The following is a 72,089-nucleotide window of genomic DNA, read 5'->3' on the forward strand; positions in this document are numbered from 1 at the left end:
ACAGTATGAAAGGGTCTCTCTGTATATAACGTATTGTGTATTTCATGCTCTTTGATGTATAATGTCAGATAAGATGCATTTTGAATGGATGTTTTAAACAATAAGGTACTGTTATATTTCCTTTCAGACAGGAATGGGAATTTAAAAATTGAATATAGCTGGAATATTCCGTGGAAAAGGGAGAACCAGAGGGATGGACCCAATGGTTGTAACATTCCCAGGAGCACCCACAGGCAGAGGTTGGAATATTCCATGCAGAATGAGGAGATGGAGGGAATCATCAGTCTGCATCAAAAGGATAGTCCAGACTTTCAATCACTCAAGCAGAACTTCCAGCAGTGGCCTCTAAGCCAATTTAATTCTGAGGTTTATTCATATAACTCCGGAACCTGGCCCTTAGCACTCAGATCTGCAGCTGGAACTTCAACTTCCTCACAGACAGGACCCAGGCTGTAAAAATAGAGGACAAGCTCTCCTCTGCAATCACTCTGAGCACCGGTGCCCCACAAGGCTGTGTACTCAGCCCCCTGCTCTACTCACTGTACACCCATGATTGTGTAGCCAAGTTTCCATCAAACTCAATATATAAGTTTGCTGATGACACAACAATTGTAGGCCGTATCTCAGGTAATGATGAGTTTCAGTACAGAGGGGAAATTAAGAACCTGGTGGCATGGTGTGAAGACAATAACCTATCCCTCAACATCAGCAAGACGAAGGAATTGGTTGTTGACTTCAGAAGGAGTAGCGGACCGCACGACCCAATTTACATCAGTGGTGCGCAAGTGGAACAGGTCAAAAGCTTTAAGTTCCTCGGGGTCAATATCACAAATGACCTGACTTGGTCCAACCAAGCAGAGTCCACTGCCAAGAAGGCCCACCAGCACCTTTACTTCCTGAGAAAGCTAAAGAAATTTGGCCTGTCCCCTAAAACCCTCACTAATTTTTATAGATGCACCGTAGAAAGCATTCTTCTAGGGTGCATCACAACCTGGTATGGAAGTTGTCCTGTCCAAGACCGAAAGAAACTGCGGAAGATCGCAAACACAGCCCAGCACATCACACAAACCAATCTTCCATCCTTTGACTCACTTTACACCGCACGCTGTCGGAGCAGTGCTGCCAGGATAATCAAGGACATGACCCACCCAGCCAACACACTTTTCGTCCCTCTTTCCTCCGGGAGAAGGTTCAGGAGCTTGAAGACTCGTACAGCCAGATTTGGGAACAGCTTCTTTCCAACTGTGATAAGACTGCTGAATGGATCCTGACCCGGATCTGGGCAGTACCCTCCAAATACCGGACCTGCCTCTCGTTTTTTTTTGTTTGCATTACCTTACTTTCGCTTTTCTATTTTCTATTTATGATTTATAATTTAAATTTTTAATATTTACTATCGATTTGTACTCCAGGGAGCGCGATGCATAGAATCAAATATAGCTGTGATGATTGTACACTCTAGTATCAAGTATATTTTTGAACAGAAGGATGTGTTTAATGGGAAAATACTTTACTAACATTGAATCCACTTGCCATGGCTTACCATGAAGCACGCACTTTATAATAGGTAGACGTGTCTGTAATGATACTTTTTCACTTATAGTCTCCTACATTTATAAATGAAAAGCAACACATGAAATGAATAAGTCCCAAAGAGCGTGGCAGAAAGTACAACTATTTTCAGTAAAAGGTTTAGAAGTATATTGCTGAAAAAGGGTAGACATTTTACCGCTGCTGATATGGAAAAGTGATCTTCCAGAGGGGAATGGAATCATAAGGTGAATGCACTCTGCCGTTTCCCCAGGGTTGCGGATTCAAGAACTGGGGGCACAGATTCAAGGTGAGAGGGGAAAGATTTAGTAAAAACTTGAGGGGCAACATTTCATACAGAGGGTGGTACATATGTGGAATGAGTTGCCGAGGCAGGTACAATAATGACTTTTAAAAGGCAATCGGACGGGCACATGAATTGAAAAGGTTTAGAAGGTTACGGGCCAAACACTGGCAAATGGGGCTAGCTTGAATGGGACATCCTGGCTGGTAGGAAATGCCCATTTCTCTTCTCTGTGACTCTATACCCAAAGAAGGGATGGGGGAGAATGACTGGGGTGAGATCAGTGCTTTGTGATTGTGGATGCTTCTCTGAGGTGGTGAAAACATGTGGACCATGTGGGACATGCCCTCTTCTGAATGCTACCATCAGGGAGCCTGAGGGCACACACTCAATGCAGGAACAGCTTCATCCCCCCGTCATTAGGTTCCTGAACAGCTTATGAACCCATGAGCAAGATCAGTACTCCTCTTTTACACCAAAAGTCCCCCCCAGCTCCCCCCTCTCATGCGTAAGCGGCAGTGAGCAATGATCCCCCTCCCCTCACTGGCAAGAAAAAGCAAGTACTAGCACCGAGACCGTCACCAAGCACTCAAGTGTGAGCAAAGCAATAGTAAAGACACAGACTTGCAGTTACCCTGTTACACCCGGCTTTCGACATACCGCAGATTCTCTCTCTCCCTAATCATCATCATCATCAGTTGCCGTGCCCAGTTTGAGCTTTGACTGCCATGGCCCACACACTCCTGTTTCAGGTCAAGTGGATCAATTCATCGGTATTCATTTCCAGTTCTCTGGCTGCTGTCTCCATCATCATTTGTCTTTGTCTTCCTCTTGCTTTCTTCCCTTCAATCTTTCCCATAATTACCGTGCATTCTAACTCATCTTTCCTAATCACATGTCCAATGAAGTTACGTTGCCTTTTCATGATCTCATACATTATTTCTCTTTTTCTGTTTGCTCTGTTCATGATATCCTCGTTAGATATTTGTTTTGTCCATGATATTCTTTGTATCCTCCTCAAAAACCACATCTCTGCTGCTTCAATTCATTTCCTCATGTTATTAGATATTGTCCAACATTCTGAGCCATATAACATAACTGGATAAACGTAACATTTCAGTACTGAGGCAGGTTGTCATGCCTAGTTTAGTATTGGTCAGTATAGTCTTCATTCTCGTAAAGGTGTCTTTTGCCATCCCTATTCTTCTTTTGATGTCCAAGTCGCACCTGCCATCTGATGTCACCCAGCTTCCTAAGTTGCAAAAGTTCTGTTCTTGTTTTATGTCTTCCCTGTTTATTCTCAGCCTGTAGATAGGATTCTCCTTCTTCTTGGATATCACCATACATTCTGTCTTTTTGCAATTGATAGATAGACCCATTTTTGCACTTTCTTCAACAATTATATCAATTAAGTTTTGTAGTTCTTCCTCCGTACTTGCAATTAACACAGTGTCATCTGCATATCTGAAATTATTGATGTTTTCACCGCCAACCTTGATTCCCAAGATGTCTCTTATTTTTTGTAATATTATTTCACTGTACACATTAAATACATCAGTGGAGAAAACACACCTTTGTTTAACGCCTCTCTTGATTTTCATAACCTGACTCACTTCTTATAGCGGCAGTTTGTTCCCAGTACAGATTTCTGATTAAGCGGAGGTCTTCTGAATGTAGCTCTAGAGTTTTTTTGTAATATTTTGAATAACTTATTGTGCTTCACTTTATCAAATGCTTTTGTGTAGTCTATAAAAGAAACTAATCTTTTTGCACTTGAATAGCTCGTTCTGATAGTATCCTTAACATCAATATTGCATTTCTTGTACCTTTGTCTTTACAAAACCACATTGTTCTTTGCCTATTTCAGCTTGTATCTTACTTTTAGCTCTTGTCACCAAAATTCTTAGAAGTATCTTGGTGATATGACTCATTAAACTTATGGTCCTATGTAATTCACATTCTATTGCTCCAGGTTTCTTAGGAAGAGTGAGAAATACTGATTTGTTTCATCTCTTCTGGTATTATTCCAGTCTCATAAATGTCATTGATTAAATCAGTAAGTTTTTCAATTCCATAATCTTCAAGGGTGATAATTTGTTTTATTACTAATTCATCAGGACCTGCTGCCTTTCCTTTCTTCAATTTATTTATTGCATTACGAACTTCAGATTTTAAAATACTTGGACCTTCAATGTTTTTCTTAATTTCTGGTTTTTCGCCTCGATCGTCTTCAAACAATTCCTGAATATACTCAGTCCATCTGTTCATAATCTCATCTTTTTCCATGATAATGATACCATCCTTTGCTTTCAAACATCCACCTGAAGAACAGAGGAGTTTTTTACCAGTGATATTCTTGATTTGTTGATGTAACCTGTTACGTTCCATGTAACTGGGTTGCCAAACCAGCAGAAATGGATCACTCAGTTGGAGTCTGGATTACTGGAACTAAGAAAGTTTTATTAAAGAAACAAGCAACACAGTACTCTAATCAAAAGGATAATGAATGCAACAGTTCAGCAATGATAAACATACATGTACACAGAATTAAGATAACAGGATCAATCAAGCTCTATCGTTGTCTAGGGGTAAATGACCAGTTTCAAAGGTACGCAAAGTTCAGTTCAATTTAGTTCAGTTCAGTTCGCAGTAACCGCTGCCGTGGGAGATGGACAGTGGGGGGGGGGGGGGGAGGAGAGAGAGAGCAAAACGAATGAATATTCAAATGGCTTCCACACAGACCTTCGCAGTCAGCTTTCGGGCGAGTCATTTGTGATGTCTTCTGAGGTCACCGACCGTGACCCCTCCGTTTCCAGATACAATCATTTCCCTGCGGTGAACCCGGCACCCAGGCAAGGGTGGACACACACCAGGTTCCCGCCGATCGTGCCTTTCCACCCTGTGCATCTATGGCCCGATACTTCCCACCGACTTGTGAGAGGCGCACCGCCTCCAGGGTCTCGTCACCTCGGGTGTCGTGTGTGTCTTGCCTTAGCCAACCTGTCCCTTCTTATCCCCCTGCTGGGGTATCGCCTGTCCATCACTTCAAACAGTTCAGGGTTCAAAGGGAGAGCCGCTCCAGACAGCTCTCTCTCTCCCGTCCCTTCATTAACATCTCCAAATGCTGCTCCATTGTTTTCCTTATCTCTCTCTCTCCTGAAGACAGGTGGCAGACCAACTGCTGATCACACAGGACAGCTAACATCTTAATCTATGTGTATTCTTGTCACAAACCTTTCTGGATCAGTAATAGGGATTCTTTCTATTTGCTCACATTCCTGGTTTAACCATTCTTCTTTGGCTTTTTGACATGAGCTTTTAACTTTTTTTTTAATCTAAGGATTTATATTCTATAGGATTTGCTTTCTTCTGTCTCCTTTCTTCCATTAGATTTTTGATTTCATCTGCCATCCATTTATTCTTTGTGCTTTTTTCTTTTTTAGGAATCACTGACTTTGCTGATTCTACCAAGGCATCCTTTAGAGAGTTAAATTTCATTTCTACATGATTGCTATCATCTTCAACAGATTCTATTTCTAGACTTTGAAATCTATTCCTTACTTCAATTGTAAACTCTTGTCTTAAGTTTTCTTCTTTAATTAATTGCAGATAGTCAAGGGATTGTTCCATTTTTTGCTGTTTAGTTTTTTAAGTTTCACTTTTACATGACATACTACTGGGTTATGGTCACTATTACAGTCTGCACCTGGATATGTTTAGCATTGAGTCACTGAGTTTCTAAATCTTTGGTTTATAGTAATAAAGCCAATTTGATTTCTAGTGTTATCACCTGGACTTTTCCAGGTCCACAAGCGTCTTGGATGGTTTTTAAAGTAGGTATTCATAATGACCTGATTATTCATCTTGCACCATTCTATCCATTTCTCACCTCTTTCATTTTTTCCTCTAGTCCAAATTTTCCTATGGTATTTCCATCAGCACCTTGTCCTACTTTAGCATCTAGATCTCCCATGACAATAACAATATCTTGAGATTTGCATTCATTCTTGGCTTGTTCAAGCTTTTCATAGAACAGAGTTCAGAGGGGAAATTAAGAACCTGGTGGCATGGTGTGAAGACAATAACCTATCCCTCAACATCAGCAAGATGAAGGAATTGGTTGTTGACTTCAGAAGGAGCAGTGGACCGCACGACCCAATTTACATCGGTGGTGCACAAGTGGAAGAGGTCAAAAGCTTTAAGTTCCTTGGGGTCAATATCATGAATGACCTGACTTGGTCCAACCAAGCAGAGTTCACTGCCAAGAAGGCCCATCAGCACCTTTACTTCCTGAGAAAACTAAAGAAATTTGGCCTGTCCCCTAAAAACCTCACTAATTTTTATAGATGCACCATAGAAAGCATTCTTCTAGGGTGTATACAACCTGGTATGGAAGTTGTCCTGTCCAAGACCGAAAGAAGCTGCAGAAGATTGTGAACACGGTGCAGTACATCACACAAACCAATCTTCCGTCCGTGGACTCACTTTACACTGCACGCTGTCGGATCAGTGCTGCCAGGATAATCAAGGACACAACCCACCCAGCCAACAGACTTTTCGTCCCTCTTTCCTCCGGGAGAAGGTTCAGGAGCTTGAAGACTCGTACAGCCAGATTTGGGAACAGCTTCTTTCCAACTGTGATAAGACTGCTGAACGGATCCTGATCCGGATCTGGGCAGTACCCTCCAAATATCCGGACCTGCCTCTCGTTTTTTTTTTGCATTACCTTACTTTCCCTTTTCTATTTTCTATTTATGATTTATAATTTATATTTTTAATATTTACTAATTTTAACTATTTTCAATATTTTTAATATTTAATATTTGTAATCCAGGGAGTGTGAAGCGCAGATTCAAATATCACTGTGATGATTGTACGTTCTAGTACTAATTGTTTGGTGACAATAAAGTATAAAGTATTTATCTATATCTTCATTTGTTCCATCTGTTGTTGGTGCATATACCTGTATAATGGCTAAATCAAATGGTTGTCCTCTGAATCTAACAAGGAGCACTCTTTCTGATGTTGCCCAATATCGTAAAACACTTTTTGCCATGTTTTCATCCATAAGAATTCCTACTCCATTAGTATGGGATTGTTCCACAAGAATAAACTAGTGTTTTATTTCTAATCTGACATGTTCCAGCACCTATCTAACGAACTTCGCTAATTCCCATGATGTTAATCTTTAGTCTTTCCATTTCATTTATCACGTTGTCCAATCTTCCTGCTTGATATAGGGTTCTTACATTCCAAGTGGCAATAATTTTCTCTTGTGTTACCTGAATTTTATGACCAGTAGCTTGATGACGGTTGGGGATCCCCTGCTCACCAGAATCAACCCTGCCGAGCGAAACATCTTCAGAGTGTCTTGAAGATCCTCTTGACGCTGTTGTTGTGTGATACATTTTGGGAGTTTGACCATGGTTTTCTTAGCAAATAGCAACGGTGGTTTGCTATTGCCTACCGTTGGTCGAACTAAAGAAATCGCCGTTTCTCTTCCCAAATGTTCATCCGCCTATACTATAGCCATTGACACTTGAGGTCCTAGCTCATCCGCCTTCTCCGTCATAAGTTCAGTTACTGAACCCGCTGGATCTGCCGTTGGCCTTCGCTCGTATCCTGAGCAGGAACCCTTGCAGGTGCTACCGTTCCGGGTCAGAGCGGCCCTGGGAGCAATGAATGACTAAGGGTAACCCCACTTTCCCCAAAGCTCTGAGAGTCTCCAATCAGAGCCTCATCACCGGTTGCAGTTTAGGGTCATACCCAGGACTGCCTCTCCCTAATAAAGGAGGAAAAAGGTGCCTCCATTTTCCCGTTGGTCCAGTCTCCATTTTAATGTGAATTTTAGTAATTGATTGTTATGTCTTGCACCGTCCTGTTGCTACAAAATAATAAATTTCACAAAATATGTCAGTGATAATAAAGTTGATTCTGGGAATCGATGGAGTGTACGATGAGGTTATGACAGAGTGGGTTGAGTCCACAGTTCCGCAGTTTCTTGTGGTCTCTGCCAGAGTAATTGTTACACCGTCCGGATACTTCCTGTGATATAACAGTAACATTTGGCGAAGGTCAATGGGGACAGGACAAAGTTCATTAGTCTCTCGAGGAAGATGCTGGCGCACTCGATTGGCCATGGTGTCTACGTGGTTGGGCAAGGATAAACTGTTGGTGATGTTTACACCGAGGAAAGTGACGGTCTCATTAACGCAGCATTTCGCGTGGTGCCATTGTAGCGCTGGAGTTCGGAGTTCGGAGTTCGGAGTCCGCAGTTCAGTCCGTCGCTGTCTGTAATAAGTTTGCACATCCTTTCCGGTTTCTTCACCCCACCCCCAGCACGGTCCAAAGCCGTGACGGTTAGTGGGTTAATCTGGCATTGTAAATTGTTCGGTGCTGTATCAATAAATAAATTAGATAGATAGATTAACAGAGAACCATTGAATTATAAAGGGTCATGTATACATACATACACACACACACACACACACACACACACACACACACACACACAGCAGCTTCCTGAAGTCAACACCAGCTCTTTTTTTTTCCTGAAAGGGCATCTTGACACCGTGTCGCTGGGCTCCCTTATCTCCTTCCCGGAAGTGGCGAGAGAAACGGCGGGGGTTGGGGGGGGGAGGCATTTAAGGGCTTGGCTTGTGTCTGGACACTAGCCCGACCCTTTGAGAGTGTGTCCGCTGTCTGTCTCCTTGTTCTCTGTCAAGGAGAAATAACCAGATCGCCTTGTTATTTTATTCAAGGCGGCGTTTGGGTTGAGTTGAAAGATATTTTAGTCCATCTGTTTCCCATTCATTGCGTACAGTTCTTAGAAAACGCACGGAAGGAGACTACTTAGTCCATCGAGTCAATGCCGCCTCACATTTTCCCACTTGTTTCCCAGCAGCTTATTCAACTTTGAAGTCGAGAACCCGTTCTCTCAGCTAAAATGAGTATTTTAAAGAAGAGTATAGAAGGCGTCCAAAGCTCTGGACGATAAATACACCCCGTCTCTCCCCCGCACCATCGGTCACAATTGGAAACGCAGGACACTACACTTGCTGGATACTGGAGACTGAAAATCAAATTGCTGGAGGAATTCGGCGAGTTAGACAACATCTACGGAGGCAGAGGGATGGTCAACGTTTTGATCCAAGGCCTCGACCCGATCGTCCTTCTGCTTCCACAGAGGTGCCGCCTCATCGGTTGATTTCTTCCACTCGATTGCAGTTCATTTAGCATTTTGCTTTTTGGAACTCATCGACGGCTGTCTGGTTGCAGAGGTTCCTATATTGTTCAGAAGAAAAACTTTATTCACTAGCTGCAAGGGCAAATAGCGACGAATCAAACCAGAAAGGCGCTATTTAAAAGAAACGTTGGCAATGTAGTAGATGGCGTATAATTTAACCAGAAGGCGTTGGGCGGCTGAAAGTGCTCTATCTGCGTAACGGGAAGCGGAAAACGGCGTCTGGAGCGTGCGCAGTGCCGTCGGTGGCGAGGGACGGTTCCGGGGGGATGAAGGTTGGGGTCCAGCGGCTGGAGATCCGACTGCTGGCGGGAGGAGTCGCCGGGAGCTCGGTCCCTGGTAGGAGCAGAGCGGAGCGCCGGGCTGCCGGCGCAGGGGAGCAGACTCTGGGCTGTGTGGGTGGGTGACGGAGCCAGGGGCATCGGTGCGAGCTCCAGAACCGTAGGCGGGCGAGCGTTCGGGGACAGTCCGAGCCCCCCGGACCCCGGGAATTCACTCACCGGCAGGCGAGCCCCCGGGATCGGGGAGCGGAGACCTCGGGGATTCACAGCAGCGACAGTACGCTGGCAGGAAGGTTGAACTGCAGTAACAGAGGACCCTGCGGTATCGCCATGTCTCATCTCGACTCGAGAGCGATGCGCTTGTAACTGAAGAGACTGGCCACGGTTGTGTGAACGTCGGTGTGAGAGACCACTGGCTTGATGGAACACTTGCGGACAAATTTAAGATCCCCCCCCCGCCCCCGGAGTGCGAAAACGGAGGAGGAGAAACGACCTGACACAATTTGGTGAGGTAGAGGCAGGGTCGGTGGTCAGGGTTTCTGCCTTCAGGGTGAAAATGTCAAATACTAGACGCCACAGGTCAAAAAATATATATTTATTGAAATACAGCGCAGAATAGGCCCTTACTTCCAGCAACCCCTCCCATTTAACCCCAGCCGAATCACGGGACAATTTACAATGACCATTAAACCTAACAGCCGGTACATCTTCGGACTGTGGAAGGGACCCGAGTACCCGAAGGAAACTCACGGGGAAACCCTCGGGTCTCCTGTACTTTACCCCGCTGCGCTACCGAGCCGCCCCGCGAGGCGAGGTTTCTTTACACGAAGGATGGAAGCAAATTCCACAGTTAAGAGGCATTTAGAGCGGCTGTGGACCGGCAGGGATTGGAGAGGTATGGGCCATGCGCAGGCAGACGGGGTGTGAGTTTATCCGGAGGATGGGGCGGCGCGGGCCAGCACAGACGTTGTTGGTTGAGTTGCTGTCTGCGTAGGAGAAGGAGCTGCCCCCCGCCCCCGGTCTGCTGGGACCCAGGATGCTAATTTCGGGTTTTGAGTTGAAATGAATCAGATTTATTGTCACTGACATGTCCTGAACTTTGTTGTGTTGTGGCAGCAGTTAAAAAATTACAATGAAAGGTAAATTGTCCAAAGTAAAGTGGCTCCTGGGTTCATGGGCCGTTCAGAAATCTAATGGCAGAGGGGAAGAAGATGTTTATAAAATGCCCTCCCGCCCACATGCACAGTCCTCAAACCCCACAACAGGCTGGCTTTCGTCTCGCAGAGTCGGGAATACGGCTATCGGGCTTCAACTTCTAGACTTTCAATCAGTCCCCCGGGCTCCGACCCGGACCACTGGTCTATCCCTTCCCCCTCCCCCCTCCCGGGCTCCGACCCGCACCACCGGTCTATCCCCCCTCCCTCGCCCCGGGTTCCGACCGGGACGACCGGTCTATCCCCCTTCCCTCCCCCGGGCTCCGACCCGGACCACCGGTCTATCCCCCCTCCCCCTTCCCCTCCCCCTCCCCCTCCCCCTCTCCCTCCCCCTCCCCCTCTCCCTCCCCCGGGCTCCGACCCGGACCACCGGTCTATCCCCTCCCCCTCCCCCGGGCTCCGACCCGGACCACCGGTCTATCCCCTCACCCCACCCCTCCGCCGGGCTCCGACCCGGACTACAGGGCTATCCCCTCCCCCTCCCCCGGGCTCCGACCCGGACCACCGGTCTATCCCCTCACCCTACCCCTCCCCCGGGCTCCGACCCGGACTACAGGTCTATCCCCTCCCCCTCCCCCGGGCTCCGACCAGTCTATCCCCCCTCCCTCCCCCCGGGCTCCGACCCGGACCACCGGTCTATCCCCCCTCCCCCTTCCCCTCCCCCTTCCCCTCCCCCTCCCCCTCTCCCTCCCCCTCCCCCTCTCCCTCCCCCGGGCTCCGACCCGGACCACCGGTCTATCCCCTCCCCCTCCCCCGGGCTCCGACCCGGACCACCGGTCTATCCCCTCACCCCACCCCTCCGCCGGGCTCCGACCCGGACTACAGGGCTATCCCCTCCCCCTCCCCCGGGCTCCGACCCGGACCACCGGTCTATCCCCTCACCCTACCCCTTCCCCGGGCTCCGACCCGGACTACAGGTCTATCCCCTCCCCCTCCCCCGGGCTCCGACCAGTCTATCCCCCCTCCCTCCCCCCGGGCTCCGACCCGGACCACCGGTCTATCCCCTCACCCTACTCCGACCCGGACTACAGGTCTATCCCCTCCCCCTCCCCCGCAGGTCTATCCCCTCCCCCTGGCTCCGACCCGGACTACAGGTCTATCCCCTCCCCCTCCCCCGGGCTCCGACCCGGACCACCGGTCTATCCCCTCCCCTCCCCCGGGCTCCAACCCGGACCACCGGTCAATTTCCCCCCCCTCCCTCCCCCGCGCTCCGACCTGGACCACTGGTCTATCCCCCCTCCCTCCCCCTGGGCTCCGACCCGGACCACCAGTCGATTTCCCCCCTCCCTCCCCCCGGGCTCCGACCCAGACCACCGATCTATCCTCCCTCCCCTCCCCCGGGCTCCGACCCGGACCACCGGTTTATCCCCTCCCCCTCCCCTGGTCTCCGACCTGGACCACCGGTCTATTTCCTCCCCTCCCCCGGGCTCCGACCCGGACCACCGGTCGATTTGCCCCCTCACTCACTCCACCCCCCACCGGTCTCCGAACCAGACCTCCGGTCAATTCCTGATGCTGGCAATGAGAAGGCATGTCCTGTGGTGAGAGTCGTTGATGATGGGGGCATCAGCTTTTGAATGTGTCCCTGATGGAGAGGCTGGTGTCCGTGGTGGTGCTGGCTGAGTTTACAACCCTCTGTAACCCTGTCCTCCTTACCCTGAGCTTCATCTTCCCCGGTAGACCCTCTCCGTCTGGTACTGTGCTGAGTCGCTCGGAAGTGGTGCTTTCTGAGTGTCCCAGATACACCACATCATCTGCTCATTTCTTATCAATTCTGCAGATTGCGATCTCAAAGCCAAAACACTCAGCAGGTCTGTTAAATGTGATCTGTCTTTTATGAATCCACATGATCTACATCAGGAATTTCCAACTTTTGTACGCCATGGAGCAATACTATTGAGCAAGGGGACTGTGGATGCCAGGTTGGGAACTACTGATCTGGAGAATTTTGTCCCCGCATCCTTGGCAATAATCTCCAGCATTTTCCCTGTGCTCTGTCGGTGGTTGTTTCTCCTCTCTCCTTTCCCAAACAGTGAGACTACACTCAGAGATCAATGCAAACAACAGTGGGAGAGCTCGGTGGGTCAGGCAGCCTCAGAGGAGGGAAATGGACAGCTGACGTTTGGATGGAGACCAGCTGAATGAAACCTGGATGAAGGGTCTCAACTCAAAAGGCCAATTGCCCGTCTCCCTGCATAGGTGCTGCCTGACCTGCAGAGTTCTCTCACTGCTTTCTGTATTGGTGCAAACTGCAGTTATCGTGTCCTCTTTCAGAAATTAATCTCTCCCTGCCCGGCAGCGTTTCAACATCCCAGTGTTGGGTAGAAGCCTCATCCAAACTCCAAAACCATGAAACCATTTCTTACCAGTGTGAAAAGGCCTCAGGACTCGCACCACCAGCTTCAGGATGAGTTGTTACCCCTCAACCATCAGGCTCTCGAACCAAAGGGCATAACTTCACTCTACCTCCCGTCATTGAGATATTCCCACAACCAATAAACTCACTTTCCAGGACTTTTCATCTCACCTTCTTGATATTTATTGTTTATTTATTTATTTATTATCATTATTTCTTTCTTGTTGTACTTGCAGAGTTTGTCGTCTGTTGCTGTTGAACACAAGGTGCAGTCTTTCATTGATTCTGTTATGATTATTAGATTAGATTATGAGGACACTCAGTCCTCGTTTATTGTCATGTAGAAATGCATGCATGCATTAGGAAATGATACAATGTTCCTCCAGAGTGATATCACAAAAGAAACAAGACAAACCAAAGACTAACACTGACAAGACCACATAATTATAACATATAGTTACAACAGTGCAAAGCAATACCATAATTTGAAAAAGAGCAGACCATGGGCACGGTTTAAAAAAAAAGTCTTACAGTTCCGATCGACTCCTGATAGTCCCCAGTAGCAGGTGGCAGAAGGGGGAAACTCTCTCTGCCATAAACCTCCAGGCACCGACAACTGTTAATGCATTGGAAGCACCCAACCACAGCCGACTCTGAGCCCGTCCGAAAACTTCGAGCCTCCGACCAGCCCTCTGACACCAAGCACCATCTTTGCCGAGTGCTTCGACCCCGCCCTGGCCGCCGAGCAACGAGCAAAGCCGAGGATTCGGGGCCTTCCCCTCTGGAGATTTCGGATCACACAGTAGCAGAGGCAGTGAAACAGGCATTTCAGAAGTTTCACCAGATGTTCCTCCATGCTCTCGTGTCTGCCTCCATCAAATCAGAATTGTGCACAGCACCCGACTTGACAGATAACAGACATTCATCACCGGAGTGGCCGCTGCGCGCTGTGTCGCGCCGTCATCTTCTCCTCTGCAATTAATAAATTATTATTCTATTATGGATTTATTGAGTATGCCCGCAACGCAACACAATGAATCTCACGGTTGTATATGATGACGTGTATGTACTTTGATAATCAATTTACTTTGAACTTTCAACATTGTAGCTCTCGTGTTGAAAGGCCACTGATGGTTAGATCCCGGTGGAGTGAGTAACTCTGACGGACCTCGATGGTTGGGTCCGCCAGGAACGCCCTGCAAAATGGGTTTAAATGTGGGGTGGGGAATGGATGGAGTGAAATCAAGGCGACAGGATGGGAAGAGGAAACGTGTTTGGTGTCAGTGTCGATGGGGTGCTGGTTAGTTCCTTTGGGACAAAGGACGTGCTTCCATGTGGTGGGACCTCCTCCGTCTGCTCCGAGATCCACTCCACAGTGAGCAGACACATTATGAAGGTGCTGGGTGCCAGGGATGGGCCAGCCTGGGGCTCCCTACCCCACCCCACCCCAATACAGGCTGGGAATTTAATGGACACAGTTATCCTGAGAAAGGTGTGACTGCAGGTCAGTGGGGAAAGGGGATGGTGGCAAGCTGGTGGGGAAGGAAGGAGACCAAGGCAGGTGGACGGTGGCCCGGTCCTCTGTGACTCTGGGCCTGTACCCACTGGAATTTAGAAGAGTGGGATGGGGGATCTCATTGAAAGTATTAAAAGGATGTGTAGGGGATGTCTTCTGTAGTGGGGGGGAGTTGAAGACCAGAGGGCACGGCTTCAGAATAGAGGGACGTCCATTTAGAACAGAGATGTGGAGTCATTTCCTTAGCCAGAATGTGAGGAATCTCTGGAATTAAAGGTACCAGGTCAAAGTAAATTGATTATCAAAGTACAGATCTGTCACCATATGCAACCCTCAGATTCACTTTTTTGCGGGCATTCTCAGTACATCCATTATAGAATAATAACCATAACAGAATCAATGTGTCAAAAGAGCTGAACAATTTGCCCCATCTTTTTTAGTCTTTTTTTTATTCATTGTTCTTAGCTATTAGACTTTTGCATGTCTACATTTTTCTAATTCTCTCTGTCTGTTTGCATTTAATAAAATGATCATGAAGTAACGAGCTTTATGCCTCTTTCATGATTTCCAGAAAACATCAGAATCCAATGATGGAGTCGCCAATGACGACTTTTGGGGCTTTTTCTTTCTGTTTCTCAGAGTGTCTGTCATAGTCATAGTCATACTTTATTGATCCCGAGGGAAATGGGGTTTCATTACAGTTGCAATACTTTCTCTTTTTTTTGTGTTTATTTTGCAGGCTGCCAGTAATGGAGAATTCTCAGACAGGAAGATCAAAGCAAACAACATCTCGTGACTTGCCAGAGGCACCAGGCAGGGACCGGGCCTTGAGTATGGACGAGGGGCGCCCCGCTCACCGGAGGGAGAAACAGTTCACGTGCCCGGACTGCGGGCGTGGCTTCATCCGGGCCTCGGGGCTGACCAGGCACCAGTGCACTCACAGCGGGGAGAAACTGTGGAAGTGCGGGGACTGCGGGAAAGGCTTCTGTTACCCGTCCTGGCTGGAGATTCACCGCCGCAGTCACACCAGAGAGAAGCCGTTCATCTGCTCCATGTGCGGCAAGGGGTTCTGCTGCCTGTCCAACCTCACCACGCACCAGAGGTTCCACACGCAGGAGCGGCCGTTCACCTGCTCCGAGTGCGGGAAGGGCTTCACGCAGTCGTCCTCCCTGCTGACGCACCGGCGGGTTCACAGCGGCGAGCGGCCGTTCACCTGCACCGTCTGCGGCAAAGGGTTCACTCTGTCTTCGTACCTGGTGAGGCACCAGCAAGTCCACACCGGGGAGAGGCCATTCACCTGCTCCGAGTGCGGGAAGGGCTTCACTCTGTCCTCCTGCCTGGTGAGGCACCAGCAGGTGCACACTGGGGAGAGGCCGTTCACCTGCGCTGAGTGTGGGAAGCGGTTCACTCAGTTATCCAACTTGGTGTCACACCAGCGAGTCCACACCGGGGAGAGGCCCTTCACCTGCGCTATGTGTGGCAAGGGGTTCAGTTATTCGTCCAACCTGCGGAAACACCAGCGGGTTCACAAGTGACAGCAGGAGCTGGATAGTGTCGTTGATGCTCCTGGTCATTAAATCCCAAATCGGGCTGTGTTCACACTTGCCAGCCTGGGTCTGTTGTGCTGACCAACTGGAGCTCAATGCACTTGAAAAATGTAAAACTTCTCATTTCGATTGTGGGCGCCGAAGAAAAGCATTCACCTCCACGTTCGTTCTCCCTCGCTGTCTCGTCATTTTTTAAAAAGAACATTTTTACCCCACCCAAAAGGGTGGGGTGAAATGCAAAGATGTTGGAAATGGGGTTGAGAGGGGAAATGATGCAGTGGCAGAACGGACTCGATGGGCTGAATGGCCTAATTCCAATGATTCCTATGTCTTCTGAAGTTTGGGGAAGGCTTCTAACCCTGTGCGGGATTGAGGCTGCTCAATATTACGGAATGAACGTAGATTGATACATTGCGGCTCACCGTGCAGCGTCTAACTGTGTGACATCACGCAGGCGGGATTCAGTTTCAGTTATTGGTCTGATCTGATTGTTTGGAGTGGGAACAGGGAGATCATGCAACAAGATGGCAACATGAGCGACCACTATCCAGTATGTCATTACAGCGAAATACGTAAATCGCAGACATCTTCCTAGTCAAGTGATTTATTTTGTAACTTGGGCTCCTCAGCAGCGTGACGCTATTGTAGCTGGAGGCGTTCCGGAGATCGGAGTTTAATTCCGGCGCCGTTCCGTAGAGAGTCTCGGTACGTCCCCCTGCGGAATGGGTGCGTTCCCTGGTGCTCTGGTTTCCCCCCACAGTTCAAAGACGAATTGGGTAGGGTAACTGGTCCCGTGACTAGTTCAGGGTAATTAGAGTTGTCGGAGGACACCGAGGTGTTGTGGCTCGAAGGGCCCACGCCACGCTGTATCGGTAAAAAATAAATAAATAAATCCCGGCTTCCTCTTTAAGGAGTTTGTACATTTCTCCCTGTGGAACACGAGGGCTCAACGGGCTAATCCTAACAAATAAATAGATAGAAATAGAGCTTTGGGTCTATACTTTTTGGGGGTGAGGAGGGGAAGGATCTTGAGTTGTACAAAGGCTGCTGATGATCCAGTGAGGGATCTGGGGGGCTGCGTCTGGGAGATCGAAGCTCTCCATGTTTGCACAGGACGAAGCCGCAGCACGGCAGCAAGGAGCTTCGCCCGGATTGGGGTTTAACGAGCCACTGGCAGCATCTTCCTGTTCGCTGATTGGCTGGAGTTAGATCCTGTACCACAAGAGAGCTGGTGTGTTTGACAATTAAATACAGAGAAAATCATAGTCCACGTTCAGCCCAAGCCAAACCTGAGTTGTGTGCCTGCCTAAGTTATGAGAAAGCTTGGTGTATAACATTTAATGAGTTGGCTGATTTGATACAAGTCCTTATGGTCTTTCCGTATCTAGGGAGGGAACATGGACTCAGACCACTTGGGCATTTTCATGCCTTACAAGGCGCAGATTGGAAGTCTGTGTGGGCCGCCACTCCTCACACAGACTAGAGCAATGTGTGGTTAAGTGCCTTGCTCAAGGGCACAAACACGCTGCCACAGCTGAGGCTCGAACTAGTGACCTTCAGAACGTCTTAACCATTTGGTCACGTGCCCAGCACTGCTACTCTATTGCCCATTCTGTGCTGATAGAATAGGGGACAGATCCCTGCCTTTTATAGTGGAGGAAACGCCACCTCAGAGACCAATCTATACAGTAGTTGTACCCAGCCGTTGTGTAAATAGAGCACGCCTTTGTTTGAAAGTCCTGATGAGAAAGCACAGATTGTTCAAGCGGTGGCTCGTTGTCAACATCAGCTTCAGACTGGTGTTTGTCGAGAACCTCAAGAACCAAGAACTCGGATCAGCCATGAAGGAGTGGCGAGTAGACTCGATGGGCCGAATGGCCTAATTCTGCCCCTGTATCTTCGGGTCTTATCGGAGTGGTAACAGGGGAGGGAGGCAAATAGGTAAAGTGGAAAGAGGGAACGTGGTACCTACTGAGAGTACACGGAGCCTTCTGGTTGTTCAAGACCGTCACGAAACACCGGTGATATTGCTATCTGCAATTTCTCAATCACCGTCCCTGTCTCCAAATATATATAAAATCCAAATACACCGATGTGTAATCATTGGTAATCGCCTAAGATGAAACCTGTTGTCACTCCATTTCCACTGGAGTCATGCATTATATGGAGGAAGCTACGTTTAGTTTGTATACCACTCTCACCCTGCCCAGTGCAGAAAACACAATGGTTTTGGAATTGAGATCAATAGTATTCTCCACCCGGTGTGGCTGACTTTGAGGTTTTTGCAAGAGTAAAATTTACATTAATTTTGCTCTGCACAGATTCTGCTTGACAGTGGTGAATAGCTGCTGAATTATTAGTGTGCATTTTGAAGTTCATTGTAACTGTTTTGCTTCATCTGTTCTGATTCCAGACCAGACTGCCGCTATCTCCTATCGTCCTCTTGTCCATTATATTGCCTCTGATTTCTACTTGAGAAAATGATCTGAATTGAATACTGTTGCCGTCAGGCCTTGATCAACTCATGTAGCTTGTTAACAAATGGTGGATTCTCATTCATAAAACAAACTGAGGATGCTGGAAATCTTTAATATTGAAATGCTGGAAACACTCAGCACGTCAGGCAGACTCGACAGAAGCAGTTAGTGTTTCAAGTCAGAAGCTTTTCATAAGACCGATGGTTTGGGATGTGTCTATTTTAATGCAAGGAGTATTATGAATAAAGTGGATGAGCTTAGAGCGTGGATCAGTACTTGGAGGTATGATGTTGTGGCCATCACAGAGACTTGGATGGTGCAGGGGCAGGAATGGCTACTTTGGTGCCAGGCTTTAGATGTTTCAGAAATGACACGGAGTGAGGGAAAGAAGCGTGGCGCTGTTGGTCAGAGATAGTGTCACGGCTGCAGAAAAGAAGGAAGTCATGGAGACATTGTCTACGGAGTCTCTGTGGGTGGGAATTAGGAACAGGAAGCAGTTAATAACTCTACTGGGTAGTTTTTTCTAGACCACCCAATAGTAACAGGGACACTGAGGAGCAGATAGGGAGACAGATTCTGGAAAGGTGCAATAATAACAGGGTTATTGTGGTGGGAGATTTTAATTTCCCAAATATTGATTGGCATGTCCCTAGAACGAGGGGCTGAGATGGGGTGGAGCTTGTTGGGTGTATTGGCCTTCATCAATCGTGGAACTGAGTTTAGGAGCCGAGAGGTAATGTTGCAGCTATATAGGACCCTGATCAGATACCACTCGGAGTACTGTGCTCAGTTCTGGTCGCCTCATTACAGGAAGGATATGGAAAGTGCAGAGGAGATTTACAAGGATGTTGCCTGGATTGGGGAGCATGCCTTATGAGAATAGGTTGAGTGAACTTGGCCTTTTCTCCTTGGAGCGACAGAGGATGAGAGGTGACTGATAGAGGTGTGTAAGATGATGAGAGGCATTGATTGTGTGGATAGTCAGAGGCTTTTTCCCAGGGTTGAAATGGCTAACATGAGAGGGCACAGTTTTAAGGTGCTTGGAAGTAGGAGGAGAGGTCAGGGGTAAGTTTTTTTACGCAGACAGTGGTGAGTGCGTGGAATGGGCTGCTGGCAACGGTGGTGGAGGCAGATATGATAGGGTCTTTTAAGAGACTCCTGGATAGGTACATGGAGCTTAGTAAAATAGAGGGCTATGTTTAACCTTAGGTAATTTCTAAGTCAGGGACATGTTCAGCACAGCTTTGTGGGCCGAAGGGCCTGTATTGTGCTGTAGGTTTTCTATGTTTCTATAAGAATTGGGAAAGTTGCTAAAATGGTGAAGGAATAATACAAAAGAAATTTCTCGAAGCTTATTAACTATTCAAAAGGTGTTTAATCTGCCCATGTTCAGTCAAGCCAAGTGAATTTCAAAGACCCCAGATTGGTGACATGCTTTCCCCTTTTGACAAGTGAAGGGGTCAGAGACACAAAACGATTTGCTGACACACGCCTTCAGCGGGCTGGCATCAGCTTGAGACGTTGAAATCAGTTGGTGACCCAGTGCAAGAGCTCTTTTTAAACCTTGTGCTTTCAGCGTTTTTCTGAGTGGTTGTCGTGTACTTGGATTTTTCAGAAGGCCTGTGACGAGGTGTTGCCGTTGAGTCTCCTGAACTCAATAAGAACCCATGGCATTATGGGAAAGGGACTAGCATTGATAGAAGATGGGCTGACTGGCAGGAGGGAAAGAGTGGCAGTAAAGGTGCTGCTGGAGACTGGTGGTGTGCCACAAGGGTCAGTATTGGGACCACTTCTTTTCACATTATATATCAATGAAGGAAGAAATGGCTTTGTGGAGAATACAAGACAGGTGGAGGGGCAGGGACTGTTGAGGAAGCAGGATGTCTGCAGAAGGACAGACATTGGGGGAACGGGCAAAGAGGTGGCACATTGAATCTAGTGTAGGGAAGTGTATGGTCATGCACTTTGGTAAAAGGATTAAAAGCATAGGCTATTTTGTAAAGGGGGAGAAAAATGAAAAATCCGAGGTGAAAAGAGACTTGGGAGTCCTCATGCCAGATTCCCCGAAGATTACTTTGCAGACTGAGTCGGTGGTAAGGAAGGCAAATGCACCAATGGCATTTAATTTGAGAGGACTAGAACATAAGATCAAGGATGTCATGCTGAGGCTTTCTGAGGCATTGGCCAGACCGCACGTGAAGGATTGTGAGCGGTTTTGGACCCCCTATCTAAGATGTGCTGGCATTGGAAAGGGTCCAGAGGAGGCTCACAGAAATATTCCCAGGAATGAAAGGGTTAACATATGAGGAGTGTTTGATGGCTCGAGGCCTGTGCTTGCTGGTGTTTAGAAGAATGGGGGAGGATCTCACTGAAACCTATTGAATATTGAAAACCCCAGACAGAGTGGAGGTGGAGAGGATGTTTCCTATAGTGGGGGGGGGGGGGGTCAAGGACCAGACGGAACAGCCTCAAAAATCGAGAGCGTCTTCAGAAGGCGATATCTCGAAGAGACAGCATCCACCATTAAAGAACTCCATCACCAAGGGCATGCCCTCTTCTCATTCCTACCATTAGGTAGGTACGGGAGCCCGAAGACAGACTACTGTATTGACCTCATTTTTTGAATGGACAATGAACTCTATCTCGCTTTTAGTTGCTCTCTTTTTGCAATACGTGTAGACGTATTGGATAAGTTATTGTTGCGTAATATATATAATTGTAATTTATAGTTTTATTATGTAACAACAAATTTCAGAGCATTGCTGGTGATATTAAACCTGATTCTGAATCCATAACGCACCTCAGCGCCGTTGAATGGAACCGAACGCGCAGGCGCAGAGGGCAGAGTTCGGAAATGACCTAAGGAGCATGCGCAGTGCTTTTTGCCGCAGCTGATTGTAACGGGCTGACGTTTGTCGAGGAGTCGCCAAGCTGGGTTGCGGGTCCGGGACCGAGGAGCAGCCGTCAGCCGCGGGGAGGAATCGGGACGCGTTCTGGGAGCTCCGCCGGTAGCCATATTGCGGACGGGAGTTCCCAGCTGCCGCGGTCGACTTCGACCCCCGCAAGTCCTAGCGGCCAAGGGTCCGGGCGAGACGCCGAGGCCGCCAGGAGCAGGAGGCTTTCTGGAGCGCGGGCGTTTCTGGGTAAGGTGCTCACCATTGATCGCTCTGCAGAACGTTGTTTTGTCAAACCGACTAAAAATGCAGGTGGACGGAATGGGAACGAGTAGGTGCTCTCTTAGACCTCGAAGACATCATCAGTCCTTTGGTCTTGACTGTGGCAATGGGAGCTCCTGACGTTAAATGATGTTCATGATGTTAAATATGGCCATAAGGTCTGTTGTCAATCTTACGTGTCCCATTTAGAATGACCCCAGTTCTCTATGTCCATTATCTCTGGAATCATTCTGGGATCCTGAGCTAACTTTTCTCGAATACATCCAGGGGGCTTTAGTGTCCAGCTGTGAAAATGTCATCTCCAACAGTATAGTAATCTTTTAATACTTTATTGGATTGTGCTGCAAGTAAGTTTTGTCATGTACATGTAGTGCTGTATACAATAACTTTGACTATACTTGATTCTTGTATTTACAGCCTTCGAGTTGCACTTAAAGTTCTCATGTTTTGTCAGAGATGAAAGCACAACCAATTAAGTCACAGTTCATCATGGAAACTAAAATTATCTCATCTGAAATTTGTCCTGTGCCTATGTACACCATCTTAAAAATTTCTTCTTCCAGGCAATTAATCTGATCAACTGTTCTAGTTAGCACCACACTCCCATCCCCTCTATCTATTCCACCCCACCCCCATCACTGTATAGTAGACACTTTAAACCACATTTTATAATGTTTTTACATTGTAAAATGCGCATCGGTGTTAATGTATTATGCGGATTTTATTCCTTATCTGTCCTTTAACCTCTAACTTTATATAATTCTTTATTCTTTTTAATTGTTGTCTTTTGTTGTATCCCGTGCCAGGCACCACAGCAAATTGCTAATACATGTAAATGTATTTGGTGAATAAAGTTGATCCTAGATCCTTGATGACTTTTGTCCACTCCTCTTACAGGACAGAGCAACCAGAGATTTCTACATGGGAGTCCCAGACACAACACCACACAAGGTCCACAGTGTCGGTCAGTTCTCCAGCACCCGAATGCCATCGGTCTTTGAATACGCAATGGGATTTCCTTGTCTGTTTCACCTTTGGGAAATAATCACTCACACCAATGTGGCTGGCAAGACAGTAAGGCACACACAGCCCAAGTGAGAGGGGTCCAGCGCGCTGGCTGTGGTGAAAGCTCCAGCCCAGTTACAGAGCCAGGGAAGACCTTGTGGAGAAAGCACAAAACCAAACGCGTGTTGTACGAGAGGGAGAGAGAGGTGTTGATGAATCAGCCAGGAACACACAAAGTGTAAAAAGCCTCCTTGATAGAAATGACACGTCAATATTGCTGATGATCCTTGGGAAAGGAACATTATCTATTCACATGAGTGAAATCACTCATGACAGGAGTGATTTCACCTGCACCGTGTGTGAATAGATATTCACTGATGTTTCCTCCTGTTGGAAATGACACTGTCCTTGTAACAGTAGCTCCAGCACAACCTCACTGGTGGCAAGCCACTCAACTCCTGTGAATGTGGACAGGTCCACCATGTCATCTCACCTGACCAGACCCCAGGCAGTTCACGCCGAGGAGAGGCCCTTCCTTTGTTCTGAGTGCGGGAGGGGATTCACACAGTCCTACGACCTGATGAGGCACCGGCGGGTTCACACCGGGGAGCGGCCGTTCACCTGTGCTGTGTGCGGGAAGGGCTTCACCCTGTCGTCCAGCCTGGTGACCCACCAGCAGGTCCACACCGGGGAGCGGCCGTTCACCTGCTCCGAGTGCGGGAAGGGCTTCACTCGCTCGTCCAGCCTGATGACGCACCAGCGGGTTCACACCGGGGAGAGGCCGTTCACTTGTTTAGAGTGCGGGAAGGGGTTTAGTCAGTCAGCCAACCTCAGACGGCACCAGCAGATTCACACCGGGGAGAGGCCGTTCACCTGCACCGAGTGCGGGAAGGGCTTCATTTTGCCGTCCCACCTGCTGACTCACCAACGGGTTCACACTGGCGAGAGGCCGTTTACTTGCTCTGAGTGCGGGAAGGGGTTCACCCGTTCTGCCAATCTGTTGGCGCACCAGCGGGTTCACACGGGAGAGAGGCCGTTCACCTGCGTGGAGTGCGGGAAGGGATTCACTTGGTCTTCTGACCTGCTGACCCACCAGCGGGTTCACACCGGCGAGCGGCCGTTCACGTGCACCGAGTGCGGGAAGGGATTCACCCGGTCATCTCACCTGCTGAGGCACCAACAAATTCACACCGGGGAGCGGCCATTCAGCTGCTCGGAGTGCGGGAGGGGATTCACTCGGTCGTCCAACCTGCTGAGGCACCAGCAGGTTCACAATGGGGCGAAACTGTGAACGGGCAAAAATGCTGAACTGCGAAATATGGCCTCTGCTGACAGGTCAGCGAGTTCACTGTGGGCAGAAGGTTCAGCTCTGATGTCTGCTGATCTGAGGGTGGCAATGAAACAGAAGAGAGCTGACAAGTAGCCGCAGGCATTGGACTCTGCAGTTATTGTGGCAGCTGGTCACTCCCAGGACAGAGGTCATGGGTCATGGCTGGTCACTCCCAGGACTGAACTGGGGTCATGGGTCACAGCTGGTCACCCCCAGGATGGAACCAGGGTCATGGGTCACAGCTGCTCACTGCCAGGACTGAACTGGGGTCATGGGTCACAGCTGCTCACTGCCAGGACTGAACCGGGGTTACAGGTCACAGCTGGTCACTCCCAGGTCTGAACCGGGGTCACAGGTCACAGCTGATCACTCCCAGGACTGAACTAGGGTCAGGGGTCACAGCTGGTCCCCGCCAGGACTGAACCGGGGTCACGGGTCACAGCTGGTCACTCCCAGGACTGAACCAGGGTTACAAGTCACAGCTGGTCACTCCCAGGACCAAACCGGGGTCATGGGTCACAGCTGGTCACTCCCAGGACCAAACCGGGATCACGGGTCACAGCTGGTCACTCCCAGGACCGAACCGGGGTCACGGGTCACAGCTGGTCACCGCCAGGACTGAACCGGGGTCACGGGTCACAGCTGATCACTCCCAGGACTGAACCGGGGTCACAGGTCATAGCTGGTCACTCCCAGGACCAAACAGGGGTCATGGGTCACAGGACGTTTCAGCTGACATTGGGAACTCCTGTGACGGGGCTGGATTTTCATTCTCTGTATCTGTGATAATAAACCAGTTCTGTTTTAAACTCTTGACTCTCAGACCCTGACTGGCTCCACAATATACAAGAGTTGTGATGTGTAAAAGTTTTTGCACACATGTATAGTTCAGTTGCCCAAGACTTTTGCACTACTGTATTTGTCGGCGCGGAGCCAAGCGTGAGTCTGTAAAACTGGCGGAAGTGGAGGATGTTGGAAATGGCGAAGGTGGACTGACGTGAGAGGGGTGTGGGACAGGTGCAGAGAAGGAATACGGTGCGTGGAGGTGGGGGTGGGGTGACGTGGGTATGGTCACACCCAGCCCTAAGACACCAGTCACGTGTTTGCAAACAATTTTCTTATTGATCATTACAGAATATCTCTCCGGTGTTTCCCGCTCCCTCCCCTCTCCTCTGTCCCGTCCCCTTTTCCCAACCCTGTCCCTTTTCAATCTCAGTCCATTCTGGGTCTTACTTTTCTTCACTGAATCGTTCCTCCATTTCTTTTCCTTCTCTGTTCTCACTCTCAACTCCCCATTCAATCCGCCCCTGTTGTTCACTTAACCCATCCCTGTGGTGACAGTGTCCCCACTCTGCGGGTGAAGGGGTACCCCCGGGATTCCCCGCAGAATGGGGAATAAGAGCTTGTCCCAGGCGCTCGCTGTCCGTCACTTTTGGGAATGAGGGGAGAATCTGCTAGTTTTGTCTTCTAGCAGAATCCCCCAGCTCATCTCAGCACCGAAGACAGAAGAAAGTGACTGCAAAGGGCTGGAGGACGCACGGACGAGTCACTGCTCTGATTAGTGTAAGGGTGTGAGAATACGCTGAGGATCCGTCAGGTGTCTGGTCCATTGAAGGGGGTCAAGAGTCGGGGGGGGGGGTCAGCACAGAACTAGAATCGGGGACTGGGGACAGTGATGGGAGAAAGGACCTGAAAGAAATTGGGCCGAGGAGAACATGGCAATGTGAAATGAAGCAAGAGTTGGCCAGGGAGGAGGAAGAGGCCATTCAGCCCATTGAGACTACCATGCTCCGTCTCAATATTTCTCTCCTCTTCCAAACTAGATTCATTTCTTTTGTGTCCGGAAAACTGTTTCCTCCTTCGATGTGTTCATCGCATTGGACTTGCTTCCCATTCTGTGGTTGAAGTTTCCACAGGTTCTTCACTCTTCGAGTGAAGAATGTATTCATCTCAAAGTTAAATGTGCAAAGCCTTATTATATGAGTGTGAGCCCTGTCTTAGACACCCAGTTAAAGGAAACAGGTTTCAAGCCTGCTTGAAATATTTCAGTGTCGTCCCCCCCCCTCACTTTCCTTTGATCTGTGGAATGTATTGATCCAATGGTTTGAAAGGTGACGATACAGGTGAGCGAGATGGTAAGAATGGATAGCCAGAGACTTTTTACCCCAGGGCAAGATGACTAGTTGGAGGGGGTAAAATTTTGAAGTAATGGAGAAACGTGCAGTAAAGGGGGAATTTTAGAGGTCAGTTTTTTTTTTAAACACAGAGTGTCAAGTTTGTGGAACCTGCTGCCGGGGGTGGTGGTAGAAATAGGTAACATCAGTGGAATTTTAGAAACTCTTAGATTGGCATATGGGTGATTGAAAAATGGAGGGCTAAGCAGGAGGAAAGGGTTAGAAGGTGGTACCCTGGCCAAGCTGCTTTCGTGCACCAGCGTCTACCCAACAGCGTGGGATGCTGGCCAGACATGTTCTGCCCACAAGCAGCAGGGCCAATCCAATCTTGCTAATTGCTGCAAATCGGTCTGCTTGGTCATCAGCAGAGTGATGGAAGGTGTGATTGACAGCGCTAATCAGCGACACTGATGCCCGCCCTGGCTCTTAGGTTTGGATCAAAGATCTCGAACCGAGATCGAACTGCAGCGGTGACCAGACAGTAAAGTCAAAGTTGAGTTTATTGTCATGGACACAAGTTTGTGTGTGACGGGTGCAATGAGAAACTAGCACCACAGGCACAGGACATCTGAGAACCAGAATCCACAGAAAAACATGAATTATATATTTTTAATGTGAGAAAATACAATTATGACCAAAGTGCAAAGTCCACTTTATTGCAAAGTGATCAAAATGGTCATGGTATGATGAGGGTTGTGCTGGTTGGTTCAAGAACTGGAAGGTTGAAAGGAAGTAGCTGTTCTTGAACCTGGTGGATTGAGACTTCAGGCTCCTGTACTACCTGCCCGGTGGCATGCAAAAGTTTGGGCACTGCGGTCAAAATTTCTGTTACTGTGAATAGCTAAGCGAGTAAAAGATGACTTGATTTCCAAAAGGCATAAAGTTAAAGATGACACATTTCTTTAATATTTTAAGCAAGAAAACATTTTATTTCCGTCTTACACAGTTTCAAAATAACAAAAAAGGAAAAGGGCCCGAAGCAAAAGTTTGGGCACCCTGCATGGTCAGTACTTAGTAACACACCCTTTGGCAAGTATCACAGCTTGTAAATGCTTTCTGTAGCCAGTTAAGAGTCTTTCAGTTCTTGTTTGGGGGGTTTTTGCCCATTCTTCCTTGCAAAAGGCTTCCAGTTCTGTGAGATTCTTGGGCCGTCTTGCATGTACTGCTCTTTTGAGGTCTATCCACAGATTCTCGGTGATGTTTAGGTCAGGGGACTGTGAGGGCCATGGCAAAACCTTCAGCTTGCACCTCTTGAGGTAGTCCATTGTGGATTTTGAGGTGTGCTTAGGGTCATCATCCTGTTGTAGAAGCCATCTTTTCACCTTCAGCTTTTTTACAGACTTTGTGATGTTTGCTTCCAGAATTTGCTGGTATTTAACTGAATTCAATCTTCCCTCTACCAGTAAATGTTCCCCGTGCCACTGGCTGCAACACAAGCCCAAAGCATGATCGATCCACCCCCAGTACTTAACAGTTGGAGAGGGGTTCTTTTCATGAAATTCTGCACCCTTTTTTATCCAAACATACCTTTGCTCATTGCGGCCAAAAAGTTCTATTCAAATGGTTCAAAGGAACGTCTAAACAAGCCTAATGCATTTTGGAAACAAGTCCTGTGAACTGCTGAAGTTAAAATAGAACTTTTTAAGCCGCAAGAGGCGCAAGCTGAAGGTTTGAAATTGAAAGACTCTTAGCTGGCTACAGAAAGCGTTTACAAGCTATGATACTTGCCAAAGGGGGTGTTACTAAGTACTGACCATGCAGGGTGCCCAAACTTTTGCTTCGGACCCTTTTCCTTTTTTGTTATTTTGAAACTGTAAAAGATGGAAATAAAAGTAATCTTGCTTAAAATATTAAAGAAATGTGTCATCTTTGATGTTATGCCTTTTGGAAATCAGTTCATCTTTTACTTGCTTAGCTATTCACAGTAAAAGGAATTTTGACCGGGGTGTCCAAACTTTTGCATGCCACTGTACCTGTGGGAAGGTTGCATAGCCCAGATGGTGGGGACTTTTGATAATGGATTTTGCCTTCTTGAGGTGTGTGGTGGTGGTGGGGGGGGGGGGGTGTTGTAAATGTGCCCAAGATGTATTGGGCTGAATCCACTGCTCTCTGTAATTCTTTACGATACTGTGCATTTGAATTGCCATAGCAGACCATGATTCAAGCAGCCAAGATATCTTCAACAGTACATCCAAGTTTGTTCGGTAACCTCAGTCTCCTGCCGTGCTTCCCTTCTGGTTGCGTTTAAGTGCTGGGCCCAGGACAGACCATCTGATAATGTTAACACCCGGGAGTTTAAAGCTGCTGGCTCTTCACCACTGATTCCCCGACGTAGACTGCCACATGTTCGCCTTCCCTCCCCCTCTCGAAGTCGGCAATCGTTTTGTTAGTTCTACTGTCGCTCAGGGAGTGGCTGTTTTTGGTGCAGGACCAGTCAACCAGGTCAAGGTAGCACTGGACTGATTTGTGACATCAAGGAACCCCGGGAAAACTGAAGGTTCTGGGTATCAAAGTGGAAACAGTCCAATACATAGAACCATAGAACACTGCAGCCCAGAAAACAGGCCATTCGGCCCTTCTAATCTGTGCTGAGACTTTATTCCGCTAGTCCCATTGATACGCACCCAGTCCATAACCCTCCAGACCTCTCCCATCCATGTATCTATCCAATTTATTCTTAAAACTTAAGTGTGAGCCTACATTTACCAAGTCAGACAGCAGCTCATTCCACACTCCCACCACTCTCATGTTCCCCCAAAACCTTTCCCCTTTCACCCTAAAACCATGTCCTCTCATATTTATCTCTCCTAATCTAAGTGGAAAGAGCCTACTCCCATTTACTCTGTCTATAGCTCTCAATTTTGTAAACCTCTATCAATTCCCCCCTCATTCTTCTACGCACCAAGGAATAAAGTCCTAACCTGTTCAATCTTTCCCTGTAACTCAACTCCTGAAGACCTGGCAACATCCTAGTAAATCTTCTCTGCACTCTTTCAATCTTACTGATAGCCTTCCTATAGTTAGGTGACAATATAGAAACATAGAAAATAGGTGCAGGAGTAGGCCATTCGGCCCTTCGAGCCTGCACCGCCATTTATTATGATCATGGCTGATCATCCAACTCAGAACCCAGCCTTCCCTCCATACCCCGTGACCCCTGTAGCCACAAGGGCCATATCTAACTTCCTTTTAAACATAGCTAATGAACTGGCCTCAACAGTTTGCTGTGGCAGAGAATTCCACAGATTCACCACTCTCTGTGTGAAGAAGTTTTTCCTAACCTCGGTCCTAAAAGGCTTCCCCTCTATCCTCAAACTGTGACCCCTCGTTCTAGACCTCCCCAACATCGGGAACAATCTTCCCGCATCTAGCCTGTCCAATCCCTTTAGGATCTTATACGTTTCAATCAGATCCCCCCTCAACTTCTAAATTCCAACGAGTACAAGCCCAGTTCATCCAGTCTTTCTTCATATGAAAGACCTGCCATCCCAGGAATCAATCTGGTGAACCTTCTTTGTACTCCCTCTATGGCAAGGATGTCTTTCCTCAGATTAGGGGACCAAAACTGCACACAATACTCCAGGTGTGGTCTCACCAAGGCCTTGTACAACTGCAGTAGTACCTCCCTGCTCCTGTACTCGAATCCTCTCGCTATAAATGCCAGCATACCGTTCGCCTTTTTCACCGCCTGCTGTACCTGCATGCCCACTTTCAATGACTGGTGTATAATGACACCCAGGTCTCGTTGCACCTCCCCTTTTCCTAATCGGCCACCATTCAGATAATAATCTGTTTTCCTATTTTTGCCACCAAAGTGGATAACTTCACATTTATCCACATTAAATTGCATCTGCCATGAGTTTGCCCACTCACCCAACCTATCCAAGTCACCCTGCATCCTCTTAGCATCCTCCTCACTGCTAACACTGCCACCCAGCTTCGTGTCATCCGCAAACTTGGAGATGCTGCATTTAATTCCCTCATCCAAGTCATTAATATATATTGTAAACAACTGGGGTCCCAGCACTGAGCCTTGCGGTACCCCACTAGTCACCGCCTGCCATTCTGAAAAGGTCCCGTTTATTCCCACTCTTTGCTTCCTGTCTGCTAACCAATTCTCCACCCACACCAATACCTTACCCCCAATACCATGTGCTTTAAGTTTGCACACTAATCTCCTGTGTGGGACCTTGTCAAAAGCCTTTTGAAAATCCAAATATACCACATCCACTGGTTCTCCCCTATCCACTCTACTAGTTACATCCTCAAAAAATTCTATGAGATTCGTCAGACATGATTTTCCTTTCACAAATCCATGCTGACTTTGTCCGATCATTTCACCGCTTTCCAAATGTGCTGTTATCACATCCTTGATAACTGACTCCAGCAGTTTCCCCACCACCGACGTTAGGCTAACCGGCCTATAATTCCCCGGTTTCTCTCTCCCTCCTTTTTTAAAAAGTGGGGTTACATTAGCCACCCTCCAATCCTCAGGAACTAGTCCAGAATCTAACGAGTTTTGAAAAATTATCACTAATGCATCCACTATTTCTTGGGCCACTTCCTTAAGCACTCTGGGATGCAGACCATCTGGCCCTGGGGATTTATCTGCCTTCAATCCCTTCAATTTACCTAACACCACTTCCCTACTAACATGTATTTCGCTCAGTTCCTCCATCTCACTGGACCCTCTGTCCCTTACTATTTCTGGAAGATTATTTATGTCCTCCTTAGTGAAGACAGAACCAAAGTAATTATTCAATTGGTCTGCCATGTCCTTGCTCCCCATAATCAATTCACCTGTTTCTGTTTGCAGGGGACCTACATTTGTCTTTATCAGTCTTTTCCTTTTTACATATCTATAAAAGCTTTTACAGTCCGTTTTTATGTTCTCTGCCAGTTTTCTCTCATAATCTTTTTTCCTCTTCCTAATTAAGCCCTTTGTCCTCCTCTGCTGAACTCTGAATTTCTCCCAGTCCTCAGGTGAGCCACTTTCTCTGGCTAATTTGTATGCTACTTCTTTGGAATTGATACTATCCCTAATTTCTCTTGTCAGCCACGGGTGCACTACCTTCCTTGATTTATTCTTTTGCCAAACTGGGATGAACAATTGTTGTAGTTCATCCATGCAACCTTTAAATGCCTGCCATTGCATATCCACCGTCAATCCTTGAAGTGTCATTTGCCAGTCTATCTTAGCTAATTCATGTCTCATACCTTCAAAGTTACCCCTCTTTAAGTTCAGAACCTTTGTTCCTGAATTAACTACGTCACTCTCCATGTTAATGAAGAATTCCACCATATTATGGTCACTCTTACCCAAGGGGCCTCTCACGACAAGATCGCTAATTAACCCTTCCTCATTGCTCAAAACCCAGTCCAGAATAGCCTGCTCTCTAGTCGGTTCCTCGACATGTTGGTTCAAAAAACCATCCCGCATACATTCCAAGAAATCCTTTTCCTCAGCACCTTTACCAATTTGGTTCACCAATATGGAGCTGAACCTCGAGTCACTCGGACCCTCGATTATCATAGAATAATAGAGCATTACAACACAGAAAGAAACACTTCGGCAAATCTAATCTGTGCCAAACTATTATTTTGCCTAGTCCAATCAACTCGCACCCGAGCCATAGCCCTCCAACACCCTCCCCCCATCCGTGTACTTACCCAAACTTGTCTTCAAAGTTGAAATCAGACCCACATTTGATACATACACTGAAAGCTCGTTACCACCCTCTGAGCGAAGAAGTTCCACCTCATGTCCCCTTTAACTATGTCACCGTTCACCCTTAATTTATGACCTCTAGGCTTACCAACCTCAGTGGAGAAAGGTTGTTTGTATTTACCCTATTTATACCCTTCATCATTTTATAGGCCTTGTATCTCAGTTCCACAGCACAATGTGTGTCCTCCTCGCTTATCAAGACCCCATTGGAACTGCTTTGACTTTATTCCAGTACTCTGATTCCACTGCCCCTCGAGGGAGAGAGTTCCCAAGATTCAAAACCTCCCGAACGAAAAACGCTCAAAATATTAATGTCACACCAGACACGAGTGAAGGTGGTTGTTTCTGCTGAAGCTCCAGGACATCACCGCAGGAGATCGTTAAAACAATGAGCTCGTCCAAATCACAGAACACAGAACATTACAATCCACTCAAGATCAATCCAATCTTTTCCTCCGACATAGCCCTCCATCCTTCTTTCATCCGTGTGTCTAAGACTTTCTCAAATGCCCTTATCTTTAGCTTTAAAAAATCAAAATAGACATTCATAACAAAACAATTATTGACAAGAATAAACCGCACAATGCCTTTTCATTCTTACATTCATAGCCAATGTATTAAGTAGTGTCTCATTACATTCCTTGAAATCTATGGGACTGTTGCCACTCGTGTGGTCTGTTGGGCTGGTTCAAAGTTCAAAGTAAATTTGCACTTTACTCTGAGATTCATTTTCTTGCAGCCATACCCAATAAATCCATAATAGAACCGACTTAGGCATTCAAGAAACAACAAAGTGTGCAAATATAAAAAGAAATAATAATGAATAAATAAATAAGGCACACGTACAGAGAACATGAGATGGAGTCTTTGAAAGTGAGGCCATAGATGTGAGAACAGTTCAATGATGGGGCGTGAAGTCGAGTGGTTACCCCCTTTGCTTCAATAACCTGATGGTTGAGGGGTAATAATTGTTCCTGAATCTGGTGGTGTGCGTCCCGAGGCTCCTGTGTCCTTTTCCTGATGGTAGCAGTGAGGAGCGAGCATGGCCTGGCTGGTAACGCCGAGGATGGATGCTGCTTTCCTGCCACAATGCTTCGGGTAGGTGTGCTCAGTTGTGGGGAGGACTGTGATGGGACTGATCCGTATCCACTTCTTCTTGTAGGACTTTCTGTTCGAGGACATTGGTGTTTCCATACCAGGCTAGGATGCAGCCTGTCAACATACACCCTGCCACACATCTATAAAAGTTTGCCAAAATTTCAGATGTCACGCCAAAGCTTCACAAACTCCTAGAGGCGCCATCGTGCTTTCTTTGTAATTCCACTTATGTCCTGGGCCCAGGACAGGTCCCCCAAAATGCTAGCACCGATCCTCCGATGAGGACTGGCTCATGAACCTCTGGTTTCCTCCTCCTGAAGTCCATAGTCTCTCCTGGGGTCTTGCTGACACTGAGCAAGAGATTGTTGTCAGCCAGGTTTTCAGCCTGCCTCCTGTGTGCTGATTCCTGTGTGTCATCACCTCTGATCTGGCCAAAGGCAGCAGTGTCGGCAGCATCTTGAATTATGGCATCGGAGCTGTGCTTCGCCACACAGACTTTTCTTTTTCAATCTTTTTATTAATATCAAAATGTTAAACATAACATAGTATTAATACAAAGTTATTGGGAATATATTGTTAATAATTAACATAGATAAATATAAACTCAGTTGGCGCACAGGTATTAAACCTCCCAAAGTCGTACAAAATACGAATATAATATACAAAAATACCCCAGAAATAGCATGAAAAAGGAAAAAAAAAGAAAATACTCCCCCCCCCAAAAAAACTAATCTAAACAATGCTAACCAACTAAACTAAGGAAAAGAAAAAGACATGGGCTGTTGTGTAACGTCAAGAAGAACCATTAGTGTCAATAACGCTGCTCTTCTCTGCATATATTTAAAAGACATAAAATAGGTTTGGTAAAGGACGGTACAGAGTCATAAGTGTGAAGTAAGTAGAGCAAGGGGGATAAGTATACACCCTTCTGCTGATGAAGATTGTGGAGATGTTGTTGTCAATCCGAACTGATGGAGTCTGAAAGTGAGGAAATTCAGGATCCGGTTGAAAAGGAAGTATTGAGACCAAGGACTTTGAGCTTATTAATTAATTTTGTGGGAATGATGGTATTAAATTACAAATTGTAGTCGATAAAGAACTTCCTTCTGTAGGGATCTTTGTTGTCCACGTTCCATTGTTGAGTGAGGAGCCAATCAGAATCAGGTTTATTTTCACCTGCATGTGTCCTGTTCAGAGGGTCACGAGAATGAAAGAGAAGCGATTGATGGCTCGGGTGTCAGGACACTGGAGCGGGGATCCAATCACAGACCCAGTGCTGAGCACACACTGATATTAATTGAGTAACAGATCCCAAGGTGCAAACAAAATCGGCGTCAAAGTTCAGGCAGAGATCAACGCATCTAGAGAAATCCAAAAACCAGAATCAGGAAACAGGCAGAGTCGATATTCAGATGGACGGAGTACAGATACAAACGCTGGAAAGGCTCAGGAAAATTCACTGGCACAAACAGGTGAAAACACAGGACTGAAATACACTGAGCAATAAACAGAGAGGCAGATGATAGGTGGAGCACAATGAGACACAGGTGGCAGCAATACAGGTAATAATGAGAAACCGGTGAGAGCCGGAGTACTCAGTAATACAGGGGCCGGAGTAGAGCAGGAGCGGGGACAGGAGCACATGGGGCATGACAAGAAACAAGAGCACATGGCAATACAAAACCACAGACTGCCAGCTACGGGGAAACACACAAAAAGGCAGAGTTCGACTGGAGGTACTGACACATCCGTACAATTGAAGCAGGTGGGCTCCTCAGACTGCCGAAGCGAGAGGTTAAAGATCTCAGTGAAAACTACATCCAGTTGACCAACAAGGTCTTTAGTCCTTGGCCAGGTTGCCCGTCTAGGTCGGATGCTTTTCACGGGTTCACCCTCCTGAAGGCTGCTTGTGTATCGGACTCAGAGACTGAAATCACAGCATACTCGGAGGCTGTGGGAGTTCAGGATGGTGTCTCCACGTTTTTATGGTCAAAACAAGCAGGGAGGGCATTGAGCTCCCCTGGAAGCGAGGCCCTGTTGGTGCCTGTGTCACCTGATTGTACTTTATAAGAGATGATAGCATTCAAGCCCTGCCACAACTGTCAAGCATCCTTCGTTAATTCAAGTTTAGCCCAATGTTGTCACTTCACCCGGGACATAGCTTTCCGGAGGTCGTACCTGGACCTCTTGTAACTTTCTTTGACACCAGACTTCAATGCCTCTGATTTGTCCCTCAGCAGACTGCAGATCTCGTTGTTCATCCAGGGCTTCTGATTGGGAAGACTCTCAATGATTTTGTGGGGACACGCTTGTCTACAGCTGTTTTTAGAAAATCCGTGACAACCATGGTGTATTCATTCAGATCCACAGATAAGTCCTTGGACAGGGTCCAGTCCTCCGACTGGAATCAATCTCGTAGCCTCTCCCTCCGCCTGCCGCGACCACCTCAGTGTTCTGATCTCTGGAGCTTTTCTCTTTAGCCTCTGCCTCTATGCAGGTCGGAGAAGGAAGTGATCCAATTTCCGGGCATCGAACGATGGGCGTTCCTCATCTTAGTACAACAGCTGTCTAATGTGTTGGGACCTCTGGTGCTACAGGGTATATGCTGATGGTAACTGGGTAGGGCTTTCTTCAAACTAGTCTGATTGAAGTCCCCAATTATGATTTGAAATGCGTCAGGATGGACTGTTTCTTGATTAGAGATGACATCATGCGTACCTCAAGCGCTACTACAATGATTGAAGGGGTTCCTCATCCAACCCAGACCTTCCCTGTCCAGTAGTGGAAAACCCTAGACTGTGATCCTTCCCCACCGAGCCCTTGTGGTTGCTGCACGAAGCTTTAGTGTGTACTCCTGTAGCCTGGACTGGGTTCCTGGGCAGCATTCCCCCACGGAGATCTCAATGGGCTGGCAGACGGACCAGAGGGCGTCCTTCACCGAGCTGAAGATCGGCCAGCAACACTCGATGTCCAGCTCTGTGCGTGTCCCTGGGAACAGCCCGTGGACCGGAGTGTCCTCTATCACACAGCTGCCCGGAATGAACCGTGACACCGGCCCTTGCGTCTTTGCCCCTATCCTCTTCTCAAACTAGCAGCTCGCAATCATCTTCGTCTGCTTCAACGGCGATCACCTTTCCATGATAAGGTCAGAGGTGGCGAAATCAATCTGTTTGCAACTCCTCAACGTGGAGGCGCCCGTGCCTGCATGCAGCAAGACCATGACCACAGTGGGCAGGGGGAGGAGTGGGGAGGGAACGTCGACTCAGACCATGAGAGGCCTGCGTCGGGCATTTTCATGCCTTACAAGGCGCAGATTGGAAGTCTGTGTGGGGCGCTACTCCTTGTGCAGACACTAGAGTAATGTGTGGTTAAGTGCCTTGCTCAAGGACACAAACACGCTGCCACAGCCAAGGCTCGAACTAGCAACCTTCAGATCACTAGACGAATGCCTGAACCACTTGGCCCACAGTAGGCAAGTGGGCAGTAAATCTCTGGAATTCTCTGTCCCAATGGGTTGCGGAGGCTCTAACGCTGTGGATATTTAAGGAGGAAGCATGTATTCCAACTGAGAAATAAGAACGATATGACTGCGTTAATGGGGCTATATTACAGACTACCCAACGGTCCGGGGTATTTAGAGGAACAAATTTGTGGAGAGATCCAGACTGTTGCAAGAAGCATACAGTTGTTATAGTAGTTGACTTTAACTTTCCACATATTGACTGGGACTTTCATACTGTAAAAGGACTAGATGAGCTAGAGTTTGACAAGTGTGTTCATGAAAGTTTCCTTAATCAGTACGTAGAAGTCCCAGTGAGGGAGTGTGCGATACTAGATCTGCTATCAGGGACTGAGGCAGGGAAGCTGACAGAAGTTTGTGTCGGAGAATATTTTGCAACTAGTGATCACAACGCCATTAGCTTCAAATAAAATGGACAAAAAGATAGGTCTGGTCTGAGGGCTGAAATTCTATATTGGAGAAAGGCCAATTTTGATGGTATCAGAAATGATCTGGCAAGTGTGGATTGGAACAGGCTGTTTCTGGCAAAGATGTCATTGGTAGGTAGGAGGTCTTCAAAAGTGAAACTTTGAGAGTACAGAGATTGTGTGTACCTGTCAGAATAACAGATAACAAGTGTAGGGAATTTTGGTTTTTAAGAGATATTGAGGCCCTGGTTAAGAGAAAAATGGAGGAACATAGAAACATAGAAACATAGAAACATAGAAACATAGAAAATAGGTGCCGGAGTAGGCCATTCGGCCCTTCGAGCCTGCACCGCCATTTATTATGATCATGGCTGATCATCCAACTCAGAATCCCGCCCCAGCCTTCCCTCCATACCCCCTGACCCCCGTAGCCACAAGGGCCATATCTAACTCCCTCTTAAACACAGCCAATGAACTGGCCTCAACTGTTTCCTGTGGCAGAGAATTCCACAGATTCACCACTCTCTGTGTGAAGAAGTTTTTCCTAATCTCAGTCCTAAAAGGCTTCCCCTCTATCCTCAAACTGTGACCCCTCGTTCTGGACTCCCCCAACATCGGGAACAATCTTCCTGCATCTAGCCTGTCCAATCCCTTTAGGATTTTATACGTTTCAATCAGATCCCCCCTCAATCTTCTAAATTCCAACGAGTACAAGCCCAGTTCATCCAGCCTTTCTTCAGATGAAAGTCCTGCCATCCCAGGAATCAATCTGGTGAACCTTCTTTGTACTCCCTCTATGGCAAGGATGTCTTTCCTCAGATTAGGGGACCAAAACTGCACACAATACTCCAGGTGTGGTCTCACCAAGGCCTTGTACAACTGCAGTAGTACCTCCCTGCTCCTGTACTCGAATCCTCTCGCTATAAATGCCAGCATACCGTTCGCCTTTTTCACCGCCTGCTGTACCTGCATGCCCACTTTCAATGACTGATATAGGCAGGTTGGAACAAATGAGATGCTTATGGAGTTAAAGAAATGCAAGAGAACACTAATGAAGGAAATCCGGAGGGCTAAAAGAAGGCATGAGGTTGCCCTAGCAGACGAGGTGAAGGAGAATCCTGAAGGATTCTGTAGACAAGTTTAGAGCAAAAGGATTGCAAGGGACAAATCGGTCCTCTGGAAGATCAGAATGGAAATCCATGTCTGGATCCAAAGGAGATGGAGGAGATCTTAAATATTTTTTGTATGTATTTACTCAGGAGACGAACACAGAGTCTATAGAAGTGAGGCTTAGCACCATCAACTTCATGGACCCTGTACAGTTTACAGAGGAAGAGGTGTTTGCTGTCTTGAGGCAGATCAGGGTGGTGAATTCCCCAGGGTCTGAAAAGGTGTTCCCTCAGGCCCAGCGGGAGGCAAGTGCGGAAATTACGGGGGCCCTGGCAGAGATAGTTAAATCATCCTTGGGGACAGGAGAAGTACCAGAGGATTGTGGGATAGCGAGTGATGCTTCGCTGTTTAAGAAAGACTCCAAACATAAACTGGGAAATTATAGACCGGTAAGTCTAAGTGAGCTGTGGACGCGCTATGTTGGCGCTCTAAGCGGGGCTCCCCCAGCACAATCCTCGCTGATTTGATTTCACGCAAACGACGCATTTCACTGTATGTTACGATAGATATGTGACAAGTAAAAGCTAATCTTTAAATCTCTTCAATACTCTGGGTGTGACGAATAAAGCTGATCCGTTTTGAACGCTGCGTCTCAAATAAATCTAAACGTACTGCAGCTGTGTTTTCACCGGAAGAGCTGGTTCAGAAAGGAAGCTCACCGCCGCCTTTTCGGGCAGTTCGGGGCCGGTGTCCTGCAATATGAATAAAGAAAAGAAACATGTTTATAAAACATTCCTAGAACAATTCCTCATCAGACTGCATCATGTGTTATTGTGAGAGGCTAGGTAAACTTGGGGTTGTTTTCTCTGGCGTGGCGGAGGCTGAGGGGAGATCTGCTAGAGGTTTACAAGATCGTGAGGGGCAAGATGTGAGTAGACAGGGAGAAGTATCTTTTCCCCAGGATATAAATGTCTAATACCAGAGGGCATGCATTGAAGGTGAGAGGGGGCACGTTCAAAGAGGTAAAGTTTTTACTCAGAGAGTGGTGGTGAAGAATACATTAGAGGCTTTTAGAGACGTTTAGATGGGCACAGGAATATGAGGAAGATGAAGGGATATGGACATTGCGAGGGTAGCAGTTTTGGCATATTTTTAATTTGCTTTTAAGCTGGTTCGGCACAACTTTGTGGGCCGAATGGCCTGTTCCTGTGCTATATTTTTCTGTGTTCTTTGGGTTGGTCATCAGGACGTGGGGCTTGAGGAGAAAGACAACTGGAGAAGGGTCTCCTGATTTGTGAAGGGGTGCATCTTCAAATACATTCTGAATCACGCACAAAATTCATGTCAGCCTCAGTTGAAAGCTACTGTATCGAAATGGATTCGTGATATCTCCACAATGTAGCCCCTCTAAACTTTGGCATTGGCTGATCTTAAGGAACCTCAAGGCCCGAATTTCCCCTTCTTCCGTTCACACCTTGACCAGACACTGTCAGTCTCGGGTACGAACTAAACAACTGACATCATACTCATTGTCTTGACCTACACAGAACCGGGAGAGGTTTTCTCATTCACTGTGACTAAAGTTAAAAGTACAAAGTAACTCTGTACCTCTGTCCCAGAGCCAATTCCAACTCCCGTGTCTGGATGTTACTCTACAACCTTCCCTCTGCTCCGTCTCCCATCCAGGACAAGTGTTGCCGCTGGTGTCAGAGCAAAGTCTACGCAGGGTATCAATGGCAGTCCGTCTAACCACAATGCCCCGCGCTAGGAAAGCGCTCCGTGCCGCTGTCCAAGGACTGCGCATGCGCCGGACGTGGTGGGTCAGCAATGCTTCCTGAGTCAAGGTTGGTGGGACAGAGCGGGGCCGAGCCCGGCCCCCCGGGCACGGGCGGAGAGAAAGGGGCAATAACGGGGCTGTCCCGGTGCAGCGTCCCGCGGGGTTTCTGGAGTTTGCGTCGATTCTCTCCTAGTCTGCTGCTGCTGACCATCCCCGACTAGGAGTTGAGGATGCCATCGTCTACCTGCTGAACCGTGTCTACGCCCACCTGGACAAGCCAGCGAGCACTGTGAGGGTCATGCTTTTTGACTTCTCCAGTGCGTTCAACACCATCCGCCCTGCTCTGCTGGGGGAGAAGCTGACAGCGATGCAGGTGGATGCTTTCCTGGTGTCATGGATTCTTGATTACCTGACTGGCAGACCACAGTACGTGTGCTTGCAACACTGTGTGTCCGACAGAGTGATCAGCAGCACTGGGGCTCCACAGGGGACTGTCTTGTCTCCCTTTCTCTTCACCATTTACACCTCGGACTTCAACTACTGCACAGAGTCTTGTCATCTTCAGAAGTTTTCTGATGACTCTGCCATAGTTGGATGCATCAGCAAGGGAGATGAGGCTGAGTACAGGGCTATGGTAGGAAACTTTGTCACATGGTGTGAGCAGAATTATCTGCAGCTTAATGTGAAAAAGACTAAGGAGCTGGTGGTAGACCTGAGAAGAGCTAAGGTACCGGTGACCCCTGTTTCCATCCAGGGGGTCAGTGTGGACATGGTGGAGGATTACAAATACCTGGGGATACGAATTGACAATAAACTGGACTGGTCAAAGAACACTGAGGCTGTCTACAAGAAGGGTCAGAGCCGTCTCTATTTCCTGAGGAGACTGAGGTCCTTTAACATCTGCCGGACGATGCTGAGGATGTTCTACGAGTCTGTGGTGGCTAGTGTTATCATGTTTGCTGTTGTGTGCTGGGGCAACAGGCTGAGGGTAGCAGGCACCAAGAGAGTCAACAATCTCATTCGTAAGGCCAGTGATGTTGTGGGGATGGAACTGGACTCTCTGACGGTGGTGTCTGAAAAGAGGATGCTGTCCAAGTTGAATGCCATCTTGGACAATGTCTCCCATCTACTACATAATGTACTGGGTGGGCACAGGAGTACATTCAGCCAGAGACTCATTCCACCGAGATGCAACACAGAGCGTCATAGGAAGTCATTCCTGCCTGTGGCCATCAAACTTTACAACTCCTCCCTTGGAGGGTCAGACACCCTGAGCCAATAGGCTGGTCCTGGACTTATTTCATAATTTACTGGCATAATTTACATATTACTATTTAACTATTTATGGTTCTTTTACTATTTATTATTTATGGTGCAACTGTAACAAAAACCAATTTCCCCCGGGATCGATAAAGTCTGACTATGACTTCTCAAACTCGTACCGCAGCCGAGGTCTCGCAACCGGCTGAAGCGGAGGAACCGTCTCCGGTTGTGTGAGCTGGAAGGAGTTGCTGGTTCCATCCCGAGCGGAACCCCTGTCATCGCAGCAATTAACTCGTTTCCATGTTCTGACTGCGGCAAAAACTTTAAGGGGTCTGGTGATTTAATGAAACATTAGCGGGTCCACACGGGGGAGAGACCCGTCACCTGCCCCGAGTGCGGGAGGGGGTTTACTGTGTCATCCAACCTGCTGACACACCGGGGAGAGGCCGTTAAACCGCTCGGGGTGTGGAATGGGAATCAGTTGGTCGTCCAGCCTGCTGGCGCACAAACGGGTTCACACCGGGGAGAGACCATTCACCTGCCCCGAGTGCGGGAAGGGGTTTACCCAGTCGTCCAACCTGCTCAGGCACCGGCGGGTCCACACTGGAGGGAAGCCATTCACCTGCTCCCAGTGTGGGAAGGGATTCACCGGGGCGTCCAATCTGGAGATCCGCCAGCGAATGCACAGGGGCGAGAGTCTCTTCGCCTGTTTGGAATGCGGTAAGGGATTCAGTGAGTCATGCAACTTGAGAAGGCACCAGCGGCTTCACACCGGGGAGAGACCGTTCACCTGCTCCGAGTGCGGGAAGGAATTCAGCGAGCGATCAGACATGTTGACGCATCTAAGACATGTTAAAGGCCCACCAGCGCCTCTACTTCCTGAGAAAACTAAAGAAATTTAACCTGTCCCCTGAAACCCTCACTAATTTTTATAGATGCACCGTAGAAAACATTCTTCTGGGGTGCATCACAACCTGGTATGGAAGTTGTCCTGTCCAAGACCGGAAGAAGCTGCAGAAGATCGTGAACACAGCACAGCACATCACACAAACCAATCTTCCGTCCTTGGACTCACTTAACACCGCACACTGTCGGAGCAGTGCTGCCAGGATAATCAAGGACACGACCCACCCAGCTCACACACTTTTCATCCCTCTTCCCTCCAGGAGAAGGTTCAGGAGCTTGAAGACTCGTACGGTCAGATTTGGGAACAGCTTCTTTCCAACTGTGATAAGACTGCTGAATGGATCCTGACCCGGATCTGGGCCGTACCCTCCAAATATCCGGACCTGCCTCTCAGTTTTTTTTTGCACTACCTTACTTTCCATTTTCTATTTTCTATTTATGATTTATAATTTAAATTTTTAATATTTACTAACGATTTGTACTCCAGGGAGCGGGAAGTGCAGAATCAAATATCGCTATGAAGATTATACGTTCTAGTGTCAATTGTTTGGCGACAATAAACTATGAAGTATCGGCGCATTCACAACAGCGACCGGCTGTTCATCTGCCCAGACTGTGGGAAGGGATTCACTCAGTCCGCACACCTCCTGAGCATCAGCGAGTTCACACGGGAGAGAGGCCGTTCATCTGCTCCGAGTGCGGGAAGGGGTTCGCCCAGTCATCCTCCGTGTCGAAACACCAGAGAGTTCACGTTGAAAATAAACTTTAAGTTTGCTGTGTGTGGAATATTGAGAGACCGTGAAGCGCCTGAGTCTGTGGTTATTTCTGCAGCAGCTCAAGATGAAGTTAATAACACCTGTAGCAGAATTTCGGTTTAGTATTGTGGATCCGCGGTTTTGTTTCAAATACACTTGTCTCTCAATCCCTGAATGTCTCCCCGCGCAGAGAAGAAGCAATGTGCGATCACTCGAGTCGAGAACCACGTTTCCCAAGGGTTATTCCTGTGAATGGGACGTCTGTTTAACACGGCGGCTATAAGGTGGTCCTTGACAGATCGGCCCTTCCGCCACCTTCGCTCCCGTTGTGTTGTGGCATCGACTTCCACCAGCTCCGCCGCTGAGGGTCTTGTTTGGATCGCTCGTTGTCCGGAACCTCTCAGCCATGGTCACAGTGAATGCTGGTGCTGGCTCGAAGGGCTGAATGGCCTACTCCTGCACCTTTTGTCTATTGTCTATCCCTTGACCTTACCACCACGGGTGACCCCGTCGGTCGCTTGGCTCCAGGCAGCTTTGCTCTCAGGATCTGACAACCCCCTCCACCACAAGGCGACGACCGTGAGAGAGCACGGAGAATGTACTATCCAAAACGGGAAATTCAGCCTAGCCGGGGGGAGGGACCTGGGACACCCTCTTCTGCCAGTGTTTCTACCCCGCACCAGCCTTCCCGCAGCTCACCCTGCTGGAATATCCTCCAGCCTCTCTCTCCACTCTGTGTTCACCGAGCCTCCGCTTCCCGGTGTCTGTGCTGTTCGACCTGGCCGGGATCGGTGGCTACCTTGTCACCTCCCTGAGACAGGGATCTTCTCCTGAACTCCCCACTGGGGTTCCGGCAGGAACGGTGGTCTCGCACAATCGTTCCGCTCTGCTCCCATCTCTGAGGCCGGGTTTTAACTGTTTCAGCACTTCAAAGGTGAGCCACAGATGGCCGGGAACAAACAGCAGTCAGTTACAGAAACTTGGGGACCATAAGCTGGGGCGGTGGTGGTGAGGGGGGTGGGGGCGGTGTCTGGCTCTGATTTGCTAAGCCCGAGAGCAGAGAGCGAGAAGGTCCATCAAGTGATTGCCGAGCGCAACAGGGAGAGAAACCGGACACTGGTAGAGCAAAGCAACACAGGAACAGGAGCATCTACACATACTGTCCCGGACTTCTGCCTCGTCCCACCCACCTGCACCTGGACCATATCCACCCCCCCCCCCCCCCGCAAATCATCCCATCTATATACCTATCCAAATTTACAATCAAACCTACATCTACCATTTCTGCTGGCAGCTTATTTCACCCTCACACCACCCTCTGAGTGAAGACGTTTCCCCTCAGATTTTACTTCAATATTTCACCTTTCACCTTAAACCTATAATTTCCAGTTCTAGTCTCACCCAACCTGCTTGCGTTCACCCTACTTGTACCTCTCATAATTTTGTACACTCTATTAACTATTCCCTTATTTGCCTACAATGCAGGGAATAAACTCCTAACTTAGTTAACCCTTGCCTGTGACCCAGGTCCTCCAATCCCAGCAACATCCTTGTAAATTTCTTCTGCACTCTTTCAAGTTTTTGGCATCTTTCTTGCAGGTAGGTGATCGGAACTGCAGACTCCTCCTCAGCATCCAACTCGTGCCCAACTTCTGAAGCCAATACCTCTTCACGCCTCTGTGCTGCCACTTTTCGGATCATCACAGGGGAAGGGCAAGGATGTGAACTATGGACAGGGGTAGGACTTGGGTTCAGCACGTGTACGGGGGGAAGGGTGACAAGGAACAGAAGATGTATTGGATGAATCTAGTCAGAAAGGAACAGCAGTGATTTTAAGTTATGGGATAGGAAGGTGGCTGACATTGGGAATGGGGATGTGGGAGAAACACGTCAGGGAGCAACTCTGCTCTAAAGCAACATTTGTATTGAATCAGAAATGAGACCAGGTCCCAGACCAATGGGTGTAATTGATAGGATCCGGGAGAAGGGATGACACACTGACTCACTGCAAAGCCTCCCTCCCAATAATGAAAGGCGGACTTTCGTTTCTACAGCCCCAACCCCAGAGTCTCAGGACCTTCCACCGTGCTCGGCGGCCATGGTCAGCGTTGGAAAGTGGGAAATGCAGCGGCCGATTTGTGAATAGCAAGATGCCTCGGAGAGCTGGGGGAGGGTGACCTGACAATCTGTTTCAGTGGCGTCAGTTAAGGGGTCATTACTGGCCGGGACAGATGGAATGTTGCCGAGCAGGAATGGCTCCAGCCTGGGTTTTGAGGGAAGGTGAAGAAGGCGTCACTCTGCTTGTAATAAATTGGTGAAGATGGCGAGCGGTGCTACCGCAGGCAACATCCCCCAGGTGGTTCACCAAACTTTGATAATAAACGTACTTTGACTACTTTGAAATTGGTAAACTGGTTTACTACCGGTCAATGTACCGAGGTGCGTGAAAAACTTTGCTGCATGCCTCCCATACATTAGCATCGCGGTAGAACAAGGGAGAAGTAACAACAGAATACAGTCAACACAAGAGATTCTGCAGATGCTGGAAATCCAAAGCAACACACACACACACACACACACACACACACAATGCTGGAGGAATTCAGCAGGTCAGGCAGCGTCTATGGAAATGAACAACCAGGCCACATTTTGGGCCAAAACCCTTTATCAGGACTGGAGAAAAAGATGAGAAGTCAGAGTAAGAAGGTGGGGGAGGGGAGGAAGAAATACAGGGCGCTGGGTGAAACCGGGGAGAGGGGTGGTGGGGGAAGTAAAAAGCTGGAAAGTCGATTGGTGAAAGAGATAAAGGGCTGGAGAAGGGGGAATCTGATGGGAGAGGACAGAAGACTTTGGAAGAAAGGGAAGGGGGAAGAGCACCAGAGGGAGATGATGAACAGGTAAGGAGATGAGGTGAGAGAGGGAAACAGGAATGGGGAATGGGGAATGGTGAAAGGAGGGGGGGCATTACCAGAAAGTTCGAGAAATCGATGCTCATGCCATCAGGTTGGAATATAAGGTCAGTCGAGGCTGGAGTCGGGGTTGAAAGTTGCACAATCTACACTTTGAAGGTGTCCGAGCTCTTTGGAACCCGCACTGATGCGAATGGAATCCGGGTTCTGAATCGGTCGAGGTTGGAGATTGCGCGATCGGCACAGAATATAAGGTGCTGTTCCTCCACCCTGAGAGTGGCAGAACGAGAGGCTATTAACCGACATGTCGGAAAGGGAATGGGAATAGGAATTAAAATGATTGGCCACTAGGAAATTCCGCTTTTGGCGGATGGAACGGAGGTGTTCGAAAAGCGGTTTCTACGAACTACAGATATATAGTGTTATATTTGCAAGGCAGTGATGAGGTTGCCAGAGAAGTCAAGAATCCATCTCATTGTACAAGGGCACAGTTCAGGTCTTCAAACAACGAGATAAAACCTGTCCTTGGCCGATAGAAGGGATAAGAGAATGTCAGGCGTGGGAGGGTTGCTTTACAGGGGCAGTGGGAAATGCAGACAGTCCATGAAGGGGAGGTTGCTTTTCCCGATGTGCTGAGCTGTGTCCAAAACTCTCCCAGTTTCTTGCTGCAGAACAGTTTTGGCATCAAGCTGTGATGCATCCAGCCAAGATACTTTCTACAGTGCATCGATAAAAATTGGTGAAGGTCAAAGGACACATAAGGAAGTAGATGCGCTACTGCTGTGACGTTACGTAGTCGTGTTCCTACGAATAACTTAGAAAAGTTATCATTGTATAGCATAGAAGTTCGGAAAAGACATCATTGGAATTGTTTTCTCTAACTGTGCCAACCATTGACCCTCCTCGTGTTTGTTCGCTTTCAAACTTAGTCTGTTCCTAATTTTTCCCAGTCACCTTCTACCCTCCCAGTGATTTGTTTCCAGACTCGATACAGTGACTTCTGCAGCGAGTTTACAGCACGGACAGGAGCATTCTCTGACAGGCTCATCTGAGACACAGGCATACAAGCCTGATGACACTGAGGAATGGTAGGTATAATACCCATGATGCAGTGCGTTGGAGAATACTCCCTATTTACTTCATGCAGCCGGGGTCGCGGGAAGCACGGGGTTCCAGGTGTTGTTGATGGAGACGGGGGGAGGGGGTGGGGTGGGGAGCGGACTGGACGGAGGAACGGTCAGCATACTGGTCAATGCACGGCAAGAGCAGAGCTAATGATTCAGAAAGCCAAACAACAGGAATATGCAGATGCTGGAAATTCAAGCAACACACATCAAAGTTGCTGGTGAACGCAGCAGGCCAGGCAGCATCTGTAGGAAGAGGTGCAGTCGATGTTTCAGGCCGAGACCCTTCGTCAGGACTAACTGAAGGAAGACATAGTAAGAGATTTGAAAGTGGGAGGGGGAGTGGGAGATCCAAAATGATAGGAGAAGACAGGAGGGGGAGGGATGGAGCCAAGAGTTGGACAGCTGATTGGCAAAAGGGATATGAGAGGGTCATGGGACAGGAGACCTAGGGAGAATGAATAAGGGGAGGGGGAAAACCCCAGAGGATGGGCAAGGGGTACCGTCTCCGAGCCTATTTCTTCGGCAAGGACTCTTCCACCCCCACTGATGACCCCTTCTCCCGTTTTCAACCCTCCTCCTCTTCATGGACACCTCCCTCTTTTCTTCTACCTGCTCTGGATCTCTTTATTGCTAACTGCCGAATGGACATCAACCGTCTCGACTTCACCGCACCTTGTCCCCATTCCAACCTTACTCCTTTCGAACGCTCCGCTATCCACTCCCTCCGCACTAATCCTAACCTTATTATTAAACCCGCCGATGGGGTTGCTGTTGCAGTCTGGCGTACTGACTTCTACCTTGCCGAGGCACAGCGACAACTCGCGGATACCTCCTCTTATTTACCCTTCGATCGTGACCCCACTAAAGAGCACCAGGCCATTGTCTCCCACACCATCACCGACTTTATCCGCTCAGGGGATCTCCCATCCACTGCTACCAACCTTATAGTTCCCACACCCCGCACTTCCCGTTTCTACCTCCTACCCAAGATCCACAAACCTGCCTGTCCTGGCCGACCTATTGTCTCAGCTTGCTCCTGCCCCACCGAACTCGTTTCTGCATACCTCGACACTGTTTTATCACCCCTTGTTCAATCCCTTCCGACCTATGTTCGTGACACTTCTCACGCTCTTAAACTTTTCGATGATTTTAAGTTCCCTGGCCCCCACCGCTTTATTTTCGCCATGGATGTCCAGTCCCTATATACTTCCATCCCCCATCAGGAAGGTCTCAAAACTCTCCGCTTCTTTTTGGATTCCAGACCTAATCAGTTCCCCTCTACCACCACTCTGCTCCATCTAGCGGAATTAGTCCTTACTCTTAATAATTTCTCCTTTGGCTCCTCCCATTTCCTCCAAACTAAAGGTGTAGCTATGGGCACTCGTATGGGTCCTAGCTATGCCTGCCTTTTTGTTGGCTTTGTAGAACAATCTATGTTCCAAACCTATTCTGGTATCTGTCCCCCACTTTTCCCTCGCTACATCGACGACTGCATTGGCGCTGCTTCCTGCACGCATGCAGAACTCGTTGACTTTATTAACTTTGCCTCCAACTTTCACCCTGCCCTCAAGTTTACCTGGTCCATTTCCGACACGTCCCTCCCCTTTCTAGATCTTTCTGTCTCCATCTCTGTAGACAGCTTATCCACTGATGTCTACTATAAGCCTACTGACTCTCACAGCTATCTGAACTATTCCTCTTCTCACCCTGTCTCTTGAAAAAACGCCATCCCCTTCTCGCAATTCCTCCGTCTCCGCCACATCTGCTCTCAGGATGAGGCTTTTCATTCCAGGACGAGGGAGATGTCTTCCTTTTTTAAAGAAAGGGGCTTCCCTTCCTCCACCATCAACTCTGCTCTCAAACGCACTCCCCCATTTCACGTACATTTGCTCTCACTCAATCCTCCCGCCACCCCACTAGGAATAGGGTTCCCCTAGTCCTCACCTACCACCCCACCAGCCTCCGGGTCCAACATATTATTCTCCGTAACTTCCGCCACCTCCAACGGGATCCCACCACTAAGCACATCTTTCCCTCCCCCCGCCCCCGCCCCCCGCTTTCCACGGGGATCGCTCCCTACCCGACTCCCTTGTCCATTCGTACCCCCCATCCCTCTCCACTGATCTCCCTCCTGGCACTTATCCTTGTAAGCGGAACAAGTGCTACACATGCCCTTACACTTCCTCCCTTGCCACCATTCAGGGCCCCAGACAGTCCTTCCAGGTGAGGCGACACTTCACCTGTGAGTCGGCTGGGGTGATATACTGTGTCCGGTGCTCCCGATGTGGCCTTCTATATATTGGCGAGACCCGATGCAGACTGGGAGATCGTTTTGCTGAACACCTACGCTCTGTCCACCAGAGAAAGCAGGATCTCCCAGTGGCCACATATTTTAATTCCACGTCCCATTCCCATATGTCTATCCATGGCCTCCTCTACTGTAAAGATGAAGCCACACTCAGGTTGGAGGAACAACACCTTATATTCCGTCTGGGTAGCCTCCAACCTGATGGCATGAACATTGACTTCTCAAACTTCCGCTAATGCCCCACCTCCCCCTCGTACCCCATCTGTTATTTATTTATATACACACATTCTTTTACTCTCTGTCCTTTTTCTCCCTCTATCCCTCACCCCTTGCCCATCCTCTGGGTTTCTCCCCCTCCCCCTTTTCTTTCTCCCTAGGCCTCCCGTCCCATGATCCTCTCATATCCCTTTTGCCAATCACCTGTCCAGCTCTTGGCTCCATCCCTCCCCCTCCTGTCTTCTCCTATCATTTTGGATCTCCCCCTCCCTCTCCCACTTTCAAATCTCTTACTCACTCTTCCTTCAGTTAGTCCTGACGAAGGGTCTCGGCCTGAAAAGTCGACTGTACCTCTTCCTATAGATGCTGAGTGGTCGGCGCCGTGGGCCGAAGAGACTGCCTCTGGACAGAAAACAACTTACACCCGGTGCTAATCCTACAACTCCCAAAGGGAAATTGCAACGATAGCTCCCGAGGACAGGATGTTACAGCCACCAGCATTGCCGGGGCTTTGCAGCATCTGTAACGCATGTTTTATGAGGATGGGTAGAGAGAGATAAAGCTTTCTCTCGAGAGTGAATGGAGATGAGATCTGCCGCAGTTCAGGTGCATAAGGTGATGAGGCGTTGATCGAGTGGACAGCCAGAGACTTCCTCCCGACGGCAGAAATGGCCCATACAGGGGGACATAAAGTTAAAGTGAGTTGGTGGAAAGTAGAGGGGGAGGGGATGTTAGAGGTAAGATTTTTTTACACAGAGGTGAGAGTGTGAAACGTCCTACCTGGGGTGGAAATAAAGGCAAATACATTAGAAACATTTAAGAATCTTGGCTGGGTATGTGGATGATTTAAAAAACGGCAATGTGAGAGGGACAATAATCTGTTTACAATATATATTAATGACTTGGATGAGGGAATTAAATGCAGCATCTCCAAGTTTGCGGATGACACGAAGCTGGGTGGCAGTGTTAGCAGTGAGGAGGATGCTAAGAGGATGCAGGGTGACTTGGATAGGTTGGGCTGAAGTTATCCACTTTGGTGGCAAAAATAGGAAAACAGATTATTATCTGAATGGTGGCCGATTAGGAAAAGGGGAGGTGCAACGAGACCTGGGTGTCATTATACACCAGTCATTGAAAGTGGGCATGCAGGTACAGCAGGCGGTGAAAAAGGCGAACAGTATGCTGGCATTTATAGCGAGAGGATTCGAGTACAGGAGCAGGGAGGTACTACTGCAGTTGTACAAGGCCTTGGTGAGACCATACCTGGAGTATTGTGTGCAGTTTTGGTCCCCTAATCTGAGGAAAGACATCTTTGCCATAGAGGGAGTACAAAGAAGGTTCACCAGATTGATTCCTGGGATGGCAGGTCTTTCATATGAAGAAAGACTGGATGAACTGGGCTTGTACTCGTTGGAATTTAGAAGATTGAGGGGGGATCTGATTGAAACGTATAAGATCCTAAAGGGATTGGACAGGCTAGATGCGGGAAGATTGTTCCCGATGTTGGGGAGGTCCAGAACGAGGGGTCACAGTTTGAGGATAGAGGGGAAGCCATTTAGGACAGAGATTAGGAAAAACTTCTTCACACAGAGAGTGGTGAATCTGTGGAATTCTCTGCCACAGGAAACTGTTGAGGCCAGTTCATTAGCTATGTTTAAAAGGAAGTTAGATATGGCCCTTGTGGCTACAGGGGTCAGGGGGTATGGAGGGAAGGCTGGGTTCTGAGTTGGATGATCAGCCATGATCATAATAAATGGCGGTGCAGGCTCGAAGGGCCGAATGGCCTACTCCTGCACCTATTTTCTATGTTTCTATGTTTCTATGGAAGGATTAGAGTACAAGTACTTTGCTGTAAAGGGTAGCACGATCAGTTACAGTGATCACCAATTAGGGTTCTGCCGCTGCCTGTAAGGGGTTTGCAGGGTCTCCACGTGGGTGCTCCACAGTCCAAAGACGGTAGGTTGGGGTGGCTGAGCTGAGGCCGTGTCACGTTGACACTTGCCGGCTGCCTCCAGCACAACCCTGGCCGATTTGACTTGAACCAAATGACGCACTTCACTGTCGGTTTCAACGTACAAATAAAGGTCATCGAATACAAAAATATTCTTTCAGCAACTTCGCTTGAAAGCTGCCATAGCAACTTGCATTTACAGGGTCCGATAACAATAACAACCTCTGGCAGAGTGAGCATCACAACGATATTGTTAATGCTATAACTACCCACACTGTCTGGGAATTACTACTGCATTAACCACTCTCATTGACTGGGAATCACAACTCAATAACTACTCACACTGACTGGGAATCACAACTCAATAACCACCCACAATAACCGGGAATCACAACTCAATAACCACTCACACTGACTGGGAATCACAACTCAATAACCACCCACAATAACCGGGAATCACAACTCAATAACCACTCACACTGACTGGGAATCACAACTCAATAACCACCCACAATAACCGGGAATCACAACTCAATAACTACTCACACTGACTGGGAATCACAACTCAATAACCACTCACACTGACTGGGAATCACCACTCAATAACCACTCACACTGACTGGGAATCACAACTCAATAACCACCCACAATAACCGGGAATCACAACTCAATAACCACTCACACTGACTGGGAATCACAACTCAATAACCACTCACACTGACTGGGAATCACAACTCAATAACCACTCACACTGACTGGGAATCACAACTCAATAACCACCCACAATAACCGGGAATCACAACTCAATAACCACTCACACTGACTGGGAATCACAACTCAATAACCACCCACAATAACCGGGAATCACAACTCAATAACCACTCACACTGACTGGGAATCACAACTCAATAACCACTCACACTGACTGGGAATCACAACTCAATAACCACTCACATTGATGGGGAATTATAACTGCTGTCCATCTAGCATTGCCATGTTGCCACTATAACTTGCAATAACTAAAGTCCTCCTCTATAGGCCAAAATAAAGTGGCAGGATCTTTCCTAAATGACAGCGAGGACTTTACAACTACAGTACTAGGCTATCTGCAGTCTGATGGCCGCACAATTTGCCAAGTATCATAATCCACTTTTGAGCCTGGCCTCTTCTCTCTCTTTTATTTCATTTCTCTGGTTTTGAACTCATTTCACAATGTATTAGTGACAGACGTTGTGTGTCGTGAGGTTATATAAATGTGAGATTACCCACTTTGGTGGCAAACACAGGAAAACAGATTATTATCTGAATGGTGGCCGATTAGGAAAAGGGGAGGTGCAACGAGACCTGGGTGTCATTATACACCAGTCATTGAAAGTGGGCATGCAGGTACAGCAGGCAGTGAAAAAGGCGAATGGTATGCTGGCATTCATAGCAAGAGGATTCGAGTACAGGAGCAGGGAGGTTCTACTGCAGTTGTACAAGACCTTGGTGAGACCACACCTGGAGTATTGTGTGCAGTTTTGGTCCCCTAATCTGAGGAAAGACATCCTTGCCATAGAGGGAATACAAAGAAGGTTCACCAGATTGATTCCTGGGATGGCAGGACTTTCATATGATGAAAGGCTGGATCGATTAGGCTTATACTCGTTGGAATTTAGAAGATTGAGGGGGGATCTTATTGAAACGTATAAAATTCTAAAGGGATTGGACAGGCTAGGTGCAGGAAGATTGTTCTCAAAGTTGGGGAAGTCCAGAACGAGGGGTTACAGTTTGAGGATAAAGGGGAAGCCTTTTAGGACCGAGATGAGGAAAAACTTCTTCACACAGAGAGTGGTGAATCTGTGGAATTCTCTGCCACAGGAAACAGCTGAGGCCAGTTCACTGGCTGTATTTAAGAGGGAGTTAGATATGGCCCTTGTGGCTAAAGGGAACAGAGGGTATGGAGAGAAGGCAGGTACAGGGTTCTGAGTTGGATGATCAGCCATGATCATACTGAATGGCGGTGCAGGCTCGAAGGGCCGAATGGCCTACTCCTGCACCTATTTTCTATGTTTCTATGACGCAGAAAGCTCCAGTCAAATAAAAAGCCTGAGTCACTTGATACGTTTGGATAGGAATATATTTTGAAGCAAAACAAAAATCCATTCACACCCTGAGGGAAAGCTAAAGTGGGAGAGGGGAAATTAAATAGAGTTTGAATTGAGGGGGAGCTTTCATGGTGGCTGGGAGAAACTCTTTCCATTGGCAGACACATTCTCATCCTGCACTAGTCACTCAACTTCACTCGTCCCATCACCGAAATGTTCCCACAACTTACAGACTCACTTTCAAGGACTCTTCATCTCAGGTTCTCGATATTTATTCCTTATTTATTATTATTATTATTATTATTTCTTTTTGTGTTTTGCAGAGTTTGTTGACTTTCGCACACTGGTTGCTTGTCCATCCTGTGTGAGATCTTTCACTGATTCTGTTATGTTTCTTGTATTTGCTATGACTGCCCATAAGAAAAAGAATCTCAGGGTTGTAGATGATGACATATACTTGGATAATAAATTTACATTGAACTTTATTGCTGCTGTTTCACATATTTACACTACAGCTTGCTTTCATTATAATAGTGCTGGTAACATTACAGTCTTAATTAAGCATGCAAATCAGACTTTATGTCAACCTGTCAATTTTCAGGCCCTGCCATTCAAGGATTTGTGTTACTATAGCTTTGCAGCGGTATGTGCTGGATCGTGAATATACATGCGGTGTGTGACTCTATGTACAGTGTTTTGCACCTTCACCCCAGAGGAATGATGGCAGGATACCTGGTAGTGTGGAGGAGCAGAGGGATCTGGGGGGTACATGTGCACAGATCCCTGAAAGTTGCCTCACAGGTGGATAGGGTAGTTAAGAAAGCTTATGGGGTGTTAGCTTTCCTAAGTCGAGGGATAGAGTTTAAGAGTCGCGATGTAATGATGCAGCTCTATAAAACTCTGGTTAGGCCACACTTGGAGTATTGTGTCCAGTTCTGGTCGCCTCACTATAGGAAGGATGTGGAAGCATTGGAAAGGGTAGAGAGGAGATTTACCAGGATGCAGCCTGGTTTAGAGAGTATGGATTATCATCAGAGATTAAGGGAGCTAGGGCTTTACTGTTTGGAGAGAAGGAGGATGAGAGGAGACATGATAGAGGTGTACAAGATATTAAGAGGAATAGATAGAGTGGATAGCCAGCACCTCTTCCCCAGGGCACCACTGCTCAATACAAGAGGACATGGCTTTAAGGTAAGGGGTAGGAAGTTCACGGGGGATATTAGAGGAAGGTTCTTTACTCAGAGAGTGGTTGGTGCGTGGAATGCACTGCCTGAGTCAGTGGTGGAGGCAGATACACTAGTGAAGTTTAAGAGACTACTAGACAGGTATATGGAGGAATTTAAGGTGGGGAGTTATATGGGAGGCAGGGTTTGAGGGTTGGCACAACATTGTGGGCCGAAGGGCCTGTAATGTGCTGTCCTGTTCTATGTTCTCTATGTTTCGATTAGCCACTTAACGTGTATGGTTAAATGGGTATATAGTTAAACTTGAGATGGGCTGTCGATCAGTGACACACAAAATGCTGGAGGAGCTCAGCAAGTCAGGCAGCCTCTACGGAAAATAATGAACAGTCGACGTTTTGGGCCCCAGACACTTCAGCAGGGACTCGTGGGGCTCAGCCCAAAAGCGAGAACTGTTTAATCCTCTCCACAGATGCTGCCTGACCTGCGGAGTTCCTCTGTGTGTGTTGCTCTGGGTTTCGATTGTCTGCAGAATCTCTTGTGCTTAAGATCTGTTGATCAGTGTCACAGCTTCAACATAAAAGCTTAAAAAGGTAGGGGCAATGAAGAGAAATGCTTTGTATGTGGGGAATCGTGACCTGGATACCCAATCTGAAGGGACAGTGGAAGAGATGCAACATGATTCTTCACAAAGGAATTAGACTGAAAACAAGTTTAAAAGAGAAGAGTTGCAGGGTGAATGGGGAAAGAGCACAGGAGGAGGGACTAATGGGACGCCTCCTCATCAGGGTCAGGCTCCAGATCAGGGGTTCCCAGCCCGGAGTCCACGACCCCTCAGTTAACGGCAGGGTCCGTGACAGGAAAGAGGAACCCCTGTTCTTGATGGAGTCATGGTCTCAGAATGAAGGATCAACTGTTCTGGATTAAGGCAAGGAGTTTACTTACACTTTAAGTGGTGCAGTTTGTTCCCCCAGAGGAAGAGATTGCTCAGTCACTAAGTGTATTCCAGGCTGAAATCAACATTTACTTGGAGATTGTGAAAAAGAATAGGGAAATCGTGGATGAATCAGCCAAGGCCCTACTGAATGGTGAAGCCTGAGTATTCCATGGCCAACTCTTGATATGTTAACTTCCCTGGGCCAATCCACTTCCACCTACTGCAGCCCCCAACTCGTAACTCCAATCCCCTTCCTCCTGCCCAAACTCACAAATCCAATCCCCTTCCTCCTGCCCAAACTCATAACTCCAATCCCCTTCCTCCTGCCCAAACTCCAATCCCCTTCCTCCTACCCAAACTCATAACTCCAATCCACCTTCCTCCTACCCCAACTCGTAACTCCAATCCCCTTCCTCCTACCCAAACTCATAACTCCAATCCCCTTCCTCCTACCCAAACTCATAACTCCAATCCCCTTCCTCCTACCCAAACTCATAACTCCAATCCCCTTCCTCCTACCCAAACTCATAACTCCAATCCCCTTCCTCCTACCCAAACTCATAACTCCAATCCCCTTCCTCCTGCCCAAACTCGTAACTCCAATCCCCTTCCTTCTACCCAAACTCATAACTCCAATCCCCTTCTTCCTACCCAAACTCATAACTCCAATCCCCTTCCTCCTACCCCAACTCGTAACTCCAATCCCCTTCCTTCTACCCAAACTCATAACTCCAATCCCCTTCCTCCTACCCAAACTCACAACTCCAATCCCCTTCCTCCTACCCAAACTCATAACTCCAATCCCCTTCCTCCTACCCAAATTCATAACTCCAATCCCCTTCCTCCTGCCCAAACTCACAACTCCAATCCCCTTCCTCCTGCCCAAACTCACAACTCCAATCCCCTTCCTCCTGCCCAAACTCATAACTCCAATCCCCTTCCTCCTACAGCAGCCCCCCCAACTCGTAACTCCTGCCCTATGCTGATGCCTCTTTGATCACTGACCCTGTTCCAATGAACATAGACCCAATGGGACCTCACACTCCCCCACCTTCCCCCCCCACCCCCCGGTCATCAGTCAGAGCAGAGTCCTGGTATTGCAGGGACCCAGTCGTGTGTCTCCAACCCTTCTCCTGATGAAGGGTCTTGGCCCAAAACGTCGACTGTTTACTCTTTGCCATAGATGCTGCCTGGCCTGCTGAGTTCCTCCAGCATTTTGTGTGTGTTGCTTCGCAGGAAACTTCGTTCTAGAGTTGGTGCGTGCGGATGGGAGCCAGGGAGGCAGAAAAGGGGCTTATTCTACTCACACACGAGGAATTCTGCAGATGCTGGAAATTCAAGCAACACACATCAAAGTTGCTGGTGTACGCAGCAGGCCAGGCAGCATCTCTAGGAAGAGGTACAGTCGACGTTTCAGACCGAGACCCTTCGTCAGGACTAACTGAAGGAAGAGCTAGTAAGAGATTTGAAAGTGGGAGTGGGAGGGGGAGATCCAAAATGATAGGAGAAGACAGGAGGGGGAGGGATGGAGCCAAGAGCTGGACAGGTGATTGGCAAAAGGGATATGAGAGGATCATGGGACGGGAGGCCTAGGGAGAAAGAAAAGGGGGAGGGGGAGAAACCCAGAGGATGGGCAAGGGGTGAGGGACAGAGGGAGAAAAAGGACAGAGAGTAAAAGAATGTGTGTATATAAATAAATAACAGATGGGGTACGAGGGGGAGGTGGGGCATTAGCGGAAGTTTGAGAAGTCAATGTTCATGCCATCAGGTTGGAGGCTACCCAGACGGAATATAAGGTGTTGTTCCTCCAACCTGAGTGTGGCTTCATCTTTACAGTAGAGGAGGCCGTGGATAGACATGTCAGAATGGGAATGGGACGTGGAATTAAAATGTGTGGCCACTGGGAGATCCTGCTTTCTCTGGTGGACAGAGCGTAGATGTTCAGCAAAGTGGTCTCCCAGTCTGCGTTGGGTCTCACCAACATATAAAAGGCCACATCGGGAGCACCGGACACAGTATATCACCCCAGCCGACTCACAGGTGAAGTGTCGCCTCACCTGGAAGGACTGTCTGGGGCCCTGAATGGTGGTGCTCCCGATGCAGCCTTCTATATATTGGCGAGACCTGACGCAGACTGGGAGATCATTTTGCTGAACACCTATGCTCTGTCCGCCAGAGAAAGCAGGATCTCCCAGTGGCCACACATTTAAATTCCACATCCCATTCCCATTCTGACATGTCTATCCACGGCCTCATCTACTGTAAAGATGAAGCCACACTCGGATTGGAGGAACAACACCTTATATTCCGTCTGAGTAGCCTCCAATCTGAACTTCTCAAACTTCCGCTAATGCCCCACCTCCCCCTCGTACCCCATCCATTATTTATTTTTATACGCACATTCTTTCTTTCTGTCCTTTTTCTCTCTGTCCCTCTGACTATACCCCTTGCCCATCCTCTGGGGTTCCCCCACCTTCCTTCTCCCTGGGCCTCCTGTCCCGTGATCCTCTCATATCCCTTTTGCCAATCAGCTGTCCAGCTCTCGGCTCCATCCCTCCCCCTCCTGTCTTCTCCGATCATTTCGGATCTCCCCCTCCCCATCCCACTTTCAAATCTCTTACTAGCTCTTCCTTCAGTTAGTCCTGACGAAGGGTCTCGGCCTGAAACGTCGACTGTACCTCTTCCTAGAGATGCTGCCTGGCCTGCTGCGTTCACCAGCAACTTTGATGTGTGTTGCTTATTCTACTGTTGTTCTTTTGTTTGTCGTTGTGTTCAGTGTTCCGAGCACCATGGACACGCTGTGTTGGCGCTAGTATGGTGACACTCGGGGTTGTGTTCTTTAGGTTGTGTTGGTTGTTGACACCAGCAACTCGTTTCACTGTACGTTTCGATGTTCAACACGTGGGATACAGAAATCTAAATTGGAATGTTGTAAGGAGCTGAGAGTAAAGAGTTGCCACACTGGTAAATCCTCCCAAAGACAAGACACCATCCAGTCCTAGTCTTGTCCTCGGTCTGCAGAAAGTCCTGCAGGGAATTCACCGGAAGCCTGTTCACTCACAGAGCGGGAGGGATTAAGGCAAACGTGGGGGTGCATTTACAAACATAACATCAAAGGATAAGAGAGGTTCCTGGAGATTTTAGGCAGTTACGATGGATGGAAATGGCGTGCAGCTGAAATTCTAGCAGCCATCAATGGGCTGAATAGCCCTTGTGCCTGTGCACTGTTTTTTGGAGAATTCTCTGCATCAGTTAAATGTTTGAGGCACAGTGTTTCAAACACAATGGGTGGATTTGACGTGGATCCAGAATATTAAACTCCATCCCAGTTGTAGGGGTGACCGACAGCAGCAGAAACGAACCCGAGCCGGGGCCAAAGCCCGGGGTTCGGTCCCGGCTCTGATGAGCTGCAGAATCGAGCGCCCGCGGTCACTGGTAAGCCTGCGGCCAGCTCAGCTGCAGCTGCAGCTGCAGTTAAATATTCAGGGTGACCCATGTCTAAACTTTCCCCTCAGTGTGAACTCGCTGGTGTCTCAGCAGATGGGACGACCGGGTGAATTCTCTCCCACACTCAGAGCAGGTGAACGGCCTCTCCCCAGTGTGCACGCGCTGGTGTCGCAGGAGGTTGGACGATTGCGTGAACCCCTTCCCGCACTCATTGCAAGTGAATGGCCTCTCCCCGGTGTGAATCCGCTGGTGTATTATCAAGTCTGACGAGCGTGTGAATCCCTTGCCGCACTCGGAGCAGGTGAACGGCCGCTCGCCGGTGTGAATGTGCTGGTGTGTCAGCAGGTTGGATGACTGCGTAAATCCCTTCCCACACTCGGTGCAGACAAACAGTTTTTCCCCACTGTGAACCCGCTGGTGTGTCAGCAGGTTGGCCAGCCGAGTGAATCCCTTCCCACAGTCGGAGCAGATGAAGGGGCCCTCCTCGCTGTGGACCTGCTGGTGCCTCATCAGGCTGGACGACCGAGTGAATCCCCTCCCGCACTCAAAGCAGGTGAACGGCCGCTCGCCGGTGTGAACCTGCTGGTGCCTCATCAGGCTGGAGGACCGAGTGAATCCCCTCCCGCACTCGGTGCACGTGAACGGCCGCTCGCCAGTGTGAACCTCCTGGTGCCTCATCAGGCTGGACGAGCGAGTGAATCCCCTCCCGCACTCGGAGCAGATGAACGCGTGACCTTGCTCGTGCTTCATCGGGCTAGATGATTGAGTGAATCCCTTCTCATGCACTGAACAGATGAATAATCACTCCACGTCAGTTCTCTTGTGTCTCATTAGATTAGAGACAGAGCAAACTGTTCTCACACTGGGAGCAGGAGAATAATGTATCACCAGTTGAAGATGTTCTGAGTGGCCTGCAGCATTGATGAAAATACAATATCATTTTCAACAGGCGAGTTATGTATCCCCAGGTGAAGATATGCTCAGAGGCCTATGATATCGATGAAAAGACCATGTTGTTTCCAACAGGAGGATAAGTCAGTGAATATTTTTCCAGACACAAAACAGGCAAAGTCTGACTCCATAATGAAGCTTTTCACTGTGGTTGCACCAAATTCCAGATGAAATGGGGGAATTACTCTCCCCCCCACCCCCACAGCACTGGAATCTAGACTGACTGATCACTTTTATCAAGGAAACTTTTCCTGCTCCTTCAGAGATCTGAAGAAAATTACGTTCTGCGTGGCTCCTTCCCAAGTCAGTTCACGGAAATTTCTCTCTCTCTCTCACACACACACGACACGTGCTTGGTTTTACCTGCTTATGCTCTCCCCTCATGGTCTTCCCTGGCTGTGTCGCTGGATTAAACCTCGTTCCAGGAAGAGTGCAGGACACTTTCAGTTGAGCTGAGTGTGTCTCACTGCTTTGCAAAAGACAAGCAAATCCCACTCCATGGTTCAAAGATCAACGAGATTCAGGAGCTGGAGAACACTAAAGATCTGATGAGATGTTGGGTTTGAGATTCTCATACACAATCCACCGCTTATTATACCCTGTAAAATAGTTTGTTTTAAAACCGTTATTACGTATAAGACAGCAATTAGGAAAAAAAAGGAGATAATCGGAGTTGTGATGGCGAACTGTGTGTGTTAGATGATTGCATGTCAGAAGCCTAGGTCCTACTCTGATAGGAACACAATGAACAAGTCCCAATGGAACGGCTAGAGTTTGCTGCAGCGTTGGAGGTGATGCAGGAATCTTTATGCTGATGGGTGGACGCCCCTGAGCATAATCTGGAGATGAGTCAGGAAGATATCCTGGAATAATTCATGGGATGATGGATTTCCTTTAGATTGGAAAAGCTGGGTGGTACACCTGGGAGTGTAGGAATTTGAGAGGGGATCTGCTAATAATCATTAGCTATCCTAATAAGGCATAGGAGAACCAGGCTATTTAGCACCTCCACCGCATCTTGGCTGATCCAATTTTCCTCTCAGTGTGTTCTCCTGCCTTCTCCCTGTAACCTTTGACACCTTTACGAATCAAGAACCTATCGACTTCCACTTTAAATACACCCAATGACTTCGCCTCCACAGTTGGCAATGAATTCCACACATTCATCACCCTCTGGCTAAAGAAATACTTCCTCATCTCTTTTCTAAAGGGATGTTTTTCAAATCTGAGGCTGTGCCTTCTGGTTCCACTACGTCCAGTCTATCTAGCCATTTCAACGTTCAATATGATCCACCCCATTCTTCTAAACTCCAGTGAGTACCGGCCCAGAGCCGTTAAACACTTCTTACATGTTAACCCTTTCATTCCTGGGATAATTCTCCTGAACCTCCTCTGGACTCTCTCCATTGCCAGTACAAATTAAGAACCTGGTGGCATGGTGCGAAGGCAATAACCTATCCCTCAACGTCAGCAAGACGAAGGAATTGGTTGTTGACTTCAGAAGGAGTAGCGGACCGCATGACCCAATTTACATCGGTGGTGCGCAAGTGGAACAGGTCAAAAGCTTTAAGTTCCTCGGGGTCAATATCACAAATGACCTGACTTGGTCCAACCAAGCAGAGTTCACTGCCAAGAAGGCCCACCAGCACCTTTACTTCCTGAGAAAACTAAAGAAATTTGGCCTGTCCTCTAAAACCCTCACTAATTTTTATAGATGCACCATAGAAAGCATTCTTCTGGGGTGCATCACAACCTGGTATGGAAGTTGTCCTGTCCAAGACTGGAAGAAGCTGCAGAAGATCCTGAACACAGCACAGCACATCACACAAACCAATCTTCCGTCTGTGGACTCACTTTACACCGCACGCTGTCGGAGCAGTGCTGCCAGGATTATCAAGGACATGACCCACCCAGCCAACACACTTTTCGTCCCTCTTCCCTCCGGGAGAAGGCTCAGGAGCTTGAAGAATCATACGGCCAGTTTTGGGAACAGCTTCTTTCCAACTGTGATAAGACTGCTGAGCGGATCCTGACCCGGATCTGGGCCGTACCCTCCAAATATACGGACCTGCCTCTTGGTTTTTTTGCACTACCTTAATTTCCATTTTTCTATTTTCTATTTATGATTTATAATTTATACTTTTAATATTTACTATCGATTTGTACTCCAGGGAGCGGGAAACACAGAATCAAATATCGCAATGATGATTGTACGTTCTAGTATCAATCGTTTGGTGACAATAAAGTATAAAGTATCCTTTCTTAGATCAGAGGCCCAAAGCTGCTCACCACATTTCAAATGTTGTCTGAATGATGCCTTATGAAGCCTCAGAGTTACATTCTTGCCTTTATATTCTAGTCTTCACAAAATGAATGCTAACATTGCATTTGCCTTCCTCACCACTGACTCAACCTGCAATTTAACTTTTAGGGAGTCCTGCATGAAGATTTTCAAGTCCTTTTGCCCCTCCAGTGTTTAAATTTGTTCCCCATTTAGAAAATAGTCTAAACCATTATACTTTTTATCAAAGTGCATCACCAGATGGAATACTGCCACTTCTTTGCCCATTCTCCTAATCTATCCAAGTCCTCTGGAGACTCTCTTCCTCCAAACTATCTGCCCCTCCAGTTATCTACGTATCACCTGCAGATTTAGCCACAAAGCCATCAATTCCGTTATTCATATCAGTAACATACCATATCATATGGAGAGGAGAGGACCCAACTCCAACCCCTGTGGAACACCACTAGTCACCGGCAGCTAACCAGAAAGGTCCCATTTTATTCCCACTCTTTGCCTCCTATCAGTCAGCTAATCTTCTATCCATGGTAGCATCTTTCCTGTAATACCATGAGCTCTTATCTGGTTAAGCAGCCTCATGTGTGGCAGCTTGTCAAAGGCCTTCTGAAAATCCAAGTACACAACACCCACTGACTCTTCTTTGACTATGCCCCCACTCTGGAACCATTCCAGGATCAGTGATTCTTGACTGATCATTACTAATACCTCCACAATCTCTTCATCCACCTCTTTCAGAACCCTGGGGTGTACACCTCTGGTCCTGGTGACCTATCTACCTTCAGACCTTTCAGCTTCCCAAGCACCTGCTCTGTAGTAACAGCAACTACACTCACTTCTGGTCCCTGACACTCGTGACTTTCTTCCACTGTGAAGAGAAATGCAAAATACTTATTAAGTTCATCTGCCATTTCTTTGTCCCTCATTACGACCCCTCCAGTGTCATTTTCCAGTGTCTGATATCTATTCTTGCTTCTCTTTTACTCTTTATATATCTGAAAATCCTTTTGCTATCATCTTTTATATTAATGGCTAGCTTACCTTTGTGATTCAATTTTTCTCTCCTTATTGCGCTTTTAGTTGCCTTCTGTTGGTTTTTAAAAACGTCCCAATCATCTAGGTTCCTATTAATTTTTCCTCTATTGTGTGCCCTCTCTTTTGATTTTAGACTACCCTTAACTTCCCTAAAACACAAAATAATCTACAGATGCTGTGATCAAAGCAACACTTTCAGTACGCTAGGTGAACTCAGCAGGTCGGGCAGCATCAGTCAGAAACGATGAGTCGACTTTTCGGGCTGGAACCCTTTGTCCTGACTCATCGTTTCTGACTGATGCTGCCCGACCTGCTGAGTTCATCCTTGAATTCCCTTGTTGGCCATGGTTGCCTCAGCCTCCCTTTAGAATGTTTCTGCTTCTAGAAATATAGAAACATGGAAAACCTACAGCACAATACAGGCCCTTCAGTCCACAATGCTGTGCCGAACACATACTTACCTTACAAATTACCTCGAGTTACCCACAGCCCTCCATTTTTCTAAACTCCATGTACCTATCCAGGAGTCTCTTAAAAGACCCTATTGTATCCGCCTCCACTACCGTTACCGGCAGCCCATTCCAAGCACTCACCACTCTCCGTGTAAAAAATTACCCCTGACATATGCTTCTTTGGAATAAACTGAACCTGTATCTTCTGAATTATTCCTAGAAACTCCAGCCAATGCTGCTTTATTACTGTCACTGCTGGTGTCCCTTCCCAATCAGTTTTGGCCTCTCATGCCTCTAGTATTACCTTTACTCAACTATAATACTAATACATCCAATTTTATCTTCTCCCTCTCAAACTGCAGGATGACTTCTATCATATTATGATCACTGCCTCCTAAGGGTTCCTAATCAAACCTTAAGCTTCCTAATCAAGTTGGTTCATGACACAAACCCAGTCCAGAATTGTCTTTCCCTTAGTGGGCTGAACCACAAACTGCTCTTAAAAAGCCATCTTATAGGCATTCTATAAATCCTTTCTCTTGCGATCAGTACAAATCTGATTTTCCCTAACTACCTGCACATTGAATTTCCCCATGACTACCATAACACTGCCCATTTCACGTCCCTTTTCTATCTCCCATTGTAATTTCTACCCCAAGGATGAGGCTACTGTTCAGAGGCCTATATCTAATTCCCATCAGGATCATTTACCCTTATAGTTTATCGACTCTCCCCATAAGGATTCTACATCTTCCGATCCTATGTCACTTCTTTTTAAGGCTTAGAATTCAGTTGTCTTTTTACCAACAAGGCCAACCCACCCCCTTTGCCCACTCCCTTTCAATATGACATGTATCCTTGGATATTAAGCTCCCAGCTGTGATTATCTTTCAACCATGACTTTGTAATGTCCACTATAAATAGAGTTGTTCCATTTGGGCGAATGCCCAAGAAAGAGGAGAAGTAGAATGAAGCTGACTGGCAAACTAACACAAAGAAAAAATTGCTTACACAGTGTTCAGTTGATATAATTAGCACCTAGGTTCATTGAATCCGAGAATCTTAAGTTTATTCTTTCAGAACGAAATTAAGATTTTTGGTTTTCGAAATTAAAATGTTGCAGGTGTTGGAAGTCAAAATAACACCATAAAATGCTGTAAACATTTTAATTATGGGACCATCAGTCATAATAGCTCAGGTCGGAAACATTAATTGTCTCTCGTTTTCTGCTTTTATATTTAAAATAATTTTTGGTATTACAGTAGTCCCAACTACGGCATTTGAATACCGGTCAGGTCTGTGGAGGCCATAGGCCCGAATCAGGCTATCTGCATTTACAGATTTAGTTAATAGGCAGAAGTACTGCAATCGATGGCCGGCTTATTACCCATTATGCATAGCGCTGTAGGAACTGCTGTATGGATAACAGCGCCAAGAAAATACGCATGCGCGGCCTGAGCCCCGCAATGCACGATGGGCCGGACTGGAGAAGAAAGCGGGTAAGTCCCTGGGGTCACGGGTGCGGGGGGCGAGGGAGCGTCGGCATAAGAGCGTACGGCGGCCCGCGGTGCCTCCGGAACTTGGATCGGTTCTCCAGTAACCGGAGGCCGCTCTTGTTGGTGACTGGAACTGCGCCCCTGTGCTCCGTTCCTACCTGCCGCCAACCTTCGAAAAGCGCCGATGTCGGAGGGCGCACTGCGCATGCTTGTGAAATCACTTCCCCGGGTGGCTTTCGCGCATGCGCCCCTGCTCCTTCTGCAGGGAAATTGTGAATGAACGGTCGCGGCTCGAAACGCCGCCTATTCATTCATCTCCATAGGCGCTGAGTGCCCCCGGCATGCGAATTCTATAGTGATCGGGCGCTTTCCACGACACGGAGGTTCTGGGTAATCCGGGCCACCATAACAGGGTTGCTTGCTACGCACGCCAGCCACCTCTTAAAACTGGTAATTGGCCTATTACCGTCACATGTACCTACGTACAGTGGAAAAAAAAGCGAATCACACAGATTATTTCATCACCTTAGCACATAGAATTAGTTTATTATTGTCACATGTATTCTAAAGGCAACCGTGGCTGACAAAAGGAGTCAAAGATAGCATAAAAGCAAAAGAGAGGGCATATAACAAATCAACAAATAGTGGGAAGCTAGAGGATTGCGAAGTTTTTTAAAAAATCAACAGAAAGCAACTATAAAAAATAAGGAGAGAAAAGATGAAATATGAAGGTAAGCTAGTCAATAATATCACAGAGAATACCAAAAGTTTTTCAGACATAAAGAATAAAAGTCAGGTGAGAGTGGATATCAGACTGCTGAAAAATTAGGATAGATAGTAATGGGGGACAAAGAAATGGTAAACAAACTTAAACAACAGGAATTTTGCAGATGCTGGAAATTCAAGCAACACACATCAAAGTTGCTGGTGAACGCAGCAGGCCAGGCAGCATCTCTAGGAAGAGGTACAATCGACGCTTCAGGACAAGACTCTTCCATTTAGGAGACCCTCCTAAATATCACCAACATATGTCATGAAATTCATTAATTTAAGGCAGCAGTACAATGCAATACATGATAAATAGAGAAAATCTGAATGACAATAAGTCTAATAAATAGTGTTAGGGGATATAAGTGAGTGTAGTAGCTATTAAGGAGAAGTTGCTTGGGAAGCTGAAAAGTCTGAGGGTAGAGAAGTCATCTGGACCAGACAGTCTTCAGCCCAAGGTGCTGAAAGAGTTAGCTGAAGAGATTGTGGGGACATTATCAGTGATGGTTCAAGAATCACTAAATTCTGGAATGGTTCCAGATGACTGGAACATTGCAAATGTCACTCCACTCTTTAAGAAACTAAGGAGGTAGAAGAAAGAAAGTTACAGGCCAGTTAGCCTGACTTCAGTGGTTGGGAAGATTATTTTCTAAAGGTTGAGTAAATTCAAAAATCAGAGTTGCAAAGGGGGTTGGGAGCCCTTTTGCATGATTCCCTAAAGGTTAATGTGCAGATTGAGTTGGTGGTAAGGAAGGCCAATGCAATATTAGCATTCATTTGGAGAGGACTAGAATATAAGAGCAAAGATGTGATGCTAAGGCTTTATAAGGCACTGGTTAGACTACACTTGAAGTATTGTGAACAGTTTTGGGCCCCTTATCTAAGTCTTGGCATTGGAGAGAGTCCAGAGGGATGCCTCAAGAATGATTCCAGGAATGAAAGAGTTAACATATGAGGAGTGTTTGATGGCTCTGGGCCTGTACTCACTGGAATTGAAAATAATTTCTTGTTTTTGCATTTGCACAGTTTGGTGTGTTTTCACGCTGGTTGTCCAGCCTTTTGGTGCAGCCTTTCATTGATTCTATTATGGTTATTGGATTTATTGAGTATGCCCACAAGAAAATGAATCTCCAGGGGTATATGATCATTTATATGTACTGTTACCTTGAACCTTGAATAAAGGGGGACTTCACTGAAACCTATTGAATATTAAAAGGCCCAGAAAGAGTGGATGTGGAGAGGATGTTTCCTATAGTAGGGGAGTCTAGGACCAGAAGACACAGCCTCAGAATACAGAGATGTCCATTTCGGATAGACATTAGGTCATTTCTTTAGCCAGAGGGTGGTGAATCTGTGGAATTAATTGCCACGGACATCCATCAAGTCATTGAGTACGTTTAAAGTGGAGTTTGATAGGTTCTTGGTTGGGCACGTGGCTAAGTGGTTAAGGCGTTTGTCTAGTGATCTGAAGGTCAGTAGTTCGAGCCTCAGCTGTGGCAGCGTGTTTGTGTCCTTGAGCAAGGCACTTAACCACACATTGCTGGCACCCCACACAGACATGTAAGGCATGAAAATGCCCGACGCAGGCCTCTCATGGTCTGAGTCGACGTTCCCTCCCTCCCCCTCCCTTTGGTTAGTCAGGATGTCAGAGGTTTCAAGGAGAACGGGATTGAGAGGGATAGTAAAGCAGCCACGATGGAATGGCGGAGCAGACTCAATGGACCGAGTGGCCTAATTCTATCCCTTTGTCTTATGTACTGAAGTACAATGAAAGACTTTATTTTGCATGTCACCCGTACAGATCATTTCACCGCGTCAATACATAGAGGTGGTGTGAGGGGAAACAATAACAGAATAAAGTGTTACAGAAAGAGTGCAGTGTAGGCATCAGATCAAGATGGATTGTGAGGTTAGGAATCCACCTGAGCATCATTATAGTGGCTGCTGTCCTGAGGCGCTGAGGTGTAGGTAGAATCCATGGAGGGAATGCTCTTTCTTCATGATGTTCTGCGGTGTGTCTCTGTAGTTTCCTGCGGTGTCGGGCCCAGCATTTACCATGCCAAGCCGCGATGCATCCATACAGGATGATCTCTGTGGTGTGAGATGCTTCCTAAGGGATGTGTCCTAGATTTTCCAGGACTCGATTAGAGTTTTGTCATAGGTTTTATTTTTTTAGAGACACAAGAATCTGCAGATATTCTTTTGTTATCCATTGGTCACTCTCCAATGGAGAGGACCTTTGTTCTCCACCCTGTCCCAGATAGAGCAGGAACGGTGTTCCTTACGTTCCACCAAACTCCAAATTCAAGAGATCATCTCCAACTTCTGTGGGCTGTGTTAGCATTCCACTAACACATATTCTCTCAACTCTTTCAATTCCTCCGTCTCCGCTGAATCTGCTCTTAAGATGAGGCTTTTCATAGCAGAGTTAAGGGTATGTCTTCCTTCTTCAAAGAAAGGGGCTTCCCTTCCTCCACCATCAATGTTGCCCTCAGCTGCATCTCTTCATTTAGCATACGTCTGTCCTCACCCCACCAGGGATAGGGTTCCACTGGTCCTCACCTATCATCCCACCAGCCTCCATGTCCAGCGCTTAATTCTCCATAACTTCCGCCACCTCCAATGGGATCCCACTACCAAGCACATCTTCCCCCTCCTCCGCTTTCTGCTTTCCACAGGGATTGCTCCTACACAATTCATTTGTCCATTTGCCCCTCCTCACTGACCTCCCTCCTGGTACTTATCCTTGCAAGCGGAACAAGTGCTACACCTGTCCTACACCTCCTCCCTCACTACCATTCCGGGCCCTAAACAGTCCTTCCAGGCAAGGCATCACTTCACCTGTGAGTCTCTTGGGGTCATTTGGTGCTTCCGGTGTGGCCTCCTGTATATCGGTGAGACCCGATGCAGACTGGGAGATCGCTTTGCCAAGCACCTACGCTCCGTCCGCCAGAGAAAGCAGGATCTCCCAGTGGCCACCTGTTTTAATTCCACATCCCATTCCCATTCTGACATGTCAGTCCACGGCCTCCTCTACTGTCACAATGAGGCCACACTCAGGTGTGAGGAGTAACACTTTATATTCTATCTGGGTAGCCTCCAACCTGATGGCATGAACATCGATTTCTTGAACTTAGGGTAATGCCCCTCCTTCACCATTCCCCATTCCCATTTCCCTCTCTCTCCTTATCTCCTTACCTTACTGTCACCTCTCTCTGGTGCTCTTCCCCTCCCCTTTCTTCCATGATCTTCTATCTTCTCCTATCAGATTCCATCTTTTCCAGCCCGTTATCACTTTCACCAGCTCTTTAATTCACCCCTCCCCACCTCCCGGTCTCACCTGTCACCTACCGCCTCGTACTTCCCCTCCCCCACCTCCCGGTCTCACCCGTCACCTACCGCCTCGTACTTCCCCTCCTCCACCTCCCGGTCTCACCCGTCACCTACCGCCTCGTACTTCCCCTCCTCCACCTCTCGGTCTCACCCGTCGCCTACCGCCTCATACTTCCCCTCCCCCACCTCCCGGTCTCACCCGTCACCTACCGCCTCGTACTTCCCCTCCCCCACCTCCCGGTCTCACCCGTCACCTACCGCCTCATACTTCCCCTCCCCCACCTCCCGGTCTCACCCGTCGCCTACCGCCTCGTACTTCCCCTCCCCCACCTCCCGGTCTCACCCGTCACCTACCGCCTCGTACTTCCCCTCCCCCACCTCCCGGTCTCACCCGTCACCTACCGCCTCGTACTTCCCCTCTCCCACCTCCCGGTCTCACCCGTCACCTACCGCCTCGTACTTCCCCTCCTCCACCTCCCGGTCTCACCCGTCACCTACCGCCTCGTACTTCCCCTCCCCCACCTCCCGGTCTCACCCGTCACCTACCGCCTCGTACTTCCCCTCCTCCACCTCCCGGTCTCACCCGTCACCTACCGCCTCATACTTCCCCTCCCCCACCTCCCGGTCTCACCCGTCACCTACCGCCTCGTACTTCCCCTCCCCCACCTCCCGGTCTCACCCGTCACCTACCGCCTCGTACTTCCCCTCCCCCACCTCCCGGTCTCACCCGTCACCTACCGCCTCGTACTTCCCCTCCCCACCTCCCGGTCTCACCCGTCGCCTACCGCCTCGTACTTCCCCTCCCCCACCTCCCGGTCTCACCCGTCACCTACCGCCTCGTACTTCCCCTCCCCACCTCCCGGTCTCACCCGTCACCTACCGCCTCGTACTTCCCCTCCCCACCTCCCGGTCTCACCCGTCACCTACCGCCTCGTACTTCCCCTCTCCGACCTCCCGGTCTCACCCGTCACCTACCGCCTCGTACTTCCCCTCTCCGACCTCCCGGTCTCACCCGTCACCTACCGCCTCGTACTTCCCCTCTCCGACCTCCCGGTCTCACCCGTCGCCTACCGCCTCGTACTTCCCCTCCCCCACCTCCCGGTCTCACCCGTCACCTACCGCCTCATACTTCCCCTCCCCCACCTCCCGGTCTCACCCGTCACCTACCGCCTCGTACTTCCCCTCCCCCACCTCCCGGTCTCACCCGTCACCTACCGCCTCGTAGTTCCCCTCCCCCACCCGTCGCCTACCGCCTCGTACTTCCCCTCTCCGACCTCCCGGTCTCACCCGTCACCTACCGCCTCGTACTTCCCCTCCCCCACCTCCCGGTCTCACCCGTCGCCTACCGCCTCGTACTTCCCCTCCCCCACCTCCCGGTCTCACCCGTCACCTACCGCCTCGTACTTCCCCTCCCCCACCTCCCGGTCTCACCCGTCACCTACCGCCTCGTACTTCCCCTCCCCCACCTCCCGGTCTCACCCGTCACCTACCGCCTCGTACTTCCCCTCCCCCACCTCCCGGTCTCACCCGTCGCCACCGCCTCGTACTTCCCCTCCCCCACCTCCCGGTCTCACCCGTCGCCTACTGCCTCGTACTTCCCCTCCCCCACCTCCCGGTCTCACCCGTCACCTACCGCCTCGTACTTCCCCTCCCCACCTCCCGGTCTCACCCGTCACCTACCGCCTCGTACTTCCCCTCCCCCACCTCCCGGTCTCACCCGTCACCTACCGCCTCGTACTTCCCCTCCTCCACCTCCCGGTCTCACCCGTCACCTACCGCCTCGTACTTCCCCTCCTCCACCTCCCGGTCTCACCCGTCACCTACCGCCTCGTACTTCCCCTCCCCCACCTTACTGCTCTGACTTCTTCCCTTCCTTAGGACACTGGAAGATTATCGATGTTCATGCCATTAGGTGCGAGGCTAGGACCACTATCAGAGAAATCGATGAAGAAATTGGTTGGAAGTTAGGACCACAATCAGACTCAGACCAATTGAAAGTATCTGAAAGGGCTGCTGAACAAAGTCATCCAGCACAGACGCAAGCCGCTGGTCCAAACCCTCCGTGCTGACGAAGACGCCCTCCTATGTTGATCTCATTTGCTCTCTGTTGGCCCAGTTCCCTCTAACTTACCTGTCCGAAAGTATTTTAAATGTAGTTGTCGTACCTGCTTCAGCTACTTCCCTGGCAGATCCTACCATATTCCACCCTCCAGGTGAAAAACCTGCCCTCTCAGGTACAATTTTAAATCTTTCCCTTTCATCGTAAACCTATGCCCTCTAGTTTTTGGTTCCCTTTCATTTGGAAAAAGACTGTGTGCATCCAAACCAGCTATGCCTCTGTGAAAGTCACATCTCGGTCTCCTACCTTCAGGGAATGCCTGCCCAGTCTCTCCTTATAATTCAGGCCCTCGAGTTCCAGCATGTAACAAAGAAGACGTAGCACTGCCTTTATTTTCTTCAAAATTTGAGAAGATTCAACATGTCATCTAACACTATTACAAATTTTTATAGATGTGTGGGGGCAAGTATACTGACTGATTGCATCAAAACTTGGTATAGAAACAGCAATGTCTTTGAATGGAAAATCCCGAAAAAAAACTAGTGGATACAGCCCAGTCCATCTCAGATAAAGCCCTCCACAAAGTTGAGTACATCGACAAGGAACACTTTCAGGAAAGCAGCATCCATCTTCAAGGCCTCCCATCATTCAGGCAACGCTGTCATCTCAATGTTATCATCAGGAAGGAGTCACAGGTCCCACACCACTGGGTTCTGGAAGAATTGTTACCCCTCAACCAGATGGGATAACTTCACTCACCCCAACACTGAACTGATTCCACAGCCTATGGACTCACTTTCAATTACCCTACAACTC

The 72,089-nt window shown here is 48.1% G+C and overlaps 1 protein-coding gene and 1 pseudogene across 1 annotated transcript in view; one reads left to right on the forward strand and one right to left on the reverse strand.

The window, feature by feature from the left end:
• The first annotated feature begins 9,329 nt into the window (after window positions 1–9,329).
• LOC134352466 (zinc finger protein 271-like) lies at window positions 9,330–42,731 on the forward strand (annotated as a pseudogene).
• Window positions 42,732–58,138: 15,407 nt separating this feature from the next.
• LOC134352787 (zinc finger protein 271-like) overlaps window positions 58,139–72,089 on the reverse strand; it is a 47,201-nt gene continuing 33,250 nt past the window's right edge. The window contains exon 4 of the mRNA XM_063060254.1: window positions 58,139–59,562. Within this exon, the coding sequence (XP_062916324.1) occupies window positions 58,932–59,562 (631 nt within the window). The 3' untranslated portion in view covers window positions 58,139–58,931. The remainder of the gene's footprint in view (window positions 59,563–72,089) is intronic.

Source organism: Mobula hypostoma, chromosome 10 (assembly GCF_963921235.1).
Source record: "Mobula hypostoma chromosome 10, sMobHyp1.1, whole genome shotgun sequence".
Classification (NCBI taxonomy): domain Eukaryota; kingdom Metazoa; phylum Chordata; class Chondrichthyes; order Myliobatiformes; family Myliobatidae; genus Mobula; species Mobula hypostoma.